This window comes from Diuraphis noxia, unplaced genomic scaffold (genome assembly GCF_037042655.1).
Source record: "Diuraphis noxia isolate RWA-SAM2 unplaced genomic scaffold, SU_Dnox_SAM2 contig0001, whole genome shotgun sequence".
NCBI lineage: Eukaryota > Metazoa > Arthropoda > Insecta > Hemiptera > Aphididae > Diuraphis > Diuraphis noxia.
This window is the reverse complement of record NW_028301711.1, coordinates 88048124-88103516: the sequence shown is the minus strand read 5'-3', so window position 1 is coordinate 88103516 and position 55393 is coordinate 88048124. Positions and strand designations below refer to the sequence as shown.

At 28.4% G+C, this 55393-nt stretch overlaps 3 protein-coding genes and 1 pseudogene across 4 annotated transcripts in view; all 4 read right to left on the bottom strand.

The window, feature by feature from the left end:
• The window catches only part of LOC149062348 (uncharacterized), a 3147-nt pseudogene extending 2662 nt beyond the window's left edge, over nt 1-485 (bottom strand). The window contains exon 1 of the transcript XR_016189897.1: nt 213-485. The product of XR_016189897.1 is annotated as an uncharacterized LOC149062348 (transcript). The remainder of the gene's footprint in view (nt 1-212) is intronic.
• A 19967-nt stretch (nt 486-20452) lies between these two features.
• LOC149062347 (uncharacterized) lies at nt 20453-26778 on the bottom strand. Its single transcript, XM_089217310.1, has 7 exons — nt 26279-26778; nt 25076-25279; nt 23378-23541; nt 22997-23229; nt 22221-22598; nt 22013-22122; nt 20453-20631 (listed from the first exon to the last, which is right to left on the bottom strand). Exons 1-7 carry the CDS (start codon nt 26394-26396, stop codon nt 20492-20494), a joined length of 1347 nt encoding a protein of 448 aa, XP_089073436.1. The 5' UTR covers nt 26397-26778; the 3' UTR covers nt 20453-20491.
• A 6503-nt stretch (nt 26779-33281) lies between these two features.
• LOC149062346 (immunomodulatory peroxidase-like) lies at nt 33282-40514 on the bottom strand. The gene is made up of 10 exons (XM_089215297.1): nt 40397-40514; nt 40057-40321; nt 39742-39968; nt 39040-39216; nt 38775-38968; nt 35691-36220; nt 34089-34260; nt 33783-33959; nt 33520-33709; nt 33282-33461 (listed from the first exon to the last, which is right to left on the bottom strand). Exons 1-10 carry the CDS (start codon nt 40512-40514, stop codon nt 33286-33288), a joined length of 2226 nt encoding a protein of 741 aa, XP_089071423.1. The 3' UTR covers nt 33282-33285.
• Nucleotides 40515-42822: 2308 nt separating this feature from the next.
• On the bottom strand, nt 42823-46663 carry LOC149062345 (immunomodulatory peroxidase-like). The gene is made up of 10 exons (XM_089216340.1): nt 46537-46663; nt 46194-46455; nt 45879-46105; nt 45541-45699; nt 45248-45450; nt 44310-44854; nt 43700-43853; nt 43375-43551; nt 43101-43290; nt 42823-43029 (listed from the first exon to the last, which is right to left on the bottom strand). The coding sequence occupies exons 1-10, from the start codon at nt 46661-46663 to the stop codon at nt 42848-42850; spliced, it is 2226 nt and encodes a 741-aa protein (XP_089072466.1). The 3' UTR covers nt 42823-42847.
• Nucleotides 46664-55393: the final 8730 nt, after the last annotated feature.

Here is a 55393-nt window from a genome sequence, read left to right as displayed (position 1 = left end):
AAAATAAAAGTATAAAATTTAATTTGAATTGATTAGTAAACAATTTATTAAACGTGATCGTGGTCAGTTTTAAAGATTTTGTCAGGGCCTCGCAAAACCTAACGACGGCGCTGACTATGCCTATACGATCATATTTTATAATTTAAATAATATTTAATAATGTATTGTTTAATATATTCCTGATATAGTTAATTATATTTATGTGAACATACCTTTGAAAAATAACAAAAACTGCAACAGCAATGGCTTGACAAAACGTGAGGGAGTAACGTCAACAGTGAACGTTAAAACTCAATTATAATGATGCAGGCTATAATCGACGTCCGTACCGAACCGTGTTTGAAACTAAAATGATTTTAATGATTCCGGCACGCATGTAATATAGCGGACGAAAATGACGACGACGAACGAAGGCGATTCTACTAATATCTACAACAGAGAAAGCAATCTATAGATATACATAGATACAATAATATTGTAGTAGGTATAAGGGATCGTAAAGGACCTGAATATTGTGGTATGCAGGATGTACATACTGTTATTTTTTTAACATATTGTTATAATATAATGTATTGTATTATATACGCATCTCTTCGACTTTTGCCAAAGCGGATATTTAAGCTGCACCGTACATAGAAAACGATTTGATAAAATGTCATACTTACTTTTTTATTCTGTAAATAATTTTAAGTGAAAATATAAAATATATTCATTGTATCAACAAATTTTTCAATAGGCTGTTTCTACAACGTATAGTGACAGTAACATATTAATTATTATATATTATATAATAATATTGTGTTATGATTAGAGCCCGGAATTATATTCTTTAAAAATAGCCAAGATAAGATGCTAATCTTAAAAAGATTCTCTTAAAAAGTTGAAAATATTCTTCCAATATTCTTTAAAAATCATAATAAAATATGCCAAAAATATGCTTTTTGCTTGGAGCTAGCTATTTTTGTGTAGTAATTCCATTTTTTGTCGGGCATTGTTATCTTAGATAAGTCACATATCTTATATACTACAGTGGATTGCAGCACATTACTATGTAGGGTATAATAATCGTATACACGATGGACGATGGTATATAAATATATAGTATATTTTCAATATCATATCATTATCACTATTATCGGACATAATATAATTTATATTATTTACGTCACTGCAACCAAAAATATCGAACATCTATACAAATTAATCGATATATTCTCTCATATTCTTTATTATACGAAATATTCTTTTATCTTGAAATATTCTAAAATATGCAAAAAAAAACCTTTTGCCCTTATTACACCTGTTTCATGATTCGTAAAGATTTCAAACCCCCGTCTGACTGCATAGACTCATAAAAAATATGCAAACGAATATAATTCCGGGCTCTAGTTATGATATATAATATATATCATAACACATAGAGTCATAGATCTATAACAGGTAAATAGTATAAAAAATATTTCAAAGATCTACATAATTATTTCGTCTTATAATAATTTAACCAGCAATTAAACAGTAGAAGTAGTAGGTAATAGTAATAATAAATAAATACGAAATTGGTTTTGACTGTTTTGAGGGTATAGCAAGCGCTTACAGAATGGATCTATTGGATCTATTCAGGTAGTGACAGGACACAGGAATCGTCCCTGCACACTTGTTAGTACATGGCCGTCACGAACTACAACAGCTCCTAAAAATGAAGTAGAAAATGCCAGGAGACTAGTAAATAACGATATATAGGGTTGGTGACAGCAAGAATGGGAAGAGGAAATAACCTCTGGTGCGCGGACGAAGCGGCTAATATATAGCTGGGTAAGTATTGAGTCCTGTAAGGGATAACGGGTTATTATTATATGACACAGAATGAAAAGTGCTTATACCTAACCGTCCTAACCTTAACACGAAGTTAAGAAAGTAAACTATGGTGGACTGGAGGAAAAACAAAACTCTCTCCCGAATCGACAATTCATATTAAAAAAAAAATAATAGTAATAAATAAAATTATTAGTTATATACCTATCTAATTATTAGTAACTGTAGAATATTTATTAGTAAATAACTTATCTTATCTTATACAGTAACTTATCTGTAAATTAAGTCTTGGTAATAAATATATATTATAATATATCCTCGTATAATAGATGTAAAACACTTACTTACACCGTAGTCCTCGGATTAAAATGCCCTAAAAATATGAATCTATGACCTGAAAACTCTAAAAAGTTACTTTTCAAAAAATACATGCAACATCGAAACAATTTTAGAATGGAAAAACATGACCGGCTATCTAAATATTTGGTAATCAGGCAATATATATATCATATAATAATATATAATATATATAATCATATCAGTTAATATTGACATGTGTGACATAAGACAAATTTCTGAATTTTTTTTTTTAAATATTTAATATTTGATTGCAATATTACTAGAAATATAGGTTAATATTTATATAAAAATAAATAATGTTCTAAAATGTCAAAAACCTCGAAAGATGTCAAAAAAATGCCCCAAAAAAGTTCTTTGCTAATATAGGTATGCAGATTGATTTCAAATGCCGTGGATAAATTAAAATATATATATTATAGAAATAGTCATCACAACTAGTACGTACCTTTTAATCATCCGGGAATCAACTCAATGGTATTGGTGCAGGTAAACAGGTATCCGGGAATCAACTTGTACACAGCCAATTTTTATACGCAGTTCTATACGTGTCGTATCATCCTAATATTTTTGAAATTAATTTATATGAATTAAACGTGTCGTCCGCAGTTCTATTATTTATATAATTTATATAATGTCACAGTAATTATATTAGGTAGTTGGTATTACCTATCCAACGTAGTGAAATTCCTGCTGTGTACATTTTATCATTAGTTATGGTCATGTGATTTCACATTTATTTTGTACTCGTGCATTAATCATATAAGGCTACTTAAAACTAAATTTATGAAATTCCCATCTTCATTACCTACTGTTGAATTCCACAAGTGTGTCACCAAGGCATTTCTATTAGTGTTATCGTATCATTTTAAAATAGTAGACAGGTAGTCTAGACGCAATTAAAAACAAATCTATGGATTATGTTGAATACAAACGTTAATATTTTAGACAAGTGATAAATTACCATACAACTATGTTTAAACACGTATTTAGTAAAATATTATATTAAAATGAAAAAAAATTTAAAAAATACATATTATTATTGAGTACCTACCACTGCTGAAGTTATTCTTTTCATTTAAATACATTTAAGATACCTTTCTTTATAGTTCTGTACAGTCTGGATCACATTGAACTTCGAATTTAGTTTTAATTAGTTTGTATAATAATGGTAAACAATAATTCTATGAACACTAACACGTACCTCTCTTCGCTCTGTGTCTTTAATACGACATTTGAAATTGTAATAATATCAAAAACAAACTTATTTTTCTTAAATTATCATAAATATATTACCACATTTACTCATAGAATTATTAACATTATAATTTATAGAACTATATCCATCACAGATCTAGCGTTAGATGAAATTTAATGTTAATTTGTACTGTATGATATAATCATATAGGTAGTTACCTAAGAATTTTTTATAAAATTAATCAATTTATTTATATTATTTTAAATTGTTTACGAATAATAATGATAATTGTACAATTATATTGGTTGATAAAAAAAAAAAATAATGAAAATAATAATGTTTAGGATTTAAAGTGAATCAAAAATCTAAATTAATTCGTACGCATATATGTTTATAGATAAAGGTAGATACTATAAGTACATGTTATTATGTTATTATGCAGATGATTTGAGATCTAATAGCTCGCAATCGTGTATAGATAAGAGTAATAGATAGGTATAGCCGGTATAGGTAATAAATAATAATGTAGTTATAACATTTAGATATAAAATACAAAAGTAGGATATAATATAATTTATATAAAATTACTGTGTTAATTCCATATGTGTAGTAATCATTTATATTTTACTTCTTGATGTTTCACAAAGTCAAAACACACCTTTAAAAACTAAAAATTAAACTATTTTAAAACCGTTGGTAGGTACACAATTGAATATTATTGGTACATAACTACCACATCATCGTCGACTACATACATTTTTATTTTCAAAAATAGGACTAATTTATACTTACTTGCATACCGGCGTACACTCATATATATACACGTCTTTACACGTTGAAATATCGCGTAAGATAAGAGTACCTACGACAAGTGCAACATGACCCCTACCTACCGTTTTTGTCACCGAAATTTAAAACACCCTGGAGTACCTAATTACGTATAGGTACAATATACAATATACATACCTACGTATCGTACCTACAGTTAATAAATTATCATAAGCATAACAAATGAAATGGAAAAACGTATAACAAAAGGTACCTATTTATGTTGACGTAGTCGTACACTTATTATATTATTTGGATCGCACGTGCAGTTGAGATGATTTAAATATTTAACCGATGTTAATAGCAGTGTATAGCTAGTTCACTTTCTTTGAAGAAAAAAGTACATAAACGTAATAATAAAAAAAAGTGATATTACAAATATCATTGCATATTATTATTATTATTATTATTAAGAGGACGCTACACAATCATTTGTTGTCTCTGTCTTACAAGTGCACAACATACCAAATTTACGTTCAGCAGATCACGTTTAGCTCCGTTAGTTTAAAAATTAGAATAAATTTACCTATTATGAAGCTTAGCGTTAGGAAAATTATCTGTGTTTGTATGTGGGTTTTTTACGACAGTTCAATTTTGTAGCAAGTCATACGTAGGTATATCAAAAAAGCGTAAATTAAAAATGGTCATACCTAACTCACTTAAAAACTAAGTTATCCTAAAAAAAACCCACAACTAACTCAGGTAATGTTATTGCCATAAAGTTTCATAATAGGTTAATTTACTATAATTTGTCAGCTAATGGAATTAAACGTTATCTGCTAAGCGAAAATTTTCCATGTTACACAAATTTTAAGACAGATAAGACGGAGACAACAAATATGTGTGTATATATAATATATGTATGTATAAATGTCCTCTTAATATTATGTGGAGGTGACGTCGTGGTTGGGAGGATGTCGCAATTTCGTGCGGTGGCGGGACGATGGCGCGGCATCGGACCAGACTACCGCCCACCCGCCTGCTCGAGCATCTGCTCAACAGCCAACCGGCGAGACCGTCGGTATGTTGCTGCCGCGCTACCTTCATCGACGCTATAATACTTTCATATAGTTGATGGCTAATGATTTACAATACGAATCAACGCCACCGTCACCCTTGCACTGCGGTACTGATGTATAACTGATTGACATGTACCATGACAAGCAAGGCCGTATTTGGGGGGGTCGCCCCCCCCCCCCGAAATTTTAAAATAGTTAGTAAATTGAACTTTGAAATAATCGGCAATAATAAGTAATAAATAACGTACGGATCACCACAATCGGAACCTAACCGGATATTCACCGTGCATTTATAATCTGTATATATTTGACAACGTTGCTTAGAAGCAAAAATAATTTAGCACGCGCAATCGTACGCCTAAAAAGGTACGGCTGATAAGGACCGAGCGCAATCGTATATAATCTTTCTTGTTAGAATGAAAATCGTAATAAATTAAGTAAGACTTTGTATATACTCCATTTCATACGAAAGTCAAAATATAATTATTACTCAAGTACGATATATAAAAAAAACGAGACTTTTGGTTTCACTGACTGACTTGACTGACGTAATCACCGAAAATCACTGAAAAGCCGTTATAGGAAACGAATAAATCGTGATTTTAAGCTACGGCTACAACCTAGACACCTAGTATGATAATAATGTTAAGTACATGGAGATCTTCGTATACCGTCTGCCTTTTCTGCAAAGAAGTTAAAAATCATTATCACCGTTATTTGGAGAATAGAGCTTTCTATGAATTCACGGAAAACGATTACAATAAAATTCGTTGGTTATTATACAGGCATAGTGCCCTAGGTTATGAACGAAAAGGTCTCTGATGCCGTGATATTGATGTCGGGCTCACCAAACTAGCAGGAATAGTAGCAGGAGACGTGTTTAATCCAATGGTGTAGGATTCTATTCGATCGTACTATTATTCGATTTTTAATTTATTTATTCAAGTGGTATTTGCACAACCCCCAGGGTGATTACAGGGCGATCGACCAGACTTCGGTCGTCAGTTCAGTGCCCTCAGGGTTTTTTTTAAATTTTTACATGAAAGAGTAGATAAAGATCTTCCAAATTCGGCTATTGAAGCATACGTTAAAAGTAACTATGAATATTTTCCAAATATATCTTTTCTATTAAAAATATTAGCAACATTACCAGTATCGACTGCTACGCCAGAGCGCTCATTCTCTACCTTAAAAAGGTTAAAAAACTTTTTAAGAAATTCCTCAGGCCAAGAACGACTTACAGGTCTAGCACTTCTGAGTGTGCATAGACATATTAAAATAAATACAGATGAAGTGATTGACCGTTTTACGAAAGAAAAAAAAAGACAAACAGACCTTGTGCTATAAAAATGTATTTAAAATTTAAGCTGAAAAGAAACTGAAAACATTTTGTACTATGTATTGTATTATATTATTATTTTTTATTATATCATAATTTAGTATTTTAACTTCAGTATATTGTAATAATTTAATTTTGTAAAATTATGACAGGTAATTATTATAATGTATCTATGTAATAATATCATAAAATATCTTATCTTGATATATTATTATCTAACATAATATTATGAAAGAAATTGTTTTTATACCTTTGATAGTTTTTTTTACTAGATATTTAAATACATATGGTAATTTGGTTTTATCAAAATTATGGGACCATAGAATATTGCAGTATCTAAAAAATTACCCGTGATGTGAAGTTTTCCCTTCAATTTGTTAAAATAAAATATTGACATTATTCAGAACTTGTTTAAAAAAATGAACGATTTCACGGACGTTTAAAAATGTGTATATTTTAAAATCTTTGCACTTTAACGTATTTGTTTCTATCAAATGTGTTTCGAGAATAAAGTAGTAATCCTTAGACACAATTAGATTTGGAGTAAATGTGGAATAAAAAAAAAATACGTCTTCAATATAACTTCAAGGATTAAACAAAAGCACACTAAACATACTATTTTATAGATATATGTATACCAATAAAGGTGTTCTAAGCAATCCCCAGATTCAAACTGGAAAAAAGGTGTTTTAGATTAAATTTTTTACGAAATCGAATATAATAATAATTAAACGTTTAAAGTAAAAATAATTACCATTTTAGTTATATTTTGTAGTAATACGATAATATATTAACTTGAAACTAGTTGACATAACATTATTGTACTTATATAATATATACAATAATAATTCAAAATATTTTAACTTATACCTATAATAAATTATTTTAGATATAGGTAACCTACCACAATTTATATTATTCTACATTACCTGGATTGGTTTAAAATCAATAATTGACAATGCACAAGGTGTTTTAGGTTGGAAAGATTGAAAAATTGAGCATAAATACAAATTAAATGACTTTTGTACTTTAAATTGAACTTTTGGACAGTGTCTTATAAACCACTTGGCATACGAGTACAATAGCTGACTGCAATTGTTGCATTTTATATTATTAACATTACTCTAAAGAAAACTGTTATAGACAAGTTTTTTTTTTTTTAAACCAGGAGTTCTTTAATATTTAAATTTGATACATTACATTGTATTTATGGCATTCGGTCGGTTGTCACCTGAATAATAGGACATTTTAAAATAGTACTTGAAGGGATTCGAAACGTTTTTCATGCTAATACGATCTATTTTCATTTCAACGTGCCTACTGAATATTACAATATAATCATGATCTATCTAATTATATATTTTCATAACGAGGTGTTGTCTTATTTAAATCCTTATAATAACTTTTAAACAAATTTTAACATTTACTTACTAAAATTTAACTTAGATAATGTACAAATAATATGTATAGATTTTTGAATATTATACTACTTACTAGATTTTTTCAGATAAATATAAATGGAAAAAGTTGTACGTAGGATATCTAAAATAAATATACCAAGACGTTCAAATATGTTTTCAATATCAAAATTAATGTCGGTAACACGTTGCCTTTATAAGTATGGAATGTATTCAACTCTACACATCTCACGGGTGTAATAATAATATACCTACTATCTAGGCTATAAGTTTAATATAGTATGTTTTCATATTACATAACGTTATACCGTCATCATATATCATAATCTTTCTATGAATATAAACTTTATAAATTTAATACAAGATTCGTTTAACATTTAATTTATATAGTTAGGTAGGTTAGTAGGTATATATGGTATAGATAGTGTATAATATAATCTATATTATGCTTATAACTTTATTAAACCAGCACGTGTAGACATAGGCACAACTATAGGAGAGTGCTTGGGGGATTATCAACTCCAGACTTAAATTGAACCGTCCAGTTCAAAAACATCAACAATTGAAAAATTATGGGAAAACCACAATTTTCTTTATTTTACGCAGGGATTTTTTTTTACTTTTTATGTTTTTAGCAGAAACACAAATTGTTTGTGATGATCAAATGATTAGACATTAGTTATACGTCGAATTAAATATTAAGTGATGTATTATATCGACGATATCGTTGCAGTCATAGATAATAGATTCTTAAGTTGGCACGATAATATTTTTCAATATTGAAAATAGTGAAAATAAAAACTAAAAATTGATTAAAAAAAGTCCTAAACATTCAATATAGACAATTTGTATATGTTATTTTGAGAAAAATTTATTTAAGTCAAATGGCTGATATAAAAAAAAAGTTTAAATAGGTATCAATATTCTCGTTAAATAAATTACGATCTAGATTGTGTTAGAAACATTATAATTTTAAAAAATATACATTTTTATAAACATTTTTAAATACCATATGCACCTAGGTAAATTAAAATTTTTTTAAAGCATAATATTTCTAACATAAACTAGATCGTGATTTAATTAACGAGAATATTGATATTTAAAAAATTGTAAAAATCAGCCGTTTTATTTAAATAATTTTTTCTCAAAATAAGTTTTAAAATTGACGGAATTGAATTTTCCGGACATTTTTTTAAATCAATTTTCAAGTTTTTTATTTTCAATATTAGAAAAAATATATATACCAAAAGTGTAGTGCAAGTGTCTAATTATAATATTTAATGGACATTTTTAAAAAATATTGATTAGAACAAAAGTTATTTCATTTTTCAGAATGTCAGATCTCCATGGGACACCCTGTATTGGTAATTAAATAATATAGTATTTATACAAGTTACTTATATTATTTATTTGGCATTTTAAATTTTTATCAACGTTACCAAAAAATATTGATTATGACCAGGTCCGTAGCCAGACCAAATTTTCAGGAGGGGCAGAGCAAATTTTTTTTTTTTGGGGGGGGGGGAGCATTATATATAAAAACAATATTAATGCAGTTTTTAATTTATTTACATTTTACACTGACATCTCATTAAATTAACACAACTATAATTTTCCATCTAATATAGTAATATCCATTTATAATAGAATATTTTGGTAATTTACAATGAAACATTTATTTTAAAAATACAAAACGAATAATACTAAATAATAAAAATTAATATTAAATTAAAGTTTACGTAGATTATTATAATATTCACTGATCATATTTTTTCCAATTGGAATATCCTGTCACAGAAAATGCAATTTCTTTAGTCTCATTATTACCAAAAATTCTGCATGGATAACAAAATGCAACATTTTTTTCTGGACAATATTCAAGCCAATCAAATAATTTAAACCATTGACTTCTAAAAGATCTACAACCTACATTAGGATACGACAGGAGAATTATTTAATTTTTTTTATATGTTTGAAAAATCGGTTGACTAGTAATTGTTTCATTAATTATTGAAGTATTTTCTGATGTTTTATCATTATTTGAAGTACTTTTGGGCATTTTATTATTTTCGATAGTATTTTTAGATGTGTTTTTGGTTGTTTTGATTACCCATGAATCCATATTATGTGTTTATGTTTAATAAAAACTAAAACTAAAAATAATATTTTGTTTAATTACACATTTCATTATGTTAATTATATATAATATATCAATTTAATTATATTTATTTATAAAAAAATTCGCTTATTAAATTTGCCTAAAATTTGATAAATCTGAATTTAATCATAATACAACAATTTATTAACTTACCTTTAAATAACAGTGATATAATTTTTTGGCACACGTGTACTAGCTATTTGCAGTCGGGCCAGTCGGCGATAAAATGAAAGTATATTTAGGTGTTTTATAATAAATGTCAATTGATAGCCGATAGGAAAGTATTGAGCTACGATAACGATAGCAATCAATTTGAAAACGGTCGTCGTAACACGTCGGTATTGTCATGTCTCGGAATGTCCGAAGTAAATACTACAATACGGCTAAAAAAAACTTTTTTTATGTACCTACAATTCTTTCTAATATTTTTAATATTTATTAGGGGGGCCATGGCTGGGTTTAGGGGGGACAATGCTCCCTTTGCCCCCCCCCCCCCGTGGCTACGGGCCTGATTATGACATCGGTCAAGTATTGTCTAAATTCACATACCACGGTTTTATAATAAAATAAGGGATATTAATAATAATAATAATAACACATAAGGGAGTTTATGTATCTCTGGTAATAATACACCAAATATTTTACTATTGCTTACATTATAGAAATATAAAGTTGTTAGCTACTACATAAATATTTCAAAGTTTTAAATTTATGTGTAATATTTTTTTGATTAAAAAAAAAACGCAAATGGCATCAGCCATATAGTGGGGTAATACCAGTCACACAAAAATACAAGGTATAGGACAAAATATAAATTTCTAAAAATCATATAAATTATGATCTAAATATGATGTCAATAGAACAGAGATTTTTATCAATATTAAGAATTACTAATGTGCATTAGAAATGTTCAATTTTTGTATTTATAAATTTTAAAAGTATAATAAAATGTATCGTAAGTAAGGACTAAAAAGTGAATAAACTTTTAATTTATTTCAATTAAGATTGTTTTATGTATTATATTTTGTATATCACATTATATATTATTATTATAAGTAATTAAACAAATATAAGTTACCTAGCTATTATATAAAATTTAGACAGGTAAACAACATATTATACCATTACCCCATCACATTTGGTACTGTCCGAGTTGCGGTCGCAATAGAAGAATTGCGGTCGTAATAATATTGAAGTTAAAATTACCGTCTTAATTGCGGTCCGTATTCGGTTATCGATTATTGATTATCCGATAAGCTCTTATCCAAAATCTAAATTGCAGTCGGACTTTATTTCGTTTAGTTCATTGCAAGACGTTGTCATATTGGCTAATTTTTTTTTATTTTAATAAAATTGGGTTTATTTTAAAAATGTCACAAATTACGAAAATGTATAGTGAAAAGGGAAAACTTTTACTTGTATTAAATAATTTTAAATTTAGACAGTACCGTCCTTTAAAAACGGGAGAAATGTCTTGGAGTTGCACGAATAAAAATTGTAATGCAAAACTATATATTATCGGCGAAAAACACGTGATTTCTAGAACGATAAATGATCATACAAATCACGAAGCAGATCCTATTAAAATATAAATAGACAAAAATAAATAACTCTGTGAAAAGGAAGGCTGATGAATTATCATTTTCGGAAAATCCAAGGAAAATAATTCATCTAGAGGTGAGAAAGATGTAAATATTTTGAATACATTAACAGACAGAGACATGATTCGCATAGGTAAATAAATAAATATAATTATATTTTAAAACAAAAACGCTAATCACTGTGAATACTTGCAATTTTCACCAAATTTTTATATTACTGTTATCTATATACAGTTAAATTAAAAAATAAATATTATGACTTTTTTGAGCTATTTATAGATTTTATTCGATAGATAAATGTGTATTTTAAATGTAACTATATTATAACTATTTATAAATGAATGTGTAAGTGTAATTATAAATATGTAATTTATATTTTAAATGTAACTATATTATAACTGAATGTGTAAGTGTAACTATAAATTTGTATTTTGAATCTAACCATAGCACAATAACATGTAACTATGTATATCAATATTTAAAACATAATAATTAAATAATAATTAATATTAATCATATTTCCCAACCGCAACTAGATATTGTTTGTGTTTTACCTGTTTAGATTCCGACCGCAACTCGTATTTTTTTTTACCTATTTTAATCCCCACCGCAACTCGGTATCAACCTCACATTTGACCGGTAATACCCCTTTTATATATTTTTTTTAAATATATGTATTTACTTAAAAAACATACCATTTAGGTGAATAATGTTCACATGATTGCAATCCTTGTAATATTTAGTTGTAAATACAACCATTGATGTAGAAAAAAATTTATAACTCTTACCTTCATATGATTTTAAATTTAAAAAAATATCAGATCAAAAGTGATATTACAATTGATAACAAACTTTTTTTGAGAAAAATGTTGTTTATCTTTTTGAGACATCCGGTAATAGGTTTTGATAACAACACTTATCAAATAACGTAAGAATCTAAATTTTAGGTATCATATTTCATGAGATATGTCACTGACCAATATTATATTGGTTGATACATTTGGTTGAGGGCAACTAGTATATTTTTCTCTAGGTAGTTCGGGAATTTGGTATAAAAAAATATAGTACCTACTTTTGAGGACAGCTGGTACGTGCCCATATTGCCAAGGTGATTAATTGGTACCTAAAAAAACTAGTAAATAATACTAGCTTTGGCCAGCTAAAATTGACTTTGACACTACTAATGGAAAGACCATGCGGGTGATAGTTATTTAGAGAATGCATATTATATAAATGGAGATTCAATTATTCCTCCTGATTTATTATAGGCAGAAAAAAGTTTAAGTTCACAAAAACCATCATATCTTCTAAAACTTTTATTTCGAAATTCTACAGTTTTTGATTCATATTAGGGCTCATAGAAAAATATAATAAACATTTATTGAAATTTTGTAATATATGCAATCCGTAGTTACTATAATATAATTAAGAATTATTAGTAGCCTAGAAAAGGTGTGCGGACCTAGGAAATCGATAATAGAAATAATATTATTTATTGAAAGTAAAATAAATCAATTTAATAATGATTATGTACAAACTACAAATATTACTTAATAAATTCCCCCTCCCTCCCCACCCCAAAAAAAATAATCGTAGGTATTGGATAGGAATTTTTACATTAGGTATATATCAATATTTGATTTATTGCCGGCTAATTGTATTTATAAATATAAAATTAAATAAGATACTTATTACTTTTGATTTATGGTTTATACTGTTATGTAATAATGCAATATGACTATTGTATATACATGTAATTTTAAAACAATTATTTCATAAATTGTAGCTAACTGGTGTTACTTTTGATTAGGTAGTAATCATATTATATTCATATGGTTATATAATAATATATCAAAATAATAACATGATAAATTAATAGTTTAATAATATTATTTTGTAAGAAGTAGATTTAATTTAAAATACGTTAAATTGTAAATTGTAAATCGTATTTAGTAACATAACTTTAGGAACCACTTATGAGTTATAAATATTAACTTAATGAGAAAAATGAACAAGAATAGCAAAGCATTATTCAAAAAGGTACCTGTGCGGTACCTATACAATATAGGCTATAGTGCTATAGTGACTATACCTGGAATGTACGGAATTCGTGTTGGTATGCCCGGTTATAATTACCCACCAACTATGTATTTATTAAATTATAACCATTATTTATTAATTATAATATATCATCATTATCATTAGTTAAATATAACATTTATAATAGTAATAGTAATAGTTTAATTTAACCTTTAATAGGAAAAATTTTTGTTAGTGTGCTCATTATTAAGTCATATACGAATAAATAAAATATAAGTTAGATCTAAATTATGTATACATATATTATTGTAAGTTTTACGTGGTACAATTATAACTATATAATATAATATTTAATTGGACACTAATTATTGTAATAGGTACATTACTTTTATATATACGTCGTAGCTGTACGTCGTATATGTCGTAGCTCATCGTAGGCCATTTGGCAAATTGATCTTTCTGCGAAAATACTAGGCTCTTTGGAATGAGGTAGCTCGTTTACGAACTACTTATTATTTTTCCAAAGGGCCAGCTGTTTTTCAGGCTTATTTCATACAGACTAACAGTACTTAGGCGTTTTAAGAACTAAAATATTTATAATATGATGATAACCATTTTACTTATTTTACATGTGAAGCTTAGTTTATTGAACTTAGAATATTGAGTCAAACTATCACTTCCAACAATATCCGATGCTGTTTCTGAAATAGCAGCTGCTAAAATACCAGGAACCAAAAAATAAAAAACAGTGAGCAGAGCAAGAGTAATATAGACTGATTAAAAAATATGATATTATGGAAGTGGGTGATTCAAAATGTTTAGTAAAAAAAAGAAATAAATCATAATGAGGCAGTTGTTCGATTAGTAGCACGCGCGATAATGTTCACCTACGTCATTGATACATTTTGTAAGTCGGAAGTTATAGTTTGAATCAATATTTTAAGTTCAATAAGCTAAACTTCACATGCAAAATAAGTAAAATGGTCATTATCATATTATAAATATTGCAGTTATTAAAACAGTTAAAACGCACAAGTGCTGTTGTCCGATGCAATATAAGCCTGAAAAACAGCAGGCCGTTTGGAAAAAAAATTAATAAATCGCAAACGGGCTATCCCATTGCAAAGAGCCTAATATTTTCGGAAAAAGGACAATTTCCCAAATGGCCTACAACATATACATACTTATTAACTATAGCTATACCTAAGTGATTTGTAAATTTAGTATTTACCATAATATACGATTTAACAATTGTTATTTTGTATAAGTGAAATCATATTTTATAATTTTATTATAATATTTCTTTGAATAAAAATGTATACGTTAGTTAAATAATGGTACCTTCTCAATACTCAAATAATAATGATTTGCTTATGCGTTGGAATGATCTATACAGAAAGGGAATATTATATGAATTGTAATATACTATATAATATACGTCTTGTATTATGAACATTTTCGTAAATGGTCTATATGGTTTTCTATATTATGTCCATTGTACACGTTATATTTATAATATGTCTTATTTTAGAGGTAAAAATGTCACGTCTAAAAACCAATTTCAAATATACACCAAGTTGACTTAATAAATAGTGCTACGATTAAATTTTAGAATCGTTTTATTCAAACGCACATTGACGTCGAACGTGACCAAACTGGCGTACATGACAGCAAGCAAATTCATGTATTATGTATAGACATATTTAATAAAACGATAAACATATAAAATTTATTTGTAAGATGTTATTGGAGAGATTTTATAATTTGCACAACCGCAAGTATTCGAAAATAGTGCTTGGAACTTACACCATTCTAGGTAGTCGAAAAAGTGTTAGTGATTTATTCCAAAATATCTATGTATTCGATTATTTTATTGGTAAAAATCTCGAGACTCGATGTGCTTGAATGACAATTATAATTAATCAGGGTTAATTTAATCCGATAATTTATCGACAATTATTAAAAAGTGTCACGTTCGTTTCGTCGTAATCGCATAATTAGTACAGTTCCTATAATTTAAATTTTGAAAATTTTGAAAAAAAACATTGATTTTAATTAATTTTATAATATTATAAAATATTGAGACCTTCGGTAGAGTAATGGACTAATTCACACATTTTAACTATCACACTTTAGTATTTAAAAATTATAATAAATAATTTGATAATCTATACTTAACTGTGCATTAACATTTAAAATTCAAAAAACGGCCTAAGTGCTGCCATCTAGATATTTAGTGCGTGTTAATTAAAGCCGTAAAGGTGGCCAAGACCGTATAATATGACTTATTGAATTGTACGGCATTAGGTTGTTTTATTAATGTCAAATATTCTAAATTTATCAATTACTGTAGTTCTCAGTTTTTTTTTCATATATTATATTATACATTATTCTTCTGATAATAATATTCTAACACCTTTACGGCTTCACTACCTTACGTATTATCGAAAAAATAATCAATTTGGATTTTGATGCCGATTATAACAATTTTAGTACCTGATAGCTGCAATGCAGAGATTGTCGAGTTAAAATTGAATTTAAAAATGTCTGTGCGAATTTCACAATTTAGTATACATATTTTTGGTCAATTTTGGTTCAAACTGACTACAGGCCCACATATTGGCTGGCCCGACAGCATTTCAAGACGACCCTCATCACTCAAATATTGCTAACTTACCTACTGCTAGGACGTTTAATTTCGTAGAATCGTTGATCCGGGACAGAAAAAAAGAAATACCTACTTTAAGACACATAATATTATTATACTGTAGTATAAATACGTGCTGCGCTCTGAGGGAATATTCTGATTATACTTTGAAAATGGCCAACAGCTATAAATTGCGTACACAGTACAGATAATCGAGTTAGAGAACCAGCATATTATTATTATTATTATGTATATAATATAAAACCTATGGGGCTCGTGGTTGTGCGTAGATCCGGTATGATGTCAATTTGGCTCAGAACCCTCGTCAATCAAAGTATACTGTTCGTTTTTTTTTCCATTTAAAATTAAAATCCTATTTAGAAAACGCGAGGTCAACACGTAGGTAATAAAATTACGAAGTTACGAGATTACTAAGAAATAATTGACATATTATTACGGCCGTATCACCCGTATCATTAAAATCTTACGGAACACTGACACAATTGTTTTTGGTAACATTCCATCGGCACAAACTACAAATATCTTTCGGTATATTGAATACTTCCGACTTAGGTATATTCATTTATAAATACGAGCAAAATTAAAATAGATTTAAGTATTTTATTGGCTCCGTGGTATTATATGTGCAGTAAACTCATTTTTTTTAGACTATTGAAGTACAATTTCCATTAATTAATTTTTTTTTTTTTTTTTGAATAATAAAGAAACTCAGGAAAATGTTAAAATAAAAAGAAATAAAGTACCTACTTAACAAAAATAATTATACTTACGGAACTAGAAAAAAATTGAAATTATTGAATTACACATCATACCTACATATATATATATATATATACATATTACAGCTTTAAGTTTATAGTTTCCAAGTAAATTAAAACCATTACATGTTAAAACGAGTTGAGAGACAATTTACTTATAGCGTTTCCGATTATGCATAATATCAGAAAAGGATATACTGCAAGTTGCAGGTATAAATATAATTATTTCTTATTAATTTAAGATAAGTAATAAATTTACTGAAATGTTTAAAATTTTAAATTGCATCTCTTATGGTACCTAATTGGGGATGGAATATGAAATTCGATAGTTCATTAAATTATATGAAAACTTATTAAAATAATGTTAAAATAATAAAGGAAACTCGCCAGTTTTTAATATTTTGTGTGTAGGTACTTTTCAAACTTATTGATACCATATACTTTACTCGTTATTTTTGAAACAAATCTCATCTTTTCGTTATTTTTCCTTATATTATATTTTAGTACGACCTACTCCAAATTCGTTAGCGAGGGTAACTAACTTGTCAACAGTTTCTATTTTATTTAAAATTACTCGTTTTTCAACAAAAGTTAAAGTAGTATGTTTTCTTTTTCGTTGTTGCAACATTTCATTGTAATTCGTAATACAACACTATATCTAACCGGTACATAATGAGCACGCACAACACTCCAACATTAACTGAATAAAAATAAAATATCTGATAGGCTTATACGTATTACTTAGTTTTATCTAACATTTTATCGTTAACGAAAAGTAATTTTATATAATAAATACTCGTATACTCGTGTATTATTGGTACGTATAAGTTAAAATAGCCCGGATTACTAGACGTATCGGATAATCGAACGGCCGGATTACCGAGATTGTAGGTACTGTATATAATAATAAAATTACCTAATTATAAAAATGTTTCCTGATTTTATGCATAGCCCTTTTCCGTCAAAGCAAAAAAGGTATGATTGCCGTTTAAACCAAAATTTATTTTTGTGAAAAAATGTTTCTGCCAATTATTATTTGGGAACCATCTAAAAATGCTACGTGTTCTAATAATTATAAACTATAATACAAGAAGATAATAATAATTATATATTTGTCGAATATAGAAACAATTAATTTAGAGTTTTGAATATTTCAAATTAAAATACAATTAATAATTATGTTTTTGAAGAAAATATAAGTATATGTCAGATTTAAAAAAATTACATTCGTATGTATATGTCAGGTTTTAAAAAATTACATAATTGATTTCCAAACTGTTTTTGCCGAAAACATCATTTGGAAGAAACGTGAATCCTTTTTCGTTTTTGGCGGAAAAGGGTTTTGGTGGAAACTAGAAATATTTTTTAGGCGGAAACGGGTAAATCTTCATTGAATGTGTGTCATGAGAAAATTAAACAAAACAATTCTATACAAATAAGTTTTTATTACCATACCTAAGCTTAATTGCTAATTTATTTGTCTTATTATAATTTTTCCAGAACGTGTAACAAAAATAATATGATGGCTTATCAATTTATCTATCTTAACAAATGTGAATAGTGCAAGTGTTAGGGGAAGTAGGGGTAGTTGCCATTCTTGGACTTTTTGGATCAATTATTATAACCATTATGTAATAAAAAATATCACATTTTTTTCCTTCGACCTTTTTATCTAAAAAATTATCGTTTAATGATAAAGGCTGCTGCTAACTGCTAGGTGTTAACAGAATGGTATAATATAAAATTAAAAATATTTTTGAATTATTAAATGACTGGAATTATTTTTATTCTTATTATTATTACAGAATAATTAGAGATAATGTATACTAATTAAAAAAGTTGGACAATTGGATACCGCTCTACTATATACAGTACTTTGTCGAGTACGTATGTTATTGTAATGGGTGTACAATATTTTGAATTCAATTATAAATAATTGCCCAGGAAAAAAGATTCTCAACGGATACATTGTGTCATCCTAGCATACTTGGAATACTTAGATAAGTAATCAAATTTAATGATGAAAAAAAAAATATATATATATAAAATATTATAATAAAAATATACCATCAATAAAAATATACATAGCGTAACTTTTTAGTAAAATGCATTCTAGTAGTTGTACCAGCAGAAGTCGTAGCTTTTGCAGCTTTGCTCTGTCAGAACTCAATTTTAAATATAAATTATTATTTTATGTATTACTGCATTAAGTGGATTAAATATATCTTATTACTAGTTATTACAGATCTGGTTCAAAAAAACATACCTATACATATTGTATATTTCTATACACATAAACCTATATATTCGTATCTTAAACATAATCTAAAAATGCATTTATGTTTAATTTTATATAAAAATGTATCGATATAATTATATATATATATATTATATATACTATTATATATATATACATATATATTTTAATCTGAACACATTTAAAGCTATATTATAGTATAATTATGCAGCATCATATTATGAATAATGTTTCGTTTCATTTACATATTTAGCATTTTGATACATAATAATTAGCATTACAAACTCGTATAGTCACAACTCTACTATTAATTACCATATATAATAAATTTTAAATGAAAATAATATAGTCATCAGAAAAGGGGCAAATATAGGCAATTTAAAGTACAGATCCGTTCAATGAAAATCCATTCGTCTCATTAGCAAACTCTGACGCAGATCATAATGCGTTATTTATTTTCATTTGGTTAAATGGAATAATAATGACAGCCTTAAATTTTTAGGGGAGGAAGAAACGTATAGCTCATTGACGTTTACACATCAAAAATACTATATATTTATAGATGTTATCATGACATGTTGAATGTCTACTACTGTACTATATGAATAATTTTTTTCAAAAGTTTACAGTTCTTTGTTATTTCTGATCCAATAGATTATGACTAGCAAAATTTAATGAAATATATTATTTAAATCATAATTTTTCTAATACCTATCAGTTTTAAAATATTCTTACAATATTATAACATCTATCTTGAAAAATATTGTAACATAGATTGCATTTTATAAGTAACATAATAGTTCTAAGAAAATAACTTTTTTATGAATCTAAAAATACTTGTTTTTATTAAATGTTAAAAATACATAGTATGCCATCGGATTAAATAATGTTTTTTTAATAATAGTTAATTATTAATTATTATAATAATATTTTTATCAATAGATTTTTAACAAAAAAAAAACATGTTGTTTTAATTTCAATTTATAGTAGGTATAGTATTGTTAGAAATATTTAGTTAACTGTAAACACAGAACATGCTTATTTTGATATGTGTGGGCGACTCGCACAAAGAATTTTCTGATTCTCCAAATTGCCATCTCTGCTAGAATTCCTCTTTTCTGCACAAAGTTGCTGTGCGAATTTTTCAATACTCTGGTATTTATCTGGCATGCCTGTTCCTAAAAATTTATAAATTACATTTGTATTATACTTTTATTTATTTTTGCAACGTGTGTTTTTTATCTATATAATGTAATAAATGTATGCATGATACATAACTTAAAAAAAAAGTTTTGATCTTTAATGATGGATTCTAATAGAAAAGTAGATAATTATCAGTGTAATCAAAAAAACATTTTCTCTTTTTGTTATAACTCAAAAATGAATAGTTGTAGAATTTTGGAATCAAATTATGTTATTAGTTTGTAATATCATTTTATATATGAAAAAATGTTTTTAGTTTTTATTAATGGTTATCAAAAATTTGTCAATCCGTCTTGTGAAAATTAAAAATACTATTATGGGCGTTAAAAGATAAGACTTTGAAAAAGTTCATCAGAATTTTGAAAATTTTCAAATCATTTTGTAGTTGAATATATAAACTTTTTAATTTTCATACCTAATATTTTGAAATTTAATACAAAGTTCCTCATCAATTACTATTGCTGGATTAAAAATCAAAAAAGATTGTAATTTCAAAAATATTTTATTTGAGGGAATGAAGTTTAGATGTTGATGATATAGATTATAGAATATTCATTCATAAAGTAATGAATTTTATCATGTTATATTTCAAAAGCGAATAAACATACGAGTAGATACATGAAAAAAAAAGCACAATATGTGTTATTATTATTTCTTATACATGGTGCAGTTTAAAAAAAAAAATTAAACAATTTTTAACCTATTTATAAACATTATTGACATCTTTTTAGGTACATTACTTTTTCCTATTATTTTTTTCTTTATAAATATTAAATAAAGATATACATTTTGTTGCTTAGTTATAAAGCTTGAACATATAATACAAGGTTACTCGTAAGTTGTTATTATAACCATTTAAAAGTTCAAAAGATACCTAAGCATATTTTTTTTAAGAAGCATTTAATAGCTCTATGAGGCATGGCAGTTTTTCTTGTAAGAAATGTTTTCAAGCAAAAAAAAAAAGTCGTCAAGCCCCTTAAGACTTGGAAATTGAATACAATATTTCTCATAAGTAGGTAGGTAGTTCATACTGAAACTTAAATATCTAAAACTAAATAATTAGGTATATCATCACCAACTTTTTTTTTAATTTGAAGATAAAATTTGCATGGAATGCTATATTTCTACAAAGAATGAAAATTTTAGTTATTTTATTATAATTCAATTATATTTTTTTGTTAGGTTTTGAAACTTTTACGCGCCTAAGTACCTATATTGTACATTATTATATTCTATATACACATTAACAATATTTTCATAGCATTTAGATTAATTTTTCGCTATTTCTTATTAATAGTATATACTCCATAATGCTAAAATTAATTAAAATAAATAGCTAAGATAACTAATATTTACTTATGATGGAATAAAAAATGTTTCGGCCTCTAGTTTCTAACCACAAGCATCCATACGGCATCGTAGTGTTTTCCATAACGTCAACTAACGTATCTGAGTTTTGTTCGTTACTATTAAAACAATTTAGGTGTAGACATTAATTACATAGTATTCATTAAAAACATTTATGATTTGTACCTCCAGAATAAGTTGTAAAACGTTAACTCACTTTTTATCATTGCTATTTAGTACATTTTTTCCCATAATACGGCCACCGTACGTAAGGAACTTTGCTCCAGTTTTGTGCCGTTGTTTTTCATCATTATAAACAGACGTAATACAACGCCATTTGAATTTCGTAATTTCACGTTTTTGTTGCTGTGTGGAACCACGTGTCACACATTGGATATTTTCCTGATTTTTATTGTAATTATAAAAGTTATTAGCCTGGGCATATTGATGGTGACTCTCTATCGTGGCTGACTCTGAAGATTCATTTTTCTGACTACCATAAACGATGTCTTCCTCGGTGATGACGTCTGCATAGTACGCCACATTTCCATATACTTGTAAGTTTGACCATAGACCTTGAGACCAATTTGGAAACCTAAACAATGCATTTAAATTTACTATTCTCATTTTTGTAATATTATAAGGAAAATCGCATTTCATCGTTATGATAGACAAGTAAAATGGGTCTCTGTACAGGAATATGGCAGTTATAAAATTGTCTAGTAATAGACGTTAAACACATGGCTACTAATAATAAATGGTTCTAACTGTCCCTTAAATACTATTTCATTTTAGATAATTTTATGATTTATTAAATTGTTCGTGTTTCATAATTAATCTAGCGATTGTTTACTCAGCCCGGTAATATCAGATAGTAAATAAGGTCACTTTTTTTAAAATGTCCTATAAATTATAAGTCCTATCAGACTAACAAATAGTGTGCTAATTAAACATAATCATAACGATATGCGTAGTCGCTTAAATGTATCTAACCTGCAGCTGCCGTCATGTAACACTGACCGCTTCCTCGACGGAACTTCGATCTCTTCTTTATCCAAAAGAAGAATCATCGATCCATCGGGCCATTGTGGTAGCCACTCAGGAACATTGGGCCCATATTCCAGACTTTTAAATAGATCGGCGCACTTCGCATGTTGATCTACATTCATGTTATGGCCTATGACCATCAATATCACACCCGGAGTGTCGGGAACTGTATTGTACAACTGTATTTCGAACGGAAATAGAAACAGTTTCACATAAAGAAAATTAATCAAAATTGAAAATACAATAGGTTATTTTAGGAATAATTGTCTACTGCGATAATGTAGGAAATGAAATAACACGTGAACATATACTACATAGAATACTCACGGCACATCTGTAGCCTAATCTGGATTCATTCAGTACGGCTCGCGTATAATGTTCGAATAGTGAATGTTGATATAGCGATGCATACTGCCAGCCCTTGCCAGTCATCTCTTCATTAATCTCCAAGTGTTTTTTTGATAAACACTCGAATATGAAGTGATCCATATCTGACAACAACAATAGGTACTATTTTAATATTTTTCAAAAAACTTATCAAGATTATTGCGGTGATTTAGAAACAATCTGTACTTAATCAGACATTAGTTATAAAAACATAAATCATTCAACTTTTAGGTTCCTACTAAGATTATCATTTTATATAGGTACAAAATAATTTTTTTTTTTTAAATTTATACTAATAATTAGTAACTACAAACCACTTATTAAGTCGTTTATAAGATTTAATTTACGGTTCTAAAAATCTAAAACAAATTAAAGCTGTTTAATTGTAATTGGATTTTATTTTAATTAAATATAAAATAGGTATATCCTATTTCTGACTATGATTGTGTTTAATAATAACACACACTACATACAGTTTACATACAAATAGACAACACATATATTACGATTCGTATTTATGTAGAAATGAAGATTTTAAGTGAGTGTTTAGCCATAGGTACATTTGGAAATGGACGCGATTGTCTATATTGTGTTTCTGAAGTGAATGAGGACACTAATCTACGCAAACGCATTTTGATGGCTAAATAAAGATTTATTTGAAATTAGTTTTCGATCTTCAAAATACGAATTTATTCAAGTTAATTTTAGAATATTATCTTGAATGTAAAAGTATCTCTAAATGTATTTTTCGCAAATTTATCATACGAGTAGGAATCAATACGTCACGTAATATTTGCGTTTATCAAGCACTCTTGCTTTTTTATATTCTAGTCAATAACTAATAAAAAATGGTTTGATTGAGAGCACTACAAAATAAACAGTGGTGGTAGTTATTTATTTTCTCTATGAGACTAATTACTTTAGTTTTACTAATAAAAACCATGAAATAATAACAAAATTAGGGTTAACTGTTTTTAAATGATCCATTTATTGCTATCATACATTTAAGTTTTTTGTTTTAGGTGTAAAAGATCTTACGTTAACTAAAAAAGACATTTTAAATAAGTATATTCTGTATCTAAATTTAAAATGTTTTCTTTTTCAGGAAACGTAAGGACTGCTACACCTAAAACCTATAATCATATTACACGTACCTATGGCAATAAATTCAAACATTTAAAACTCTGTTAACCATAATTTATTTTTATACTCTATTTTTATCACTATTATAAAGTCCATTCTCCATAAATGGTACAAAACACATTGTCAGTACAATTTAGTAGTTGCCTAAACATTATTTAATATTATTAAATAATTTGTATTATTACAAAACAAAATATATTTTAAATCCATAAGGCATAGGTATAATACATAGTTTTACATAGAAAAAAATTTAATTAACTTTACAATTAATTTACTTATAAGTTACTAGGTATGTAAGACAGGAAAAAATATAAAACGTGAAAATAGAAACTACTTCTAAAAAATAGTTGTTCGTTATGTACCTAACTAAACTTAACTTTTTAACTCGTTAAGTCCAGCCTTAAAGCCGACAGTGATCCACTCTCCCCCCCCCCCCCCCAATCAAACTATATTGTATATTATACTATTATATAAATAATTGTTCACGATTATTACCCGTCAGGTTGGCGCAATTTCCGACGTTACCGTTTTGAGAACGCCGCAGCCACAAATGAAATAATTGTGAAGGGCTTACGGAAGGATAAGGTTGAATATAAGCACACCCACTTATCCGTGACCACTCTCCATCAATTATCGTTACATTAAACTTATCTGTTAGCCCAAGTGGTGGACAATATACGCCGTTTATTCTTTCCAAATCTGCAACACACACAAGACAAGACTTATTACATTTCTAAGCGTATTATAATCTACTATTTACTGACTACTGATTGTCTATATTATTATGTTAGTTACTGTTTATTGCTAATGAACGTATTTATACGTGTAGGTACATATATTAGCACATCTGCAGTTTCAGGCTTACCCGTCTCGCGCACAATGAAATGCGCTAAGAGCGACCTGTTATTAGTCGATACTTTCGAAAGGGATCCGCGTAAAGTAATTGCGCTCACAATTCTGATACTAATTTAATACCGGTTGTTGTAGATTTTATAGTTAAGTAAACAAAAACATATTTTATTTTTGTGAAGTTTTAGCGTGTGCGTGACGAGTGAATGTGCATCCGGCGTCGGTTGCCCGACGCAGTGTAACAACGATTCTCAAAAACACACACTAATGTCCATTTACGTATACGAATTCCAAATGTATATATCATATGATTTGCCTAAATTTTAGTGATGCACAACGATGTGTTTTCAGTTATCGATATCGGTTCATTCATTTCAATATCATATCGCGATTAAATAAAAACAACTAAAATTAAATTAAAAACGTCTATTAATAGCTAAGAAAAAAAGAGCCAAAATATTTTAAACATTTTATCGTGTATGATAAATTATTATATAAAGATTTGTGAAAATTGTCTACAGTAATTAATTTTTTAATTACAATTTACGATTCTAAAATTAAATCGATACCGCCAAAAATTAGTTTTATCTATATTTTTTTTGGAGGGGGAGGGTTGGAGTTATCGACACTTGTGAAAACTACAAGAATTTTTTTATTTTAGAGCAAATATTCAATCAATATAAGTTTAATTTTCATACTAGAAAAGTTATTAAAGTAAAAAGTCCAAGCATTTTTGACACCTCAAAAAGAGATGATAAACAAAAAAAAATATATATATATAAACAATACTTTCATTGCACCATTGAAATTGTTTGAAAATATTATGTTTATACATTTATGTATACTTACATTCCGCATGTTTTTGTGGTGTCATATCTGTTATCTTGTTTCCTCTTTCGTCCCGGAAAGCTGCCACTTCGAGAGAAGTTATGGTAAGTAATACCAATATACACACTAGAAACGCCATCGTGTTGTTGGTCTGTGGATGGTTTCGATTCACAGCTGTTTATGTGAATAATAAGTCAAAAAATACTAATTTAGACGAACAGAATAGAATAAAAACGACTACGACGAGCACGTGAGGAGCCTACAACAGGCGAGGAAAACGTCTACCCAAGGAATGAGGCAAAAATGTGAACGAGAAAACGAAAGGAATTGCTACCACAATGAAGATGAGCTGCACTCTGTGTGCCTTTTCTAGACCACGTGGTGGGTGGGATGTGTAGCATTGTACTACAACCGGTTGTGCGTCACGGGATATTATTGTATGTAAACGCTGGAAGTAGGGTCGATACGTGTTGTATTAAATATTATTATAATGTATGGATGGACCGCAATTCCTCGTAAGTAATAACAAGGGCTCGATTTTACAGCAAAATACTTAAATTTTTATGCATGAGATAATGTAGGTACATATATTTTTCATCCACACATTTGTTTCATGTCGTTCTAATTTCAAATAAACCAATTAATTTTTTTACTGCTTTGTTACAATTATTCTAGTTGTAGCATTTTAATGTGTTTATTATAATTTTATAATAGAGTAATAATTTGTTCATTACTGATAAAAAAAACAATTGAATTTGATTAATAAGATATTTAAAACCTGGAACAGTAAAATACATACTAATTGGTTATTAGATTATAATTGATTTCGTTTATCGCCTAGATTAAAATTATCAACTGAAAATCTAGCAAAATACATGATAGTTAATTTTTTTAATTTAATTTTATGCCTAGTTTAAGCTAATTTTTGGTCATGCCTTTAAAAAGAAAAAATATACATATATTATATATATTTACTTTTTTTATTGTTTTTTTTTTAAAAAACTGTATGCTTTTTGTTATTAATTGTGCTTTAAAAATCCTATCCCTAGTAACATCTAATAATTAATAAGTATAGTCGTTTAAAAACATATAGCTTATAGATATCTGTCTAGTAACCTACCATATTTAAAATAATCTAAACTTTAGAAAAAAATATTATTGTTTGATATTCCGTAACATAAAAAAAAGTTGAGAAACACTGATCTAAATCCGCGATTCCCAAGTTCCCATCTCATGGGACGGGGCCCATTCATGGGCCGCGAAAAAAGTGATACTGGGTCGCATACGCTGGTCGATGGGTAAGGGTAAGGGTAAGGAAATGGTGCTGCTCGGATATGCGGTCTACCGACATTTTTCTGCTCAGATATGCGGTCTACATATTATGTAGACCGCACACCTATAATACGCAGTTAATAGTAATAGTAGTATGTAAATAAATAACCAAATTAAAATAATAATCAAATATATTAATTATTAGTATATTAGTAAAAATCATTAAAAATAATGGTATGTAAATAAATAATACAATACGCAATACTACCGCACTTATGGCATGGTAACGTTTCGTTGGCAGTATCTAATAAGCCATGCTCCCTTAAAAATGCAGTGGCATTTTCTTCACTACAGGCGATGGTCGAATAGAACTCTTTTAATTGCATGATGAATATACGGTTAGGTTACTGATCGACGGCTGTTCGATTATTAACAAACTTAATAAATACACTACCACACTGTGCTATATCAGTGATTTTGTCATTTAGTATCCAACAATAAATATAGGTGGAAAATACAAAACTATATCGTAGGTATACATTATATTACAGCAAAGTATATTTGGGTCAATTTTATCTTTTAATGTTTTTTTTTATCGCTGCTCAGATATGCGGTCTACATGTATGTTTGTAGACCGCGTCCCATCGGTAGACCGCATATCCGAGCAGCACCAAGGAAATTTTAATCGGAAGTAACATAGAGATTTTTATATGATTTTATACACGTCTATATTTCTATCATTTTATTTGTACGTATTTATATGTTATAACAGTATATCAGGTAACTTAGTCTCAATTTTTCTTTATTATATATATTATTGGCCGCCAAACCAAAAATTTTGGAAACCACTGATCTACAGAAAAACAGCATGTGCTATAGCCTATAGGTACATTTTTTTTTTCGCGTTAGCACCACTAAACGTGTACCTACTGGTTTCACATACCTTCGTTCCCGTAAAGTATCATTCATTGGAATACGAATAACATACTACAATAATAATATTATTGTGTATATGATACGCTGAAAAGGAAGGTAGACTGCGCCGAGCATCGCCATAGGTACCAACCCTCACAACAATAGATGTACACAATAACTGGTGCCGTTTCAAGGTCTTCTTGGACTGGCATCTTAACGAAATGGTCTTAAATTCGACAATGTTGTAGGTATGTCAAGGCCAACGTACAAGGGTGTTTACAAGTGATGACGACGATATTATATTAGCCATAGATTCCATCTGTTCGTTCCTCCGGCAATACTGTTTATCGTTTCTATACATCGATTTCCTCGTATACAGTTTATACTTATTGACCTTATACCAAAATTCTTATTTGGCAACAGGTGTTTTTTTGTTTAATTTGGAAAAAATGTATGAATTAAGACCCAGTATAAGAATTAATAATTAAGCATTTAATATGAAAAGTATCCGATGGAATTAGTAGCCAGTAGACTTTATATAAACCTTAAACGTATGTGAATAAGCATTGTTTCGATAGCGTTGCTAATCCTCTAACGAGTCTTCCGTACGAATGAAGTGTAACGTCATGAAAAAGACAACATCACTTAAAAAATATGTCCACGAATGAGGTCTATAATACCTAGTTATTGCAAAATGTTAATTATCATTTATTTTGGGCACAACTTATTTTAATTAATAAGTAATTTCTATAAAGAACAAAGAATATAATATAGAAGCTTATAAATTCAATCATAATTTCGAAATTAAAATCAGACTTCCAAAAGTATATTTAATTTACTGCCGATTTTAGAAGTTTTAATATTTTATTTTTATGATGTTTTGGCATATACTGCGAGTGCGTGAGTTGCATCCGGCGGCGGTTGCCCGGTGTGATATGACAGCGATCTTCGGAAGCAACACTCACTATCATTTACTTCTCACACATAAACGAAATCGAAATGTTCATGTCATATGAATTGCCTAAATATTACTCCTTGAAACATGATAGGTTAGAGTCTCTATAATTTAGTAATAATTATTAAATTGAAATTGATAAGGTTAACGTCGTTCGCGTCTTTATAATATATAAATAGAGTTTATAGATTTAATTTTGTTCAAAATAAATTTATGTAGTTAAACATTTTGATTAACAAACAGTGTTAATTAATACTATTTTATTTAATGGGTCTAAAAGCTTAAAAAATTAATCAAGGTTCTTGATAGTATATTGTTACGATAGCTGCAGTTGAAAAATATTATAAATACAAATAATTTTTTTTTATAAGCATTTTAAGTTCAAATTTTGACGAAATTAGATTTTAAATAACTAAGAATAACGAGTTTAGTCATATTGGTGTAATTTAAATATATAATTCGTGAATAGTTTAAACTTCCAAAGTATATTATTATGCATAAATAATATGATAATATAGAAATAATATTAATTAAATCTACTGTGTACCGTATTAATAACGACAGTATAAATATAATATAAACAGTCTCTGCTAAGAATTGTTTTTAGTATTCAATGATATTATATCATTGAATTTAAATTTAAATTTTACACCATCTATTACAATGACCCACATGTAACTTACGTCACAACTTAATAACACCCACTTTCCTACTTTTTTATATCAAATATCAATTTAAGGTCATCTTATATTATGTCTATCTCATCTATTAAAATGTATCTTTATACAAAATTATTTCATCAAGAAAAATAATAGAAATTTTGATATTATTATATGATTGGATTAAAGTTAATACCCACCTTTGCTTTAGCAAGGAGAAAACAACACATGGTTGAAGTGATTATTCCATGATATTAAAAGTAGTTAACAATAAAGTTACATTATTTTACTATAGTATATTAAATCAATTGATATATGGTTAAGGTACCTATATGACATTAAAAAATAAAAATTAAAAAATATTCATTTAAATCGAGATTAAAAAAAATGGATAAGACCATTATTACCTTTATACTACCTTTAAAATTAAAATATGCATTACAAAACTTGGTACAAACATTTCTAATTTAAGAGACACGTTTGTTATACCTTGATCAATGTACTTTTAGGAATATATACCTAGCATTTATTATTTGTATTACCAATTTATATTGGTAAGTATACAATGAATAATAATTAATAACATATTATGAGAGTATAAATACAAATTATTTCAACATATTGTAATAGTTGGAATACAGTAGGAAATAAAATTTATTTATTTATTTAATTTTAATGTATTCACTGATTAGACCAATGATTCCCAATCAATAGGTCGGAACCCACTTGTGGGCCGCGGACGTTGGTCGATGCCAAGTGTCAGACATTTTTAATTGAGTTATATAATTATTATCATATAGTAATCATATAGTTAATATGATTTAATACACATCTATATTTCTTCTACCATCTTACTTGTGTGTGATTATATATTATACCTGTATATTAGGTAAGTAAGCCTAAATATTTTTTTTCCATAATTTTTGGTCTGCATAACTAAAAAGGATGGGAATCCCTGGAATAGACTATTAGACGGAAGCAGATCAGTTGAGTATGAACGATTGTAATAAATAATTACGTATACACAAATACTTCAAAGGTACTGCTTTAGCGTAAAAACATAATAAAATCTTTTAAAAAAGTATGTTCATAGGTATAATCCTACAAAATGTTTAATTGTAAAAAGACCAATGCGTACATCATCCCTTCACATTTCACGAGTCCTTAAAATAAGACTGATATCCGATTGGCAAAAATATAACTAAATAATTGTTTAATCCCTTGTATCTCTGTGATTATGGTTATTTGAGAGTTGATTTACACTATTTTTAGCATAAAAAAAAACTCATTCACTTTTTACATGGGCATTCAAACAAATTTTTACAAAACAGTGAGATGGGCCATTTTTAAATCCAAGCCACAGTTATTATGTACCTGCTATAAATATTATAATGAGGGTTTTCCTTCTCTGCAGACTGTCAGCAACAGTACAATGCAGTATGGTGGCAAAATCTGTGCGACGGACCGACGACTCCTCCCCCACTTTAACAGGAATTACTTAGTCGAAGCGATCAATACTTGTAGACGCGTTTGTATAAAGTTGTTCACGTTCGGATGAATCTTTCGGGGTTCTTGTTTATTTAATATAAATTATAAATTAAACTGTGCACCTTCAGTCGTCTGAATGAAATAGTTTTTGCGTCGATGAGCGCAAAAATTATGTGTATTGTGTATAACGTGAATATATTTTTATATAATATAATGTAATACATATAGTTTACATACATACAGGGTGTAACAGAAAGAACTGACTAAAAATAAAATAAAAAATATACAAATTAAACCTATAACAAAAAATTGTTAATATTATATAATGATGAAATAATTTAAGAAATATTCTCATTTCAGCAAATGCCCAAAAATCATGTTTTAAAAAGTTATTAGGTACCAAATTAATTTTATCAAAAAAATATTGATATTTTAAAAAATTCTAAAAAATAAACTACTTGACTCAGATAAATCGTTTTACCATAAAAATTATTTTTATAATCAGATTTACAAATTAGCTATTTTGAATTTATCTAAAAATATTTATATCAAATTTTAAATTTTTATTTTCAATACTAAAAAATTAACATAAAAATAAATCAATTTTACATATAGCCTTAGCGTCTTTTAATGATAAATAAAAAAAAAGTTAAAAATATTAATTAGAACAAAAGAAACAGTAATTCAGTTCTTTCTGTTGCACCTTGTATATTATATTTAATATTTATATTTATCATCATAAATATAAATATATCTGTGATACTTGAAATGTCTATAAAAAAAAATTTGTCTATCCAAATAATCTTTAATATTTAATACGAGGTATATTATAAGTTGTGCTTATCGTAGTAAGAAAAATCAAAAATCGTTAGTCACAATTTTTGTATATAAGCATTTTATCCAAATTACGGTAATGAATTATCAGTCTAGGATATTTTATATTATATTTATTTTCATTACTTATTATAAATACAGTAGCTATTTGATTTAATATTATTTATAATATTATTAGAAAATTATCAATGATGCTAGAAAAAATGGACTGTTTTGAAACCGTTGCACACGGTGCCGCTGGACACGACATTTTATAATTTTATATTATTATAAATGAATATTAGAATATTAGATATACGTATTATAGATTCCTACTAGATTTATTGCAATAATGATTATAGAAGCCAGTAACGACGTAACGTTTAATTTTGAGATGTAAATTTGATAAATAATCATACTTTTGTTATATTATTATAGTTTATATTACTCCCTTTAAAATTATGTATAATAATTTTTATAACTTATTTAATTAATAACAATTCTCGCGTTCGATGCAACAACATAATATTCGCACATGGCATAGTAAAAACAGTGGTGCACTAGACTTCCTGTACATGTCCTTGTGGATTATGGAAATAAACTATAATATACACTTTAAAAAATAATAATATAAAAATATAAATAATATATTACTCTTACAAAAAATCTAATCGTTATCAAACATTATCATATTCTAATGTGTAAAATAATTAATTTATAAAGTTAATTTATTAAAAAAAAAGTTCATGTGATTTCATGTTAGCTAAAAATAATTATAATACATTTCTACTTAATAGCTGTACGTATATAAAACAAAATATGAAGATTATGGTTATATATTCGAATTATTTTCTAGTACCTATTATGGATTATTGCTTAAAATTATGTATATTCTTGTAAATACGACATTTATTTTTTCCAATATATTAAAATTCATCAAACCAACTTCTATAAGTCGTTTCGGGAATTGATGTTTCATTACAAAGAAGATGTTCTTCATCTGACGCCATTTTAAAAAATGCTTTTAGTTGCATCTTATGAGGTTTGGCGTTATCACACAAAATTCTGGCCAGCGACACTTGTTTGATATCTTCCAGTTGATCTAAAATTTAAAAAAAGCTTATGTAAAATGTTGTTTATTAGAATTTAATTATACTAACATTCAGAGAATACTCCTGGTATGTCATAAAAGTGTCTATCTGCAATTCGAGTTCTTACAAACTGTTCTTTGATTATACACCTCATCGTAGGGCCAACCATTGCATCATCAGCATGTTTCTCCAACAACACTCCAACCAATAAATCTATATCGTTCCAAGTTTTGTACTGCTCCAATAATCTCTCAGCTGACTGAATACAACAAGCAGAAAGATATTAATCTATATACAGTAGGTATGTATTTGAAATTTATGTTCAAACTTACGCCTTCAACCATGATCTCAGACAAATCTTGCACATTTTTTATGTCTTTTAGTCCACAATATTTTCTAAATTGCGTGTAGCTTGGAATACCGTGATCTCGGCTTCGTTGTATATCCAAGCTAAAAACGTCCATTCCAAACGAATTATTTGGACCAATACTGTATAGGTAATTTGTAATCTATAAAATATATTTAAAAAATAAAAGAACAGATTATTATACGTTATAATATTATTGTCTATAGTATTATAATCGTCATCGTTTATGTTGTTCAAAAAAAGTTATACGTTGATTGTGTCTTTCGCCTACCGTTTGTGTAAACATCATATCGACTTTTTGAGTATTCTCCGAAACTAGCCCTTTTAGAATTTTATTCAAGTTGGTCATATGCGGACCAACCGGTTGGTTGTAATATTTCCTTAGAAGATAATGAGATCCTTGAACGTCAAATAACTTTCCAAAAATATCTACATAGTATGAACTAAACAAAAACATTTACAAGTTACATTGTATGTATAACAATATACACATTTATTATTTTTTTTTCAAACATCAATCCTTATGTAATATACGTATATAAATCATTTAAAATTAATTATAGTAGAATATTGTTGCGCAAATTTTGATTTATTGTTTAAATAAAATATCGAGTATTAGAACTATACCTATAGATTTTTTTTATGAATAGTTGAAGAGTTCTTCCCTTAATTTGTAAATTTGTTCAACTAATATTAAATGCTTGAAGGTACCCGCAATGATCTAAACATTCTAAACCAAAATGTACCATACATGGTATCTTGTATAGGTACATTTTGTTAAAAAAATAAATAACTTTAAACGTAACGTTCACGTTTAAAAATAAAAAAGCAGGTACGTGGATGCCACTCTGCTGTATACCTACAATAGGTAAGTTACAAGAGGTTTACTGTAATAGTTGGTATTAAATTCGAATTCATTGATGTAGGAGAAACAGAATCGTTTTTCGAACGAGCGGAGACGGTTTGTCACTCTAGGTTACTGTATACTATAATAATAATATTTTAATTATATAAAAAAAAAATGCAGACAGGTACCTGTAAAATAAAGTGCAAATCAGATTCATTATGTTACCGACTACTCATTCAGTCATTCATAGTACCTATATAAAAAAATTGTTTGATATGTAACTTTGCCAAAAGGTTATAGAAATTTAATTAGACTTTCCATGAGAAATTTTTTATTTGATAAAAGTAGATAAAGTTATGAAGAATCTTGAACTGAATTTCAAATCTTTGATTTAAAAAGATAATTTATAAGAAAAGCTTAAAATATTTCGCAAAATTAACATTAAAAACGTATTTATTTTTATCAAAATTTGAACTTTAAATACTTATAATAAAAAATTGTGACGATGTATTTTAAATAATTTTTAACTAACATTATAACAACACATACTAGGAGCCTAGAGTTACACCAATATTCAAAACCAATTTTGCGTAAACATTTCTGTTATTCCTGGTGCTTTTGAAAACTACTAGGGATTTTAATTTTTTATCTCTCCAATGCACCGACTATATTCACTTCCCCATTAGAGAGACTACTAAAGTTCAAAGTTGAGAAATTATTTCGACCACTTACCGTGGACAGAGACACAAAAAACAATAAATAAAAAAACACTCATAATTGTAAAATCAATACATTCATCACTCCGGTCAAAATCAAAATCTACTTACAAAAGCACGGGGCTGAAGTAAGGTGAAAATATTTTAAAAAGGTACTTAATGATCACTTATCCTCCAAAAAATATTTATAAATAAGAGGTACCTGTTGTTCACGGTTATTTTAAAAACTGTCACTACAAAATAACCTACCAGCATACTTGATAATTAGGTATAACAATTGTAAAATTATAAATCATGTTTATTTCCGAACCCGACGTAGTTGCTAATCATAGAATTAGAGAATGGCAGTATCGCGGTCGCGAAGCTGTTGCTAATCGTCGGGTCTGCAGTCTCGTCGTACGTGGTTCTTTGTTCTAATCCCAATCCGTTCTCCTTGGTGTAATTAACGCCAAGCAGCGCCGGCAGCCATTCGTTGTACGTGATGTGCTGAATGCTAGCCGTAACGATTTTCTTGGTCTCACGGAAGAGTTGCTCATCAGTCCACTCGGGTTTTGCTGTACACAACTCAACGGCTACCCGGTTGTGTTCCCTTAACCATAATATGTGCAAGGCGGTCAGTGGTAGATATGCGTTTGCTCGGATATCGCCAGCCCTGTAGCATGTATCGGTGCCGTTCTGACACGCGTATGTGTCTGTGCTCTCCAGCGGCAAAGTTGAGAATGTTGAATATCGATCATGCTCTATCATCATACCGCACGACTTTGACCTCAATAACAACGTTCGTTTTTCCGTCGTACCATAAATCATCGATGCATCCAAATAATGGGTGGCTTGATTCATCTGTGAAAAACAAATATATCTTAAATATGTTGTTAGTTTCTCAGGTTTTTGCCAATTCGATATGTCAGTTCTAAACAATGGAATAATGGAAATATTCGCATCACTCTATGCGCACTGATATTTAGAGTAGGTTTCCTTTTTTAGATTCTGAACGAAGTGATGATTGTATTGATTTTAAAATGATGTGTGTTTATTTTTTTTTTTTTTTTGTTTTTTTTTGTGTCTGTGTACAGCATAACTAGTCGAAATAATGCTTCGATTTCAAACTTTGGGGGTGGTTTCCAATGTAAAAGTGAATATCCTTGGTGCATTAAAGAGGTCAAAAGTAAACATTTTCGAACAGTTTTCAAAAAAATCGAGAAAAACAAAAAAACATGACAGAAAAACGGGAATTTTTACGCAAAACCAGTTTTCGACCAAATAGATATTTTTATATGGTTGTAATTCAAAAACTAATCACTGTAAATACTTGAAATTTTCACCAAATGTTAATGTTAGTGATATCTATATACAGTTTAATTTACAAACATTTTCGACTTTTTTTGAGTTATTTATAGACCACTGAAATTTTCGATTTTTTTTTTGAAGTGCCGGTAAAAAAAATGTTGGACGACCAAAAAACCTTGAAAATTTAATTCACGGTTCCTTATGAGTTGTTCTTATTGTAGCTAAAAAAAATTAAATATCGTAAATCACAATTTTTTTTAATAAACGTTTACAGTTCAAAATTTTACGAAATCTGTCGAAAACGCGAAAATTTGCAAGTAATTTTGAAGTTGAAAAATCATAAAATTGTTTTCGTTTATAACTAAGGATTAAAAATACAAAACTAAGTTTTCCATAAGTTTTCCTTCAAGTAGCTATAGAAAAAACTCGAAGCATCATTATAGGAAAAATTTTAAGTGCGTTTGAATTTTAAATTTTTACGAACTAGCGTAACGATAACGATTTATCCTCAAACGATTTTAAACATTTGTTATTATTAAAAAAGTATAAGTCGTAGATACTTGAAAATTTTATCAGTTATTTAGATTGGCATTTTCTTTACATGATTTAATTTTCAAAATACTTTGACTTTTTTTGAGATATTTATAGACGGCTGAAATTTTCAATTTTTCTGAAAAATTTTTCTTGAAGTGTCGATAAAATTTTTATGGCCCTATCAAAATACTTGATAATTTAAAGCAAAGTTCCTCATAGGTTATTCTTATAGTGATTAAAAAATTATAAAAATACATATGCACGATTTTTTTTTTATTAGCATTTGAAGTTCAAATATTGACTTAATACGTAAAAATTACGGCAATTTTCAAATTATCTTAGATCGAAATTCATAAAAGTTTTTCTTTTTAATTCTAAGATTTGAGAATTTAATACAAGGCTCATAATATATTTTTATAATAGCAGTTGAAAAATAAAATAAATGTATAGCCGCAATTCTTTTTTTACATGTATTCAAATTTTAATTTTGAAAACATACGTAAAAATCACGAAAATTCGTAAATTATTTTATTCTAGAAATTCATAAAAAATTTTCCTTTTATACCTAAGATTTAAAAATTTAATACAAGGCTCCCAAAATATTTTTACAATAGCAGTTGAAAAATCAAGAAATGTATAGTCACATTTTTTTTTTATAAGCATTTAAAGTTCAAATTTTGTCTAAATACGTAAAAATTACGAAAATTCGCAAATTATTATAAGCTAGAAATTCATAAAAAATTTTCTTTTTAAAGCTAAGCTTTGAAAATTAAATACAAGATTCCTTACAAATTTGTCAATCTTTATCACAAAAAAAATGTCCACCGGAAATTCAAATTAAATTTATATTAGCATTTGAATTTCACATATTGACAAAAATTCGTCAAAACCATGAATATTTGCAAATTATTTTGTAGTTCAAACTCATAATATTGTTTGTATTTATATCTAAGGTTATAAAATTTAACACCAAGTTTTCCATAAGTTTTGCTTCAAATAGCTATAGAGAAAATTTGAAGCGTCATTATAGGAAAAATGTTTTGAGCGTTTGAGTTTTAAATTTTTATGAAATCGCGTAATGATAACGATTTATCCTCAAACCAGGTATTCGTATATCTATGATAATATAAGCATATAAGGTATTATGAATTATGATAACTACAGTAATTGATTAACCATGCCATATGCAAAATGCGTCTTAATTAAAAAATAAAATATTTGTTTCAAAATAGAATATATGACAATATTTAAATATAATATATCCTAGACTGACAAATCATCTCCGTTCAGAATCGTTTTTCGTATACAATGATACCTATCATTGCATTCAAATTTAATCCCATCCATTATAGTAACCTACTGTACAGGAGAGCGACATCCACGACTTACCCGCTTTTTTTTATAATATTACCACCAACGTATAGACAAAACATATTAAATTATCTAAACGTAAAAAATATGTCCAATTATTTGTTTAACATTTAATATGACCGATTTAGGTTAAGTGTTTTGTTTTGCAAAATAAAATATGAGTTCATTCAAACAATTAATTATTTAATAATATGGCTATTACTTGTTCCATTGGTCCAAATGTACAATCAGAACGCACCGCTGGCCGTGAACGCACGTAGTTAATGCAATCATGTGGTTCCGGGTTAAAAAACTTATCATCGTTCGGTATTGGTATAGGCTTGCAGGACCTTATGTTTTTGTTCATAGTGTATTGAATACTTTTGTCATCATCGCAACAACTCACAAATCCGTTTTCTGTCCCTTTTGGTTTAATATAAGTATACGTTTGCATTAATTATGGTCAATCAAATTATGTAAAGTTATGCGATTACCCATGGTGGAAACTGCCGTGTGTGATAGATCATGGCCTATGAACATCGCCCAGTACGCCATCATAATTGTTTTAGTACGATCTGTCAAATTTTCGTCTTTTACAAAATGTGTACTCAGTGATCTAGGATTGGGCAGCTTGTTTTCATATATATTTGGCATTTCGTAAATACCTGTGTGATCAATTAATAAAATCATATTATTATAGAGATTCACATGAATTTAAATTATAATACGTAATTAATTTTTAGCTGAAATTACGTGCTAGTTGAAAGAGTAATGTGAACATCTTATTATATTGAATAAAACAAAAAAGCGGGTAAGTGGGTATCGCTCTGCTGTACATTATGGGGTGGGGTGGACCTCTGACTAGCGTAGGTTAAATTTGAATGCAATGATAGGTATCATTGTATACGAAAAACGATTCTGAACGGAGAAGGTATATCTGTCTAGGGTATATTATAGATTATTAAAAATTTTCAAATCTTAGAATTAAAAAGAAAAACTTTTATGAATTTCTATCTAAGGTAATTTGAAAATTGCCGTAATTTTTACGTATTAAGTCAATATTTGAACTTCAAATGTTAATAAAAAAAAATTTTGCATATGTATTTTTATAATTTTTTAATCACTAAAAGAATAACTTATGAGAAACTTTGTATTAAATTTTCAAGTATTTTTAAATTGAAATATATTACCGTCTATGTAGACTGGAAACAGTAAACGCTTATAAGGCGTGTTAGCCTTTCCCAAATATTTACGTTTCAGGTTGTTACATGATCCGTCGGTACTACGATACTTAAAATCGTTCCCAATGCACGAATTGTTGTCGTAATATTCGGACATACATATCCAACCCAAAATTGTACCATTCAGGCTCACCTTCGTTAAGTCTTTGGCACATTGTACATCACTTAACCCATGCCTGAAACAATTATTTAATTTATGCATATCATTATGATAAAAAATGTATGTATTAGTTTTATTGAGATATTTATTTTATGCTTATATACTTTAAACAATATGAGCTTATCAAACTACGTGAAACATCTATTATTATTTCAGCAATTTGAGATGCTGAACGTCCTTCATCGGAAGGCATGGAGTCGATCAATTGTCCATGAACTGGGCTTCCAAGTTTTAAAGGACTGGCATGCGATAATATTTTATCCTCAAAACGATATCTGTTTTGAATTCTTTCGATAACCTTTTGAATTTCTTCGTTTACTTCAGAGATGTTGAGTTGTAGATACCAGTTTGTCGAGTTTATAACCAAACCTATACAAAACCATTGCAATCGATTAGTTTTAAAACTATTAACACAAAAGCTTAAGTTAATAATATAGGATATACCTTGTTCATACAAATCAAGAATATGACGATTTTTAAATCCTCTGCAGTATGGTGATGTAAATATCACCGTAAAAATCAACAGTCGTACTATCATTATCATTTTTGTCGTTCTGACCATTTTTATCAACTGTAAGCATATTATTACGAAAAGTGTAACTATAATAATTACATAATTTTTTAAGGGGGACATTCGATACCGACCGTTTTTTCGATTTTAACATACCAATCTTTTGTCCATCAATATGATGGACCTAATGATGCAATAAGACATTTAATATCTGATTTGAATTCGTTATTATTAGGGCTCGGATTATGTGGATTTAAAATTTGTGAAATTTAAAACAATTTAAGTTTTGATTACACTGAATTAAAATCGTAAATTTGAAAAAGATGCTTGACCGATCTTAAGAAGACATAATTACGTATTCAAATCAATTTTTAAAATCCTTATCGTATTTTTAGGTTACTTGGACCGATGGACAAAAGGTTGGATATTTTAGTCGAAAAAACTGGCGATCTACTTTGCTCGCATGTGCGGCGTTGTTCACGTCGACATATTGTACATGAGCGTGCAGTAAGTGTGGTGCGGGAGTCTCTCACACTAATAATCAGTTACAACACACACGTAACCATGCCTTGTACGCACGAAATATAGAAACTGCCTATATTCAACTCCTTAAAACAGGTAGTTATCGAATCCCCTTAATATTTTTTTAAATGGCAATATCAATAGCATTGCAATATATTTTCACTATTATTCTGATAATAGGAATTAAATTTTATGTAAAGTAATAATTTGTGAAATGTCTTGAAGTGGCATGAATTTGTGCGCATTATGCAAGTGTTTAATAGTTTGCTGTGTTTATACTCGAAGATTACATTTTATTTCGGTAGCTCACTATTTTTCACGCATTAGGTACACAATATGTAGTATATAACATAGGTACGCGCGTATTAGTAAACATGTTAGGGTGAATGAAAAAATCGAAACACCCTTGGTATCTATGTGTGCATAACGTGTTAACACGTTAACCCAACAAGAGACAATTGACAAGTCACAAGACGTGTTGTTATAACTTGTGTAAAAATCAACTTATTTCTGTTATTTGAATGTAAATATTAATTTGGTACTTACTCTTTGATGACTCGTTTAATTTTGAACAATTAACAGTTTCTTATCCTCTTGACAGCTATCATGTAACTGAATTTATATTGTTTTCGTCGTTGTGAACCGAAAATCCTTATCTTATGATTGAGTAATTTTAACCACACACGTTTGTCGGCGTATTATCATACAATGATCGTCAGACGTGCTCAACTGCAATACTTCAATGTGGTCTTGCGGTGTCGAATGAAACTACTGACATCGGATGGTCAGTGGAATATTTACCACAACGGGCTCATAGGAATAACGACGATCTTATTGGTGGAACTTCACTATCTCCCACCCTTCATTCTGATAGCTATCTACCCACCCACCAACTAGCTCAACAATCACTCATACAAATGCATTACAATTAATTTTATATAATAAATTATTGTATAACTATTTATCATTTTAGTATAACCAATTTTGGTTTCTCGCTTTTTTTTAGAATAACCCTTCCTCCAATGCTTATTATAATTATGACATCATGAATAGGTAGTAGATATTATTAAATCCATTGACTGTAGTTGAAGGAGAGGGGGGTCGTCAAAATTACTTCATATAATATACTGCCTCTAGTTTCTAATGCAATGCATATAAATTATACAAATATTGAATTTGTATTTCGATGTAAATAAGTAAATTAATATATAGTTGGAAAATTATAACACGCTAGTAATCATGTGAAATAAAACGCGCGAGTGATCATGTGTATGTATTATGTATTAAAACTAATTTTTATCAAACTGGAAAATATTTATTGTAAATTAGTAGCTAGTTTATGTAAGGCAATATTTTATGTTTTAGGGGTTGAATTGGCCAGTAAAATGCCGTAATAACTTGAAAAGATCTTTTCAATTAGAAAGAAATGTATTTTGATACATTTGTATGAAGATTTTATGTTTTCATCAATGTATATAATGATACATATGCGCCTTTTGAACTAATATCAGTATAGATATACAATCCTCAAATATTTAAACCCTAAAATATTTTAACTAGAAGTATATTTTTGTTTCATAATAAATATCACACTTTACAATACTAATGATATTTTAAATTAATGTTATAGGTAATCATTTTTTTTTTATAGATTAAAAAATATTATTAAATATTAAATATAAACTTATAATTAATTATAAATTATGTTCTTATTAAAAAGTATTAGATAGGTTTATTAGGCAAATAGATTCAACTAATAGTTAAGCGATTATTAAATATTAAAATCAAAATTATTTAAAGTTTATTTATGGTTTTTCGATATAAATGAATTATAAATACATTTATTACAGGCTTCAACTAGATTATTTTGCAATATCAGCCCAACGATTGAAAAATGCATTTGGAATTATTTCGTTCTCACATGGTTGTATATCATTATCTGAAGTTGGTGTCAAAAATACTCGTTTCTGCATCGTTTTAACATTATTGCTATTTTGACAAATAATTCTGGCCAGAGTAATTTTTCTGATGTCTTCCAGTTGGTCTTAAATTAAAAAAAAGGTTAGTTTAAATTGTGTTCATTAATTTATTAAAAATAAATTCAATTATACTAACAAATGTTGAATACTCCTGGTAAGTCATAAAAATATCTATCTGCAATTCTAGTTCTTACAAACTGTTCTTTGATGATACACCTCATCGTAGGGCCAACCATTGCATCATCGACGTGTTTCTCAGACAATGCACCTACCAATAGATCTATATCATTCCAAGTGTTGTATTGCTTCAATAATCTCTTAGCTGACTAAGTACAACATTCCGAAAGAAATTTATCAGTACATTAGGTATATTATTATTTAACATTTAAAATGTATATTCCAACACTTACACCTTCCATCATGATCTCAGACAAATCTTGCTCATTTTTTATGTCTTTTAATCCACAATATTTTCTAAATTGTGTGTAACTTGGAATACCGTGATCTCGGCTTCGTTGAATATCCAGGCTGATAATGTCCATTCCAATCGAATTATTTGGATTAATACTATATAGGTAATTTGTAATCTATAAAAAATATTTAAAATACGTTATATTTTCTATTATAGTAATTTGTTATCTAATAAAAATGTTAACATATATCAAGAAATACGACGAATCATCATTGATGATGTCAAAAAACAAAGTTTATATGTTTTGTGTTTCATAAGCCCACCGTTTCTGTAAACTGCATATCGACTTTTTCCGTATTCTGCGTAGTTAGTCCTCTAATAAGTCCATCTATGTACTTCATCAGTATATCGACAGGTCGGTTGTAATGTTCCTTTAGTGAAAGACTTCCATTGATCATTCGGTCTTCCGAGTATAAACTAAGTACAAACATTCACAATAATTATACGTAAACATGTAATATTGTACATTATACATTTGTTTATTATTTTTTTCAAACATCAATATTATTATATGTTTATTTATTATCTTAAAGTCCTATGTGTTTACGTTTTTACTGCTATATATATATTATTTGTAAGAATCATTATATGTAAGATAAGTCCGTTTTAATTCCCTAACTATTACAACGTCTCTTCGTTCAATACGCTATTAAAATACATGTTGGATTTTTATGTAAATAATTTAAATGTAAAGGTCGCCGTTTAAAAATCAAAAGCCAATACAATTAAATAGTAGTCATAAATTGTCCAAAGAAAAGTTCTTGGATAACAACGATTGTTCATGGCTATCTTAAAAATTGTCGCCACTAACTGAACTACCCACATACCTACATAATAATGATGATAACAATTATATTATAATATATCCCGAACCTGATGTTGTCGCTGAGCATAGAATTGGCGAACGGCAGTATCGCGTTCGCGAAGCTGTTGCTGACGGTCGAATCGGCTGTACCGTTGTAAATTTTGCCATATCCGCTCTCTAACAACCCCAAACCGTTCTCTTTAGTGTAGTTTACACCAAGGAGCGCTGGTAGCCACTCGTTGTATGTGATGTGCTGTATTAATCCCGTCACGATTTTCTTGGCCTCCTGGAAAATGTTTTCATCTGTCCAATGTGGATTCAAGTATTGTAATTCTCTACATATCTGGTTGTGTTGCCTCATCCACAGTGTGTGAAGGACCGTAAGTTGGGGGAGTGCGTTTGCCCGAATGTCACCGGCCTTGAAGCACGTCCCGCTGCCGCGCTGGCAAGCGTTGGTTTCTTTTGTTTCCAGCGGCATATAATATGACTTCCTGGTGATATTAGCTTTTTCCAACAAGAGTTCACCACCCATCATTTTCCTCAATGACAACGTCTGTTGCTCTGTCGTACCATATATCATTGATGCGTCTAAATAATGTGTAGCTTGGTTCATCTGCGAAACATAAATAGGTTTTCATTAATGGCTATGCATTTTTTAATATTTCGTTAATTTCAGCGGTTTATGTGATTTTACAACGTACGTATTTTAAACACTAAAATGCTGAAAATATGTTCACACCCCACGATCACAATTTTTTGTAAATTTTTTTCACAATTTTTCATAAATATTACAAACAAGACATATTATACAACCAAAAAGACAAAATGCGCAACATACACCATTTTTTGTATAAGTTATTATAGGAACTTGTCCTATCCTTATTACCTTCAGATCCATTTACCCAAAATGTCTTCATTGCATGTAATTACTATCTAATTAAAATTTTTTAATAATAATAAAATAAAAGTTTATAGATATGATAAAATTATTTAATATGGCTGTTACTTGTTCCACGTGTCCTAATGTACAATCGGAACGCACTGCCAGCCTCGAACGAACGTAGTTCATGCACGCTTGCGATTTCTTTTTAAAAACTTTATCGTCTTCCGGTATCAATAATATAGGCTTACAAGACTTAATGTTTTTGTTCAGAACATATTGAATACTGTTTTCTTTATGACAACATTTCACGGGCATATTCTTATTACCTATATAAATTTAATATACATCCAATTGCATTAGTTACGATCAATCAATTTATAAATGTATAAAAGTGGTTATGAGATTAATGTATTTACCCATGCTGGAAACCGCCGTCTGTGATAGATCATGGCCTATGAAAATCGTCCAGTATGCCATCATCATCGTTTTTGATTGGTCAGTCGAGCTTTTGTTATCGACAAGGTTCATGCTCAGTGATCTAGGATTGGGCAATTTTTCAGACATTTCGGAAATACCTGTATGAACAATTAACGAAATCATAGTATTAGATTTACAAAATTATAATATGCCGTACATGGTAAATAAAAACCAAACAAAGAGTGCTTTTAATGCTTAATAACAATAAATAAGTTTACATTTATAGAATTCTACAGGTGACGTGTGAATCGTGTGATAATCAATTGAGAAATATTACCATCGACGTAGTTTGGAAACAGTAAACGTTTATATGGCGATGTTGCCTTTCCCAATGAGGTACGGTTCAGGTTGTTACAAGAACCGTCAGCACTCCGATAGTTTAAGTTCTTCCCAATGCACAATGTTTCGTTATAATACTCAGACAAACACATGTTTCTCAAAGTTGTGCTAGTTAGTTTCACCTTTGATAAGTCTTTGGCACATTGGATATTACCTAACATATACCTGAAATGTTGATTAATTTATGCTTTTAACAATAATAATATATATATATTTTTTTTTTTTTTATTGAAATATTGAAATACTGCTTTACTTTATGCAATATTTATTCTTAAGATTATATGTAACCCCACGAATAATTTCAGCATTCCGAGATCTTGAAAGCCCATCTCTGGATGGCTGAGAATCAATCAGTTGTCCATGATTTGAGCTTCCCATTGTCAAACGACTGATATCCGTTAGTACATCCTCCGAAAGATACCTTTTTTCAAGTACACCAACAACATTTTGAATTTCTTCATTTACTTCAGGAATTCTAAGATTTAGGTACCAGTTGGTTGCATTTATTTCCAGTGCTATACAATATAAGTACACACCATTTAATTATTACAAAGAATTTGTTGTAAAAATATCAAAACTAAATTTATCATTTATACCTTGTTTACACAAATCAAAAATTTGAGGATCTTGAGATTTGCAAGGATCTTGTAATCCTCTGCAACACAATGGTGCGAATACCACGGTACCAATAAATAGTGGAATCATTTTCTGTATAATACTCATTCTGCTGATTATAAACTGTAATCGTATTACAAAATGAAATCTTAATTATATTAAAATATACAATTAAGTGTTAAGAGGACGCCCTCATACCTCGCTTCAAAATTGAAATATAATAAAAAGCCTATGTGAAAATCTAGATAATAATGTTACCTTTAATTCTTATAAGAGGTAAATTTACTCTAAGTTGTAAACTAACGGAGCTAAATTGCAACACATGCGGGTGTGTGTGTGTGTGTGTGTGTGTGTGTGTGTGTGTGTGTGTGTGTGTGTGTGTGTGTGTGTGCGTGCGCGTGCGTGCGTGTGTGTGTGCACGCGCGCGTGTGTGTGTGTGTCCTAGGGCTCCGCGGAGCACAGTTTGAGAACCGCTGGTATAAATAAATACCTATTTATTTATTTGTAAATAAACATATTATGGTACTCACCAAAAACAGATTAACAGATTCTTTACCAGCTATCTCGCAATTAGATTTTGATTGATTGTAAGGGTTAAACACTGAAATTTCTTTTCCAATAATTGGGACAATTTAACTATTTACGTTTGTCATGATAGAGAGACGTATACCTTTTTATTATATTATACGGACTTCTGTCTGGTGTTAGTGGTGTCGTCGCGCGAAACTTCAGTCGACTGATTTCGGTAGTAAAGGAGATAGCCACCACCGAGGTATCGGACATACGAAAATCCTATTGGATAAACTGCACTCCCTCCCTCCCTACATCCTGATAATCCTAACCACGCACCAGCCAAAACAATACACATGCAATCAATGTACAGTGAAGCCCCTTATAATAGTATTTATTATATTATAGATGTATTTTTAAAAGTTGCTTTAGGCATTTACCGCCCTTAATTATAAGTATATACGGACGAAAGGAATATTAATTTATTGATATGTTGTATAAAATGTACCTTTAGGTTCATACGTTTGAACTCTAATTATTTGGCTAAAAGACCATGAACTAACCGGTTTCAATTTAGCCTTTAATAATAGACAGAAAACGTAATTTTAATACCTTGGTCCTCAAAGACCATAAATTAATCGGTTTCAGATCGGATTCGTTTATTCTAGCAGGTGGCGCCGAATTTAAAAAACAATCCAATGAGTTAAAACCCTTTATTTAATGCACACTAACACAAACAAAACACAATCGATACAATCGTCGTATGCCGTAGTACTCGGGTACCAAAAGATTATAAGTAATTATATTATATATAATTATAAGTAATTATACTAAAAGTACCAAAAGACTGCCCTTTCTCTCTCGATCTTTTTGCCTTATATCTAATTTACAATTTAGCTGCCTCTGTACATTTAGCCTCACTGTCCTACATTACAAAATATGCTTACTTCTATTTATCACATATCACTACAGATAATCCAGAAGTTATCTGTGCGTTGTACAAGACTATTTTTTTACAATGATGAAGTTAAGACAAAATAGAATATCATATTATATCACATTTTATCATATATTATTGAAATACAATTTTAAATAAATATTACTTTATTTCATATACCACCTACTTCCTAAATACCACCTAACCCATCATCACCTACAGTCTTGTGAAAAATACATTTAAAAAATATGTATTTAATACAGATGCCAATGTTCTGAAACTATTTAAAAAATATTTTTTTCTAATTTATTAAAACGTAATTAAAAACAAATATTTAGTATGTATTGAAATAGGTATTTGTATTGCTCTTAGCAATATAATAAATGTATTCACTTTTAAATTATGTTTTTTTTTTTTGTCTTAAAATGTCTTTGAGTAATAAAAATCATTCGATTATAAGCGTCTGAAGTTAGAAGGCGAAATTCATAAAAACTGTGACAATCATTTTGTAGTTAGTCCCATAAGCTTATAAAAAAAATTTGCGAAATAACACATTAATTCTTAAAGGCCGTTTGCTTTGTTGTAGTTTATTTTTTCAATTGCTATCATTATTTACGAATTTTTGCAGTTTTAAATAATTTCGTAAGAATTTTAACTTGCAACACTAAAAAAAAATTAAACTTATTATTTTAGATTTTTTTAAATTGTTTTAAGGCTTATTTTGTACAAAATGTATGTATTAATTTTCAAACGAAAAATGTTTCATTGAAAAAACTAAATAAATAAACATGTCGTACCATAAAAAGATCAAAAATAATTTGAAATTAACCAATAACAGTTTTAGACGTTTTAGTATACATCGATTTTTGTCAAAATCTAGTTTTGCGTAATCATTTCTATAATATATAATGAATTTTAGATTCTGAGCAGAGCTATGAATGTAATGATTTTACAAAGATGTGTGTTTTAAATACATACCTTTATATATTTGTATATACGTACACGATAAATTGTCGAAATGATACTTCGATTTTCAACTTCAGTAGTTTTTCCTGTTGGAAAGTGAATTAAGTTGATGCATTGGGGAGGTAAAATTTTGAAATTCACAGTTGTACGGGCCGGGAACGACACAATAATAGGCCTTGACGCCCGGTCACCAAATACTTCGCGCGGCGCACTCACACACCGACCGACCGTGTCTATGTGTGTATATGTGTGTAGCAACTCAAAGGAAGTGGACGGGGTCGCCGAACAAGACCAGAGAGTGCTAGTGTGTGGTGGGTGTGTAGGTGTGTATATTTGTGGTGTGTATACTTAAAATTAAAATTAAAGGTAACACGGTTATTGGTAACTAAGTTGCTGTAATATACAAATAATTCAAATAATTACACAATATAATATAAAAATCACAGCAACCTTCTAATGATAGGTATACAAAATATAATACTAATAAATCAAAGTCCTTATGGCTGACTAGTAAAAATACAATAATTTGGCCCTTCTGGCCCAACAGGTAATATATATATATATATATATATATATATATATATATAGGGTGCTGCTATACGAGCCCCTATAACCAATAGGTATGAAAAATTATATATAATCGGCCGCTCTGGCTCAACAAGCAGTGATACTATATGGCCCTTTTGGCCCAACAATTTAATAATAATATAATAGTATGTAAAAAATAATCAATAAATAGCGATAATAGCAAAAACTCACAATTTGGTGGAGCGCAGTCTGGCCAGCTGGTCCTAGCTATACAAGAAAAAATCACACACACACACAACAGGAACTAGGAACAGTTAAAAATAAATATAATAAAAATAAGTGGCGATTAGCGCCTTATACAATATTATAATATAATCTGGCGATTTGCGCCCGCACAAAATATAATATAAACCGGCGATTTGCACCGAACAATATAATAAAAGCTATTGCGATTCGCGCAGACAAAACAATATGATACGAGTAGGTATTATAATATAACAATATTATTATAATATACGTGGCGATTCGCGTGCACAATATTAATATATTTTCTTTGACAACGATTAGCGTACGTAATAAAATAATATAGGATCTTCCTCGTAGGCACTACGGAACGGACTGATTGACTGGGCGGCCGTGTTAAGTAATGATAATCGCGCAGCCGGTGCGGTGGCGGCGATTATCTACATATTATATAATAAAATTCACAATCACATAATTAATACAAAAATATACAACACAAAAATAACAAAGATTATATGACTGTTTGTGTGTGTGTGTGTGTGTCGGTCGGCGGCGAGATATTCATGTACCTATACGCTTTACATAGGTACCAAATTATATTATATCTTGGCGTCGACAACAGTAGTTTTCAAAAGCATCCGAAAAAAAAAAATTAAGAAAAACGGGAATTTATACGTGAAATCAATTTTTAAGCAAATTACCGTATACATGAAAATTTCAATGAATATTTATACTAGCATTTTCTATACTAGAAAAAATACACAATTTTTTTAACACACATAAAAAAATCATGAAATTTATTTTGAGTTGGAAATTTATAAAATTTATCTTTTTAAATCTAAGGTTTAGAAATTAAATTCAAGATTCTTCATGAGTTTGTCTACTTTTATCAAATAAAAAATGCCTGCTGGAAATTCAAATTAAATTTTTATGAGTATTTGAATTACAACATTTTATATTCACTCAATTTCTCTTGTGCCCGTATTCTTATTTTGTTGTTATTCAAAAACGATAATAACTGAAGAAACTTGAAATTTACACCATAATATGTTTATTTTATCAATTTCTATATTTGGTTAAACTTTCAATATATTTAAAAAAAATTTAAGTTATTTATAGACATTTGAAATTATTTTAGTTATTTATTCTATATAAATGGCAATAAAAATTTATTCGTTCAGTCATAAAACTTGAAAATGTAATACTAAATTTCCCATAAATTGATACAATAATAGAAATTGAAAAATATTAAAAATTCATGATCACGTTTATTTGTTTAGACGTTTAAAATTCAAATGATGACAAAATGTATTTAATTGAAGATTTACAAATTATTTAGTTGTTAAAAATGTATGAAACGTTTAAATAATTGTTTAGCTAAGGATTGAAAATTTAAAACAAGGTTCCGCGTAAGTAATTAATTCTGCTGCAAAAAAAAATCTAACTATATAAACACGGTTTTTTTTTAATGTTTTTTTTAAGTTCAAATTTGGATGAAGTTACATATTTAATAATAAGAATAACAATTTTAATTATAATATTGTTGTGATTTAAAAATATTATTCGTGTGTATAGGTACTTATATTTCTATATTATACTTTATTATATTTTAATTTTATAAAAAATAATAAGTAAGCATCACAAGAGTTTGTAATTATATAACTTATTAGGAATCATACAAGATATATTCTTCTTCCTAATTAAACAATACAATATTATATTATATACAACCTTTTCTCTGATATCAATTTTTGTGGTTAGTTATCATTTATTTGTTTTCTGAAAATATATTTGAATTTGGCGTTATGTTTACGTAATGACTTTTCCCCTTTTTTGAAATTTATCTCCTTAAGAGGACGTCTCATCAAAATATGTACACGAAAATTTCCTTTAAAACACGTTTGCGCCATCAAAGAATATCGTTTACTGAGTTGTTTTATTGTAATAAACCTATGAACAAAATTTAAGAGGATATTAAAATCTAGTTCCGTAAGAAGTCTGATTTTTGATTTTTTTTAACTTTTAAGTCCTAAACATAACTCTCGGAAAAGCTAAGAAAACGGGTATAAATTAAAGATGAATTATTACACAAAGTTATACAGATATCAAAAATTGGGCTTCTTACGGAACCAGCTGAGTAACCCATATTTTTTGAACGCTTTAAGTATGTTTTATCAGAAAATCGTAAAAAATTACGACCGGTCGCAACAGAGACTATGTGACTAACAATGCTATCTCTGGAGCGTTGTAAGTCTACACGATTCCGTAAGACCCTTCAAAATTAGATTTTTAAATTTAGATTTTTGGAGAATTTTAAAATGTAAGTAATATTTAAGTGAAAAAATGAATTAAAAATGCAGAAATATCGTTTTCAAATAAATTTTAGAACGAATTCAAATAATATGTTCTTTCAAAAATTGTATTGCAAATAAAGATAGGTTAATTAATACGATTTGCAAAAAAAAAATTCTATTGACCCAAAAAATAAATTTAATACCTGCAATAACTCCGGCTTTAAACATATAGCGGGGGAAAATAAATATGTATCATTGGAAAGGTGTTGCCTAGTCGAGTTATAGGTACACATAACATATATGTTTCTGTTAACTGTTAACCAAAGAAAATCACATAAGTGAAATAGGTTATACTTCTTTTATTCGTATAAAACGTGCTTACAATTAATAAAATGACGAGAAGAAACATAAATTCCGATACCGATCTGTGTTCACGATGAGAAAATCAATACTTTAGGGTGTGTTATTTTAAAAGGTTTTTTCGGTAAAAATTTAATAGGTACCTAATAAAAATTATTAAATCTGGTCAGAATTAACATATCAGTTGGTACATCTAAAGTTAGTTACAAAGGAATTCTCAGCTGCTATACAAACCCTAAGATATAATCTTTGTTCGGTCGTATATTATCTGCAGGATGTCGGCGTCGGACGGGTACTATATCTAGGTACATTATATAATATAATGCATTTTAGGCCAGCCACATTCCACCCTCACTCCTTCCTCCTCATCCACCACTCCCCCCCCCCTACACGCACGCATACACCACCACAAAGTCCCGGGGCTTAGCCAACGGTGCAACTGAAACGACTTCGGCGTCGGCTTGGCGCGTTTATAATGCACTAACAATAACGAGAGCTCTTCGAACCATTATATAAATGTAGGTATAACATAAACGACAATCCGCCGGGTAAATCCATTACTCGATAAATCAAGAAATGAAATTCGTTCAGGTAGGAACCATGAAGTTTTTAATAGGATTAATGTGGTATGGATTGGGGCGTGGTGATTACAGCTGGGTCGTTTTTCTTTATTTTATTTTCGGTACCTATACGATATTATTATGTGTGGGTGTGCGCACAATCGATAACGACATAAAGGTACTACTCATCAATTATTATTAGTGTCAGAAAGGTTCTATAAAAGAGATTTGAATGAAAAAAACGTTGTTTTCATATTATTACAGTACGTGGTAAATAATACATTTTTCTCAAATATTTCGAAAAATAAAATAAAATAAATTACATATTCTATATTTCTATATAATGTAATATTGTGTATAGAAAGAATACTTATAAGAAATAAGCCTATATTTCGGCATTTAATAAACAGAGTGTGATTTTTTAAATTCTTAAATATAATATATAATATATAAAAGTGAATTTAAAAAATCACACTATATGTTGTATACATACTACTTATAAGTACAGCAAAATTATTATGCAGTTTGCGATGTGTATACAAATTACTGTAGATAACACATTGGGAAATATGCAATAAATTCCGGACTTTGCAAATAATACATAAATATAGGTACATAGGTACCTATATAGTATATATATATATCATAACAGTGGCGCCATATTCTAAGCGTCGTCATAATTCAATAAATATACATTACATATTTATTGAATGAGTATGTAAATTTGAACTATTTATTTAAGTATATAACTGTTATGACTATAATGTAATTGTAATGCAATACATTCAATTTTAGCATAATTTAATAAAAATAGTCAAGGACTAAGTCCCCCTTGTTAATTAGGTTATACCCAGGTACTATATTAGGTAGTATCTCCTTTTTTTATTCCAGAAAGTTTTGTTTTTGCGAGTATAACATTCAAATATGAAATTTTTTTCAAATATTTAACTAAATGTTTAAAAGCTTATTAAAATTGCCAGACGTCTATATAATCGATTTACATATACTTAAGGCTTACGCATCATATGTTCACATAATACCAACGAATTTTAATATTGTTGTCTGCAGTGTATATACTCGTAAACTAACTATGATATATTATAAAATATAATTTGGTAAAATTTTTAAATGTTTTAATCCCGAAATTCCATAAAACTGTCTCTCAAAAATTTGATTTTAAGCATAAAATAATACGAAAATCGTAGTAACACATAGTGCCTCATACATGGTAAGATAAGACACAAAATTGTATTATTCCGGAACACCCCCATGTTGTGTGAGAATAAAAAAATATTTACAATGTCATTCTGGGAAACGACATGCACATTATTGTATCGCCCTTTCTATTATCTGAATTCCATTTCCCGTGGGATTCATAATATCGGGTAGGTACCTATGAGCGATGACTGTATATATACATAGTTTTATGTTAGGACGCACATGAATACTGTATAGTGTAGCATATTATATAGTAAATATATATATATATAGTATATATATATATATATATATATATATATATATAATATACTTGTTACAGTGTATACAATACATGTGCGTTGTAGATATTATAATGTACCGTCTACAATGTACACCCTTGGAGCTGTGGGGCCATCAAACATGTACAACGTTTATTGAGGCCTGAGGGGACAATAATATATTTAAGTGTTATTTTGAGCTGTTAAAAAGTGGATGTGTCTAAATTAAATAATATTTGAACAAAATATATAAATGTACCTATATGTGTGTGTGTGTGCACACGATCAACAACAATATTATTAAGGTACAACTCATCGATCAATACTAGTGTCAGACTACATTTCTGTAAAAGCGATTTCATCGAAAAAGCATTGTTTTCATATTATATTACAATGCATAATAAATATTTTTTCTCAAATAATTCAAATAATAAAATAAATAACATATTTAATATTCTATATTATGTAATATCGTGTGTATAAATAATAAAATATAAAGCCTATATTTTGTCATTTTAATAACTAGAATGAATTTTTTAAGTAATCTTAAAAGAGTAAAAGAGTAGCGATATGTTTAATTTCGTATGAAATATTGTAAATAATTGTGTACAAATTATAATATTATGGTTTGATAATTTTGAGTTAATATTACAAAATATGTACGGTCATTGAATTGCATGCATATACATTAGTGTTTGATGCATGTAGCTTTCATTCCATCAAACCCAAGTTGCAACTGATATATTTTATACCTTATCTTAAATTTTATATAATATGTTGTATATCATTTCATCGGTGACTATTTTAATATAACGGTTACGGCATTTCAATGTAATCGATATTATGGTGTTTTCTAACCAAATGCTACATAACTATATTTCAAATTGCATATCAAAAAAAAAAAATAGTTAGGGAGATATGACAGCACATATTATACGTAAATCTGAAAATAATCACAGATA

Bases quoted from the DNA above. Each gene is read 5' to 3' on its own strand.
- LOC149062347 (XM_089217310.1), bottom strand. From the start codon at position 26,396: ATGGCGTTTCTAGTGTGTATATTGGTATTACTTACCATAACTTCTCTC. The intron at 25,280-26,278 runs GTAAGTATACAT...TGTGTGTTGCAG, and splicing joins ACCACAAAAACATGCGGAAT to ATTTGGAAAGAATAAACGGC. The intron at 23,230-23,377 runs GTGAGTATTCTA...TTCGAAATACAG, and splicing joins GATTAGGCTACAGATGTGCC to TTGTACAATACAGTTCCCGA.
- LOC149062346 (XM_089215297.1), bottom strand. From the start codon at position 40,514: ATGGTCAGAACGACAAAAATGATAATGATAGTACGACTGTTGATTTTT. The intron at 38,969-39,039 runs GCATAACTTTAC...CAAAAGGGACAG, and splicing joins AGTTTCCACCATGGGTAATC to AAAACGGATTTGTGAGTTGT. The intron at 33,710-33,782 runs GTAAGTTTGAAC...TGTTGTATTCAG, and splicing joins CTGAGATCATGGTTGAAGGC to TCAGCTGAGAGATTATTGGA.
- LOC149062345 (XM_089216340.1), bottom strand. From the start codon at position 46,663: ATGAGTATTATACAGAAAATGATTCCACTATTTATTGGTACCGTGGTA. The intron at 46,456-46,536 runs GTATAAATGATA...TATATTGTATAG, and splicing joins TTTTGATTTGTGTAAACAAG to CACTGGAAATAAATGCAACC. The intron at 46,106-46,193 runs GTAAAGCAGTAT...TCAACATTTCAG, and splicing joins AAGAATAAATATTGCATAAA to GTATATGTTAGGTAATATCC.